This window comes from Diadema antillarum, unplaced genomic scaffold (genome assembly GCF_040938485.1).
Source record: "Diadema antillarum isolate AM-2024a unplaced genomic scaffold, OU_Dant_1.0 seq00000157_RagTag, whole genome shotgun sequence".
Classification (NCBI taxonomy): domain Eukaryota; kingdom Metazoa; phylum Echinodermata; class Echinoidea; order Diadematoida; family Diadematidae; genus Diadema; species Diadema antillarum.
In genome coordinates, this window is record NW_027271229.1 from 992250 (window position 1) to 1064338 (window position 72089).

Sequence of the window (72089 nt, forward strand, 5' to 3'; positions counted from 1 at the left end):
AACATTGCATCCTGCTTTTCCAAGCGTAAATACATACCAACTAAGCTTATAATCTTTGACTTTATACTTTCAGAACCTTATGCTCTTTTAAATTTCAATAGAGGTTTCTCTTTATCTCACGAAAGAGTTAGAAACCAAAAGCTCAACGTGTCTAAACCAAAACTACGCCATCCATAACATCTTCAATGATGCGTATAATAGATCATTGTGCATTAATTGCGGTATGTGTAGTGGCAGGCACTTAATTATACAAAGGTACGTAAACGTTTATTTGTTGCCTGAATTTATAACCACTTAATGTCATGTTAATTGGGTATAGGCCTTAACTGTCTTTCAGCTCAAGGCTGTAAGGTCATACAACATCACCGTGGTAAGACGGAAAGAACCACCCTGTAATAGGAACTACCGAATTACAAGATACAGTTAAACCAGGAAGTTCTGAAAGAGACGCGATCTCAACTCGCAAGCGACTTATTATGAGTTTCATCTCAAATGATTTATGTTGCTACTCTCCATCGAAATTAACACTACGGGAGGAAAAGCAAAGGAAACGATTTTGACTTGGTTTCTCGGACTCGGTACGATACCACTACGAGGAATATTACATCCGAAAGCTCTGTTCATTCATTATTTATGAGAAAGCTGACATGGATTCCACTTTTTATACGTAGGAAATTGGGTGATTCTACGCAATAAGATTGAATATCAGTGAGACCTGGTTTGCATTAATCACAGAGAGGTAAGGCATCTTCATGATGAAGTCCACTAATGTCAGTTGCAATTTGCGTTGGAATCTATGTCCTCTTCTTGTGTTATTTTCTCTACTGCTTTCAGAAGTCTGCGTGCTGTGCAATGGTGAGGACTTTGTCAATATACCTGTCAACGTAGGCGATGATTTGACTCTAACCTGCGATGGCCTTGAGGGAACTGACAGTTTTCGGTTTTCCAAAAAAGGACGACAAATTAATAATGCGAAATACATCGATGAGAACGACGATTATTTCGCCTTTTACTCAAAATTAGATGGAAACATCCCAAGACATGAAATGATAAATAATCATACTAGCAGCTTATTTGTAGAATATGAGAACGGATCTGGCGTCCTGCAGCTGTCTTTCACGAACATTTCCTACAGTGACTCCAGCAATTATACATGCTCAATAGCAGGTCATGGCACGGGTTATACAAAGACGACAACGTTTCTTGTACGTGTGTTTGGATGCTCATGTTTCTTTGATGCACGCTCAGACCAAACGTACATGAAAGCAAACACCACATTGAGTTGCAACGTAATGGGGATAACAAGTGATGAGCATTCGTGGGCAGTCAAACCTTGTAGCCTGCATCAGGATATCAAAGTGAATAAGTCTGGGGGCTCATTTACGTATCTAATGGAACAAGACTTCCCGACTTATCATTGCTCAATAGACATTAGATTTCATCAATCTTCGAAGGTCACTCCAATCCGGTGTGTCCTTCCTTCTCCTACAACACCACAGAGACCAACACAAAAGACCAATGTCGACAAAAAAATAGCTAGGACCATCATTATTGGCAGCTTGATTGTCGTCTGTTTAGTGATACTCGTTTGCCTCGTAAGCAAGCACAGGGACCTGAGAAACATTTGTGAACTGAAATGTGGAAGGAGCCGGCGGGATATACTTGATCTGGCGACGGGTGGATCTCGACAGCACGGTCGCGTCGACGAAACGATTCCTGACCATTCACCCGGAGCTCCCCGTGGATGTGAAGGATGGAAAGGTAGATCTCTGCACCGTCACTTCTACGAAACGATCCCTGACCAATTACCGGGGACAGTAGTTTGGAAGGAAGTCAGAAAGCCAGATGACGTCCGTCATCACCTGTACGATTACCGCTACCCGAGGATGACAATGTGGTCGTCAATGCCCTGTTTGAGTCCAGCGATGTAGCAAATCCAAGACGTGATGCGAGCAATTAATGTCATCGCAAAAACAGACAATATCCATTTGAAGTCACAACAGTACAGAATCGAGAATTGTTTGTGATTGACTTCAGTGCATCCAGCTTTCACTTCATTTTTTTAAAGAACGCAGTAATTAGAAAAAAATGAACAAAGACCTAGGCGCCTTAGCAGATTACATTGTGCGGCGAAACAGCGGCGCCGCCGTTCATCGGCCCTTTGAGTGGTTCTTTGAAAAGCCCGGCAATGCGCCGGGGGTACTGAAGAATATTCTCAGTTTATAATAATCGGAGGCTTCTCTTTCAAAACGCCGCGTGGATCTTTTAAGATCGTAAGTGCTCTAAAATACAATGAAACTGTAAGTGAAAGAAAAAGGAAAACAGCAACATGAGGCTTTAGACTACACAATATGACTCTTCTTTATGTTGTTTGTTCCCACACTGAACAACTTAAAATGGTTTTGATATCATTATTCTGACATCGACGGGGTGAAAGCATCTATCCAATGGCAACTGCATGCCAAAGATTTCTAGTCTCGCAAAGTAACAAAAACAACAACAAACAATCAACCCCCCCCCCAAAAAAAAAGCACCCGACCGTTACTCGACGTCAATTGAATTTTCAAGACGTAATTGCAGTGTCTTTATGATATAACTTTGTGATATGAATGTTTAATCTACTCTCTTTTTCTACTTCTACCAAGCTAAACTAAGATACAAAGCTAAACAAAAGTATCTGCATTTTATCATTAACAACTATGCTTGAATATTGTAACCTGTTCTTTGGCGCGGATGGACAGATGGAAGATCACTTTTAATGCCCCCGTTGTAACTCTGTCAACTGTTATTTGCTACAATTTATGCTGACACGCTTTTGATAAGATAATCTGTGTTGCTTTCACTCTCATTTTTTTTCTGCATAAATACAGTATGTAAATAGGGAGCCGTGAGGGCTCGAATTTAAATGATGCACTTAACAGCCAATGACAGAGCGAGATTATAGGGTAACAAATATACGATACGATAAAGTAAGCATTCACGAAACAAATTGAGAGGAATATTTCACTCTTTTTTTGGGGGGGGATTTTGTACTGAATTAATCAGCGTTTTAAATATAGGGATTTGTCAAATTCATGAAATTATTTTGATGAGTTGTTTTTATTACAACTGAATTGGCCTACATCAATGAAAATAACCACAAAATTAAAAATCAGTGTTTTAGTACAAGACACATGTACAAGCCGTGATTAAAATCATGGACATTGGCCTACACTGGTATTCAAGCAGGGTTCGAACCTATGACCTCTTGCTCACCATACACGCACACTTTTTTCTCAGGACGAATAAGTTTTGTAAGCCTTCACGTTGAAAATAATTCATCTTACCTATTAATACAGCAAAATTATTGAAGCACTGGGAATTAGATACAATAGAATTCAAAGACCTTTTTTTCTACATATCTGCAAACCTTATAACTACTGACATTTTGCCACAAGCTCAAGAGAAAAGAGAGAAGAGAGAGAGAGAGAGAGAGAGAGAGAGAGAGAGAGAAGTGAGACAGATGTCGAAAGAATGGGAGAGAGGGGAGAGAAGTACATGCAAAGAATAACTGAGGAAAGTTATCCATTAACAGTTCCGGTTAAGTGCAATTTTAAAGCTTTATGAACGTTGTTTTTTTGATCCAGCTCAAATGGCAACTTACTCCAATGTTTGTGTGTTTAAAAAACAAAGATGAACAGATGTTTGTTGATATTATAAATTAAAATGCAGACTACCGGACAGTTATTTATTGAACACATAATATAAAGTAACTGACACTCTCTAGTTATCAGTCGTTATCGATCTATCTTTCCTCAATCCGGCACTGTAGATACCTTTTTGAAGGCTTGTGGCCTTGCTGATTACACACACACAAACACACACGCACACACACGCACACACACACACACACACACACACATATTATATATATTTCTATAATTCTCATCATAATCATTACTATCATTATTATTATTATTGTTATTATCATTATCATCATCATCATCATCACAATCATCATCATTATCATACCAAGGGAACCTCGTCACTGTTACCAATGCTCGACCAGAGGGCTCTGCTACCGCGTTAGCAGGTCTTCATTTATGCACCTGGGTCGAGAGGGATGGTGGGTAATCTTGTCCAGATGAGTATATAGGCATTGCGCGGGAATCGAACTCGGGTCCTGCGATTGAGACTCAGGACTCTTATCCACTACCCCACAGCGACCCCGTGTGCATGTAATAAGATACATGAGTTATCCTTTACACTTTGCTATCAAAGTTATTTTTAGTCAGTTACAATTATCTCAGATGTGGTTCGAACGGCAGGGCCGGCGGAGCGTTTTCAAAAGTGTGTCTGTGTGTGTGTGTGGGGGGGGGGGGGGGGGAGCCTTTCTGAGTTTCATGAGCTGAACTTCGGCTCATGTATCTCCTTCCACTTCCGGGTTACTTCAGCTGACAAGCCAAGAAAAAAGAAAAATTCTTCAGCTCATCTCTCCCTTCCACTTCTGAGTTTCTTCAGCTGACAAACCCCCAAACAACCCCCCCCCCCCAAAACAAAAACAAAAACAAAAACAATAACAAACAGAAAAGGTCTTCAGCTCATGTTTCTCCTCCTTCCATTTCCTGGTTCCTTCAGCTAACAAGCAAAAAAAAAAAAAAATAAAGGTCCTCTCTCTCCGCTTCAATTTCAGGGTTTCTTCAGCCAACAAGCAAGAAAGATCCCCCCCCCCCCCAAAAAAAAAAAAAAAGATCTTCAGTTCATGTGTCTCCTTCCACTTCCAGTTCTTTTTTTTTTTTCGGGTGACAAGCAAAAAAAAAAAAAGAAACAGAAAAAACAGGTCTCCATCTCATGTTCCTTCTGCCACTTCCGGGTTTTTTTTTTCCAGCTGACACACACACACACACACAAAAAAAAAAAAAATCAGAAAAAAACGTCTTCAGCTCATGTTTCTCCTTTCATTTCCAGGTTTCTTCAGCTGACAAGCAAAAAAAAAAAAAATAAAAAAAAAAAAATAAACAGAATAAAAAAGGAGGGGGGTCTTCAGCGGAAAAGCATAACATTATCGCTCACCCACTACAAGATCTCTATCTATTTCTTTTTAGTGCCAGTTACGTACTTCCGGGTTAAAAAAAAGTGTGTGTGTGTGGGGGGGGGGGGGGGGTCCCAAAGTGATGACACCTTCTGTATTCCTTTGTATGGTGTGTGTGTGTGTGGGGGGGGGGGGGGGGGACTGGCCCCGCGGTTCCGCCGGCCAAGGACCGGTATCCCTGGAATTATTTTTATTTTTATATGAAAAACATGTTCATATCATCATTACAATATCATCGCTGAAAACATAGTAAAGGATCGACACAGAAAACGCAGGGCAGTATAAAGAGCTTTATTTCTACAGCTTATCGCTGTCGCTGTACATTCTTACAATGAAACAATACAACATACAATGTGAAATTATTCAAACAAAATCTTAATCAGACTTCGATGATTTACATCATTTCAATTTTACACTGCGCAATACCCAACTGCTACAGCTAGAAATGTGTCTTACCACTGAGTCAATAGAATTTTCATGCTTTCATGCACGAGATAATGCCCAACAAATTCAAAGTTATGGTATTTCATGTGTGATACGCAAATAAAATATAAAAATGCTAGACTACTGCTACTACTAGTAATAATAAGAATGATAATTACAATCATCATTATAAGTATGATAGCAATAATGATAAGTATTTGGTACGCTCTTCAGGGTAAAAACTATATCATAGTGTTTACACACACACACACACACACACACACTAAAAAACAATTAAACTACGATGAATGATAATTAACTATAGCATAGAGGCTATAAAAATAACATTTTTTTTTTATAGGTAGCTGTATGTTTTCAAGAGGTTTCTTATGGTATTTCAAACATAACAGACATAAACTGGCATGCGGAGTTCCCGTGATGTATGCCAAACCTTTGGACCTTTTGATGACGATGCCCGTTTTCACTTTCAGAATTGATGGATGGAATACCAGGTCCGTCAACCTGAAACTGTGATGACGATCCTCATCGCATTTCAGAGTCATTATCCCATGTACAGCTAAGAGCTCTATACGTGCCTGGATGTGATTATTAATGCTGTTCTTATTACTTATGGGTACTTTCTATAGCAGCTTTCACATTAATCACCACTCATGTGACTGATGTTAATCGTGTAGGCGCCGTGAAGACATAGCTTGGTTGGAAATAGATGTTCTCTCTGTAGAATAACAAGACATATTAAAGTAACAGCTGTTTGCCAAGACTTAGAAATAGACTCGCCGACGATTTATCATGAACTTTGTCATTCTTACATGACATCTGTCGCTACTTTTAGCTCAAATTATTTCACATATGGCAAGGGAGAGGAAATTAATTGAACTTGTAGTCTCGAACTCAGAATAACAGGATTATGATCAATTGATTACTGGACAATAGAGTTCTGTTTATTGATTCGATTACAATGAGATTACGTCTGTTCATCACTGTGTCACTATACTAATCTTAGTCACGACAAGACTGAACACTTTAATGATTTATTGTCATGTTTTGTATAAACCACGCAGAGAGCAGCAATTAAAGCTCTGACCATGGATCCTACCACAATTTTAGGGTCCATGCTATGACGAAGTCCCATAATGCCACTTGCACTTTGCATTGGTATTTTTATTTACGTGTGCTTCTCTCGTGTTCTGGTAGGTCTGCAAGCTGTGTAACGGAGTGGACTTTGTCAATGTTCCTGTCAAGGCGATAACTTGATTCTTTAATGTAATGGCCATGGCCACCACGAAGTACCAGGTGATCACCTTTCAACACCATCACAACACACTTTCTACACCTGTCAGTGTGGTCCTGTATTGACACTGGTTTGTGTTGGATTAAATCTAACGCCGACATTTTGTAGTGCAGTAAACGGTTGACGCAAGAAAACAAGATGATATCTACCTAAAAAGACATTGCGAGCTGCCTTGGAAAAGAATGCCTCAAGTAACAGGACCGGTGAAACGGGGGGGGGGGGGGGGGGGGCGTCACCACTTTGGTCCCCCTCCCCCAACTTTTTTTTTGTTTAAACCCAGAAGTGGCACTACATGCTTGTCAGATAAAACAAAAACACCAGGAAGTGGTCAGAAGTTGCGGATGAGGCCTTTCCTTTTTTTTATTTTGCTTCTTATTTTGTTTGCTTGTCAGCTGAAGAATCCCGAAAGAGCCACCAGAAGTTGCGGTGCAGGCCCTTTGTTTTGTTTTGTTTTTTTGTTTGCTTGTTAGCTCATGAAATTCGGAAGTGCCCCCCTCTCCCCCCCCCCCCTACACACACACACACACACACACACTTTTGAAAAAGTGGCACCGCCGGCCATGAGCATGAGGAGTAAGGCCAATGTATTCATGTCCCCGAATATGATGAAGTTCGTCTCAACAAGCTGAAGACTGACTTGTAATATCATACCCACAAGTTAAGCATATTATTCAAACAGTTACGGTCCTACTACACATCGGGAAAGCGAATTGACTTGTTCTACGGAAATATCGGATTTTGTGTTGCTAGTTTCGCTTATTTCACTCTCCTCGTTTAAGATCGAATATCCGTGTAGTATATGATCGGGTGCGCAAGAGCTAGACAGTGGTATGCGCAGGTAAAGAGAGCGCGAGATAAAACACAAGTTACAAAAGAAGTTCAACAGAAGTTACAACTGATGTTACCACAGAGATAAAACGGTATTTAGAATACCGATTTCGTACAACAGACTTACAAGAGATATTAAACGGTGTCAGAATACCTCCCCCGTTCTGTCCGTTTAATGCTGTCATGTGGTTGCATGTGCATACATCTGAATCAATGTCCAAAATTATCCATAATTTTCTCTATCTGTATCTGGCATGTCTTTCTATGTATTTGTAATGACCTTCCAATCTGCATGCATGACCGGTATGTTTAACAATAATAAGGCCTATACTGCTTTAATTGTTTAGTTCATGTCCGATGCTCTCTCAATTTACTCTCTGTGCAAAATTATCGCATTTATAATTTCTTACCTGCTATTTATCAACTAGAAATTGTTAATATATTTTGCGTCTCGCGGTATGTGAAAGGAGGAAATTGAAGAAAAAAAATGAAGTCAAAGGATTATATTGGAATAAGTCTGACGTCGCTACACCACATAATTTGTTGGGTTTTTTATGGCCGTTCGACCTGATGTGTCACGACCCCTTATTGACTCGAAAGTGAAAGCTGTACGCTGTAGACAGTTTAAGGGAAATGATCCCGTCTAAGTGCCGTGTTTGTCTGGTGATGAGGATTATGTACACAGCCTATATTTAGTTCTCAGTGATAAAAAAAACAACAACCACGGTATTAGCTGTGGGGTATATATGATTTCTCTACAATTATCCCCTCTGTGTATAAAATGTCCCCCCCCCCCCAGTTGGAATCTTTTATCCGACATGTTTGTTAAGACATAGATCAGCATTTGCAATCTTAATGTCATTTGTATAGAAGGAGACGTATAGAAGAAAACTCCTACCATTATCTTCACCCCTTTGCGTAATAACATCTTGCTTTCACGGTGTGATATTCAGGGAAATGTTTACCCATGTTAGTTTGATTTTGAATCATTTATTCTACAATGTTTATTTTTTGTATCTTTTAATATGGTAGCCTTAAATCAGTTAATTAACAAAGATTACTGTTCAGAAAATATGACATGTAGAGAGTACTTGGCATAGAAATCACGTGCACTTCATATTTGCTTTCTTGAGACTAGGTTATCAGAATATGTCCACTTTATACCAAGAAGATATACCTGTACTTATTAAAGATAAACCAAATGATTTTTCTTCCCTTGAAATTGTTCTATTGCAGGAACCCGGGGAAAGCTATATTTACGGACAGAATTTGGGTAAAATCCTTTTATAAGTGTGCGCTATAATTTCCATGTATTGACCTATTCGGGTTCGTTGAGGGCAGCAGACAATTTGTGTCACTGGGCGCAGCCATGAGTTCATTTTGCGGTGTCTTAGCCGACCCCCCTCCTCTCCCCCACCCCCGGGCAACATGTTTATCTCGCACTTGTAACAAAGGTTCGCGCACTCATCAAGCGTTCGTGCACTCAGTACGACACGCCTATTGGCTAAAACAACCATGCATCAGTTTTTTTTTTTTTCATTCCGTGCGCTGAAGGGGGTGGGGGAGAGGGGAGGGGGGTCGGCTAAGACACCGCGTAATGGCGCTGCCCATGCCAAAAATACACATAGCGCGTCACAGAATCGGTCAATACAGGTAAAAATCAAGTACTTTCGATTCAAACAGGTTATATCGGATAGGAATACCGAGTAAACAGACACCAGAAATGGCGTATACCGTCAATGTCAAAACCAACTGTTGCTTCCTTAAACGTACATCCTGGTAAGCGCAAGTGTCGTATTTGAGGCATAAATATTGCTCTTGCAGTCTATGTTGCCTGTACATAATATATTGGCTTTCATATACACATTATGTGGAGAGTGACTGGAGAACGGACACTTTATATACCTAACTGTAGAGCCTACACTTCCTATACGGTACAGTTTTCGGCACCTTCTTCGCACAAGACAGAAAGCTGTTTCTTTTTCTTATTTGGCTTAGGTTTCTCAGGGAACAAACCATTCAGAAGTGACGTCATTGCGCAAAGCAGCTCTGAAAAGACGCGATCAAGGAGGCTCTCATCTTATCTCAGACTTCATCTCACATCAACTTCATCATTTTGCGGTGTCTCCGAAATTTCGCCACTGACAGAAATGAAAGGAAAATGTTTGATTTTTCATCCTAAAGCTCTGTTTATTTATTCGGCGAGACTGTTGAAATGGAGTAAAGTTGCGTCTCTTTAGGACGATTGTACGAACAAGCTTTACCGCAACATGAATGAACATCTTAATAGGCCTTGTTGGCATAAATCATATAGAGAGAGCAGCCACGGCATGATGAGGACCCTTAATGACATTTCCAATTTACACTGGAATATTTGCTTTTTCATCTTCTTTTCTCTGGTGTTCTTGGAGGTCTGCATGCTACGTGTTGATAACGGAGAAGACTTTGCCAATATACTGATCAACGAAGGCGATGATTTGACTTTGGAATGCAATGGTCATGAAGGCACTGACAGTTTTCGCTTCTCCAAAGCAAGCTACCTGATAAATAGTACCAGGGACGACGACTACTTCGCCTTTTACTCGAAATTAGATGAAAACATTCAAAGACGTGAAAACATAGATAACCACACCATCAGCACATATGTAGAAGATGTTAACGGAATTGGTTCCCTGCACCTGTCTTTCACTAATATCTCTTACAGCGACTCGAGCATCTATACGTGTTCAGTATCAGGGGTTGGCACGGGGTATGCAAAGACGACAGCGTTTCATGTTCATGTGTTTGGATGCACTTGTTCCTTTGATGTAAGCGCAAGCCACGCACACGGGGAAGTCAACACCGTAATCTGCAACATCACGGGGCTTCATAACCAGCAGTATAGCGAAGAGTATGACTGGACAGTTAGATCTCGTAGCCTGCATCAGAAAGTCAAGGTAAATTTGTCTGCTGGCTCATTTACGTATCCTGTAAAGCGTGAATTGGTGACAAATTCGCGCTCATTGGACATTACACTTGACCAGTTTTCGAATACCACTGCAATCCGTTGTGTACTTCCGAGGAGCAGTGGAGAAATCACAACTGGAGCCATCATCGGCATCGTGATCGTGATCGTGATCGGCATCCTTATAGTGATTCTTGTTTGCTTGATCAGCAGGCGCAAGGATATAATTCGCACTTGCCCAATCAAACGTAATGGAAATCAGCGAGATTCAGTGAGTGGTGGGGCGACCAGTGGATGTCTTCAAGAAGGCAACGTCTACGAAATGATGAATTCTGTTATTTCACCGGCGGTAACAAAAATTGACGATGACGGAGGAATGGGTAGATCTGTACAGGATCGTCACGTCTATGAAACAATCCCTGATCAATCGACGGGAACAACATTTGAGGGGCAGGCCAGAAAGCCTGATGATATCGATCTTCAGGTCCTGAACCATGACGACTTTTTCGCCGAAGACGACGAGGTGGTTGTCAACGAACTCTATAAATGCAGCGATATAACAAACCACCAAACTGATCCGAACAAGGAAAATTAATTCAAAAAACACATTTATTGGAAGTCTATACTTGTAGAAAAGCACAAAGTAAGGGAATCCGAGAAGGTAGATTTGAAATGACGAAATGCAATGATTATCCTTAGTTTGCTATGTCCCGTCATAGGACAATATGATTGTTTCAACCTCACAACTCGCAAATTTCTCTCCCAAAATCGGCAACGCAGAAATCGTTACTCAATGTACTGATTGGTGAAGAAGCATTGAATCTATAGAGTATGCCCTTTATTGGAATGAAGTAGTCAAAATAGTATACTAAGGGTAATCGGGCCACAGGCATATCCTTTCAAAATTATCAACTCACCAAACCCATCAAAGATAGCCATGGACCATCTGGTGGACCTAATAGGGCCTTTCTAGCGATCAGGATGTAGATACTGAACTGAGTTCGTATCCCATCCTAGTACTGTATGTACAGATGACAGAATTTGATCGTTGTACCCTTGAATGTAAAACCCTTGAAGCCTTAAAATAAATGTTTAGTTTATTTTCAAGCAAATTAGTGAGTGGTAGAATAGTCGCACTTCGGTATGAATTTTAGGTACAAAATCACTATATCAGTTGTCATCTACCAATTGCAGTTAATTTGAGTTTAACTCCATTTGCATAAGCACTGAAAATTTTCAGATTTCCCCAGATCTGGCTATTCTTTGATTAATTAATTATTATTATTTTTTTTATAAATCTAGTCCATTGAATGTTGTTATTATGCAAGCAAAGTGTTTGTGATCAATATTGATGACTAATGTCTAAGCTATATAAAGCCTGGAAAGCGTTGAAAGTAGAGAGAATCATCACATTTCTTTTGTCATGGTAATGGGATGAAACTGGAAGTATGATATTTAGTATTGTTTAAATGTCAATGTCATCAAGCTTATCAGGTATCAGGTACCATTTTTAGGGGGGGGGGGGGGGAGTTAAGCATAAATAAAGATGAAAAGCATAAATACGCATAATAGGCCTATACAGACATTTCTATAACAATGACTTTTATCGTCGGTGGCTATTAGTACACGAAGTAAGCGGTGTTCACTAATGTCAACGAAGGGAAAATTAGGAAATCAGCTATGATTCAAAACAAGTTGACCCAAGAATCATTATGCTCAGAATGTTTGCAAATTGCTTTGAGTGTATGCTAAGTGCATCATTCTCCATATATTGCTTTTTTTTTCGAAAATAAATGATGATGAATAAAGAAATAAGAAATCAGATTGCAATCATGGTAATGAGAGATTAAAAAGTCATGCTTTCTTCTCCATTTTTATGATATGCGACCAAAAAATAAATGCACATATTTTATTTTCATCATCATAATAATATGCATATATATATACCTATGTAAATATATATTATATATGTATGTATACACATAGCAACAATTAAACTAGACCATAGCGTACTACTGCAATCTTTGTTGTGCTCAATCCATTAACACGTGAAACAATACAAAGGAAACATTATTTTCATGATATTTTCACATCAACACGTTGACCGTTTACTCAATATAGTATTTTACGAATTACATATATAAGCAAACTTAAAATTGAGAAAAGCGAGCTTTATGCAAACGTGATATTATGTGCGTTCTTATTAAAGGCATAGTTTACCATCTGCAGATGAAACAAAATCCAGCATTAGTGGTTAAGGATAGTTCTAAAATGTGAGTTAGGGATAGAAACAACTACTATAAGAAATTGATTCCGCATAATCAATGTTAAGTATTGTTTCATAAATTTACAGAATGTGAACAATAGTTTTAATAAAAATGTTGCCAGACTAAACCGTGTACAATAATGGTTTTCAATGCGAGAAAAAATATTGATATCTCCTTATATTTTAGGATTTATTGCGAAAATGTTATATGATAGGATGTTTTGTGATACAACAAACCTACACCTAAGCATCAAATATGATATTTTGAACATTTCTCAAATGACTTCTTTTCCCCAACGGTAAGGACCTATACGTTCTATTTCAAGATAAACTTTCTGAAGGAACACTGAATACAATCACCGGGAATGACGGAGCATCGATATCAAAACCAGCTGTTATCTCCTTAAACCCATAATATTTCAGTAAGCACTCACGTTCATAAATACTCGACCTGACAAACATTTTATGCTTTTCTTTATAGTCGCTTCTTTATCCTATATAGGAGTATAACCGAGTTTGCTATCATGGCTATGAAACATTAATCGAGGGGTAGGACATTATTTCGTAATGTGCAAAGTGATTGACAGATGTATACACTGAAGACAATAGAATAAAAGTACTTTGTTCTTTCTTCATACAAGAGCAGCGTGAAATAGTGTTTCCTCTGTCCTTGTCTGCAAACAAGTCATTCACAAATAACATCAGGGAGCGAAGAATTTCAGAGTTGAAGCGCAGTACAGACTGGCTACGGTATCTTATGACATCCTAGCCCAAATTTCATGTTAGCAAATGCGTTTCCTATTACGTTTCTTCGACGTTGCTCTACAGAAGAGAACGAAAAGAAAGCCGTTTGTATCATATTCTCTCACTCAAAAGTATAGCACTGCGGTGTTTGTCTAAATGCTCTGTACATTTATTTGATGAGACTGCTGATATGAAGTGAACTTACGCCTCTTGAATACTACGTCATTAAGCTCGCAAAAACACTGATTAATCTTGTTATATCAGTCGGAGAGAAATGAAACGGCACAATGAAGTCCCTTGATATGATTCGCAATATGCATTGGACATGTTGGAATATGTTTCTTCTTATGTTGTTTTGTGTGATGTTCGCGCGGGTCTGCATGTTGTGCAATGGAGAAGACGTGATCAATATACCTGTCAGCGCTGGGGATAATTTGACGTTGGAGTGCAACGGCTATAATGGAACACACATTTTTCGATTTTCAAGAAGTGGCCATCAAATAGATAATGCAGACGACTATTTAGCTTTTTACTCGACATTAGATGAAATGTTTTCAACTCATGAAACTATAAATAATCATACCAGCAGCTTATACGTAAAAGATGAGAACGAAACTGGTTCCTTGTACTTGTCTTTGACTAACATCTCCTACAGCGACTCGAGCAACTATACATGTTTAAGAGCAGGTCCAGGCACGAGTTATAAAAAGACGACAACGTTTCATGTTCGCGTGTTTGGATGCACTTGTTTCTTTGATGCACGCCCATCGGACTACCAACACCTAGACGTTAATATCGTAAGCTGTAACATCACTGGTTACGAAGCGAAGAGTATGATTGGGACGTTAGACCTATTAGCCTGCATCCCAAAGTTAAAGTGAAAATGTCTGGTGGCTCATTTACATATTATCATTTCGATCAACACTTTCCCATATTTCGTTCAATGAACATTACACTTGAACCCTTTTCGAATGTCACTCCAATCTTGTGTGGTATACTTCAGTCACCATTAGCAAAGCCGTTTCCATCTTCCTCGACGTTCCCACCTTATTCTTCATTTACGAATATTATGGCATCTCCCCCTACTCTGTCAGTATCTGGCATCATCATTGGCAGCGTGATATTCGTTCTCGTGATCGTTCTTTGTCTAATTGGCAAGCACAGAATCCTGAAACAAACTTGCAAAACGAAACGTGAAAGGAACCAGCGGGATTCAACGGATTCAGTGGGTGGTGGAGCGACGAGTGGATCTCGTCAGCAAGGTCACCTCTACGAAACGGTCGCCGGTCATTCACCGGGAGCAGCACTCCGGGATGAAGCAGGGAGGGGAACATCTCTTCATTATCCTCACGACGTCTACCAAACGATCCCCGCTCATTCATCTGGAGCAGCTGAACTTCCAGATTGCACAGAGAAGGGTGCATCTCTGCAGCACCCTCAGGTCTACAAAAAAATCCCAGATCGATCAAAGCAAACATCATCTGGAGATGAAAATAAAAAGCTGGATGACATTGATCTCCACCTGTACGATTACGACTTCTTTGCCGAGGACGACAAGGTGGTGGTCAACACCCTCTACGAATTCAGCGGTGTATCAAAAACACAACGTGATCCTAACAAGGAATATTAATCGAATAAGAAGCACCAGTCATTGGTAGTTTAGCACAACCTAATGAAATCCGCTGAAATATATATTGAAATGGCTAAATAGTATGTTTTCACTCTATATAATGCCAGGTTGTAGCAAAACACGACTGTCTGCTTCTCATGAAAACCTTTACCTCACAATTCTCAAATTTCTATATCACTGATGACAAAGCTGGAATGACAACACATTGCTGAGGTTACCTCATATTACTGGTTTCCTTTTATTTATTACTGATTAAACAAATCGAATATGAAGCCTTTTGATATAAAATGCACCTTTTTATTGAAATAAAGTATTCAAAATAGATATTGCAACTCGGCCACAAGTATGACATCTTCCTTCTATGCCAACACACACACATCAAATCTATCCACGCATGAACTATGGCGCCTTTTTAGCGATCAGGAGGTCGTGGGCTCGAGTTCATCCGACTATATGTGCAGATGAAAGCACATTGCCTTAAAAATGTGTATTGTTTTTGCCCATAAAAAAAAAAAAAATATGTACTGATGACACTTTGGTATGACATTCTAAAGTACAAAATGCTTTTAGTTAGCATCTACCAATTCTGGCAAAAATTCAGTTTAACTTCACTTGAATTACAATATAAAAGGTGGAGATATCCCTTGTTCTGGCTGTTCTTAATTATTTGATATGTATAGTTTTTAATCTTTTTTATGGAAAATTCTGGCTGAGAACAATGTAAAATGTAGTGCATTGAATGTTGTTATCTAAAGCAAATGACTTGTGGTCAATATTGATTACTTATATCCTAGTTCAAAATATGTCTGGACAGCCTTTAAAGGAGATTTGGCTTATCCTCACATTAATTTTGTTATGGCGATGAGATGAAACCAGAGACAATTATTTTTAGTATGACAATGTAAGGTATCAAACCGATGTCTTAGTGCCATCACAAGTCTATCATTTTATGAGCATTGGCATGAAAATTAAAACAAAAATAGGGTTAGGCTTGCGAATAATATTGCAGACATCTGTATGTCCCATTGTTCTTAGCGTGCTTATATACAAACTGATAAACACGGACTAATCGGTGTTTACTTACGTCGATAAAGAGAAATGTATCAATTAATTGCAATAAAAACAAATCAATGCAAGATTTATTACTCTGAAAATTTGTGAACTGCTTAAATGCATGCGGAATGTGTCGTCCTCCATTTATGGAAATGAAGAGATCAGATGGTTAAGCAAAATAATAGTACGACACAATCTTCTTCTCCATTTTACGCTCTACATTAATATGTATGGTTTTGATTGTCTGAGTTTGCAGGGTCTAGCTTTTCAATGATCTATAACATGTCTTATACTTGAGGTGGAGGACCTACTTTTAATAAGTGAAGGTCAGACCCAGGACAGCCAATCGAGGGCAAAGAAGTTGGATGTATACCAATATACAAAACATCCTACCATATAACATTTTCGCAATAAAGCCTAAAATATGAGGAGATATCAGTGTTTTTCTCAATAAACCATGACTGTAGACGGTTTAGTCTGGAAACATTTTTATTATAGCTAACTATTGATCACATTTTGTGCATTTAACAACACTTAAGATTGATTATACGGATAACAAATTTTACAGTGGTTGTTTCTGTCCCTCACTCACATTTTAAAACTATTTTCAAGCACGGCTGCTGGGTTTTTGTTTCATCTGCAAATGGTAAATCATGCCTTTAATTTGATATTGAAAGTAGGCCTACTTGAGGCTGGCATCGAGGGCATATTATCCTTTTTGAAACCGTCGTCATCTCGGATGGCAAGTACAAGAAGTGTCCAGGGGCGGATCCAGGATTCTGTACAGGGGGCGCATGCTCTCCCTCCATTTTTTATTTTTTTTTATTTTTTTGTTTTAACAAAATATAAAGTGGCGCGCACCCGGTGCTTCCCCCTGGATTGGCCACTGGTATCTCACTTGTTTGTTATAAAAGCTCTTTAATTTTGGCATCCCTCCAACATCATAAGTGGAGCAATCTGAATGGTCAAGAAGAGTTGTTTAGAAATAAAAGTGACATGTAGAATTAGACTGGATTGACACTTTATTATCATTAGCGTTTTTCCTCATTGAAACATGGATATGACAATTTGTCCACACTACTAATGTGCTACATCATCTGGTACTATTTTTGGAGAATTATAATTCATATGACTTTTTTTTTCTGTGGAATTTATTCAATTTAATTGACAACAAAATGCACTTATTGATGCAATAACCACGGAAACGAATTACTGAAACAAACTCTGATGGGAAAAACCTTGCTGTGTATTGTATCTCTATCTAATCGTAATAATTGTCTTGTATTCCATTTTCACGTTCGAGTCAAGAGGTTAAATTCTGAAAAGAATGTATAGTATGAACAGTGACCACACTGTAAAAACATCGGTGTTAGATTTAACACCACGGGTGTTAAATCTAACACCGATCAAACTTCAATAAAGGACCACACCCACAGGTGTTAAAAATGCACTGTGATGGTGTTGAAAAGTGTTCACCTGACACTTCGAGGTGTTAATTTGACACTGTACCTGGTGTTATTTTGACACTGTACTGGTGTTGATTAAAAAATGACACCACATGGTGTTGATTTGATATTTGTTGGTGTTAATATCAATGGTTTAACACCCGTCCAGCTTCAATAAGAGACCACACCAGCTGGTGTTATTTTGGTGTAAATCTATTTTCACATTTTTTTTCAAAAATCTTGTATTTTAATGTAAAATTCTTGATCGTCTTGTTTAAATTAAAAATCAACAAGAGGTGCAGTTACTAAGAAACTCTTCAAAAAACAGTTTAAAATTTGGAAATGACACCCGGGGGTGTTAATTTAACACCAAAAATGAGCACCGAAAATTTAACACCAGCTCGGTGTTCACTATTTAACACCGGACTTTTTGCAGTGTTAGTACGGAAGGAGCATATCAAAGCCAACTATCATCTCCGCTAAAGTAAACTCTGGTAAGGACTCATGTTTATGAATGCTCCACATGGGGAAGTTTTTCTTTTCCTTTCCTTTTCAGCCTCCTTTCGACCAATGAAATAATTATACAACTGATATTTCTATTGGACATAAAACTAGGGCTTTGCTTGACATCTGCAATTGCTTTTTGTTTCGAACATGTTGAAAGTGACCGATAGTCGTACAGAATGGAGATTTAAAACATGCAATACTTGCCGCCTTCGTCGCACAACAGAAGCGTGGAATGCCGCTTCCCTGTCCTTCTCTGGAGACAAACATTTCACAAGTTGCAGCAGTGCGCAAAGAACAAGCCAGGTGATTTTTTTTAATACGTTTCTTCGAACTTGTGCTTACATTGGAACGGAGAGAAAATGATTTGAATTGCTTTCCCGTATACTCGGAATAGTGACATTGTGATGAATATTGTTTATCCTACAGCTCTCTTCATTCATTTGACGAGACTGATATAGAGTGAGCTAACGTCTCCTAAATATACGTCAGAAACATCGCGACCTGACTGAACACTGTTGATAAGGACTGGATCTGGTTTAATTGAAATGAGCAGAACGTCATAATGGAGTCCCGTATTGTCATTTGCAGTTTGCATTTGATCATTTGTCTACTTGTATTTTCGCTAGTGTTCTCTAAGTTCTGCATGATTTGCAAAGGAGAGGAATTTGTCAATTTATCTGTCAACGCAGGCGACAACTTGACGCTGGAGTGCAATGACAATGAGGAAACAGACAATTTTTGGTTTTCCAAGAATGGAGACCAAACTAGAGATTCAAAGAACAACAACAACTTCGACTTCTTCGCATTTTACTCAAAATTAGAGAGAAACGTGTCAAAACGTATAACTATTAATGACCACACCATCAGCACATATGTAGAAGATGTGAACGGAACTGGTTCCCTGCACCTGTCTTTCACAAATATATCCTACAGTGACTCCAGTAACTACACGTGTTTAATAGCAGCGAATAGCAAGGGATATGCAACAGCGAAAACGTTTCATGTTCGCGTGTTTGGATGCACTTGTTTGTTTGATGCACCCCCATCGGGCCACCAACAACTGAAAGTCAACACCGTCAATTGTAACATTACTGGGCTACGAAGTGAAGAATATGACTGGACAGTTAGACTACATCAGGAAGTAAACATGAATTTGACTGCTGGATCCTTTACAGTTTTAATGAAACAAGAGCTTTCAACATATTATTCATTAGAAATTACTCTTGAACCATTCTCGAACGTCACTTCCATCTGGTGTGATATACTTTCATTACCATCTCCACCATCGCCATTTCCTTCTACGTCCCAAAATCCGGATACTTTGTCATTTCCCGCTAATTCGCAATTTCTGAGCACTTCGCCCTCTTCGATTACTTCGACATTTCCCGCTACTTTAATTGGAGTCATCATTGGCAGCGTGATATTACTCCTAGTGTTTCTTGTTTGCCTGATTACCAGACACAAGAACATGAAACACGCGTGCCCAGTGAAAGGTGGTAGGAATCAGCGGGATCCAGTGGGCAATGGAGAGGAGGCGAGTGGATCACTTCAGCAAGGTGACGTCTACGAAACGATCCCCGACCATTTGCCGCGAGAAGCACTCTGGGATGACGCAGGAAGGTGTTCATCTCTTCAGTATCCCCACGGCGTCTACGAAACATTTCCAGATCGATCAACGGGAACAGTGGTTTGGGATGAGGCCAGAAAACTAAATGAGATCGATCTTCACCTTTACGATCACGACTTTTTCGCCGAGGACGACAAAGTGGTGGTCAACGCCCTCTACGAATTCAGCGATGTAACAAACCATAAATGTGATCCCAACAAGGAATAGTAATCTATAGAGTAGCATTAAAAGGAACTATAACACAAAATAAGGTAAGCCACGATATTTGATATTGAACGGCGGAATAATTGTCTGTAGTCTATATTGTTCGGTTGTAGCAAAGTATGGTTGTAGATTTTCCACGAAAATCTTTCGCCCTCACATCTCTCTCTCTCCCAAAGTAAAAAAAAAAAGACGGAATTGTGACACTCTGCTGAAATATCCTCTTGCTTCTCACCCTAGTGATAATGATAATAATAAAGATAAAAATGATAGTATAAATAATAACAATAACAATAATAGTAATATCGTTGCAGTAATAATGATAATAATGATATGAATAGCTTGCTTTCATTTAACACATTATAGACTTGATAAAGGGATGGATAAAATTGGTTGAGCAGGAGATTCAGATTTTAACTTTTAGCGAGATAATTAGAAACTACTTCTGTAATGTTTAAAAGCATACGATTCTCTAAGGATTCAAAGTTCGGTTTCGGTTTTGAAATAAATGAGCTTTCCATAATTTGTCATCTTTTTGGTCGAGATTAAAAGCCATGAACGCGTTCATCGTACTAATGAACAATTATTGCTGCTAAAATTTCGCAGTCTTGATGTTGATGTAGTTTTCTTCGAATCAAAGGACAAACATCTTTAATGCCCCCCCCCCCCCCCTGCTAAGGTGATTACATTTGAATCAGCGATGCTAAGATTGATTCATTATAATATCTCAAAAGATATGTTCAAGATAAGATTTTATCCAAGCAACTTTGGCCCATATCATATTAGAAAAACATGTCGATCTTTTTGCGGAACTCTCTGATTTTTAATTACTTTATGTAATATTTTTTTTGATTTCCTTGTCTCCGTGAATTAAATGAAAGTGTATAAAATCTATAACTAACTTTAATTCCATAGTTATATGTTTCAGAATAATTATGTGCGTACGTGTGTGTATGTGAATCTATTATTATCCACTTTGTCCGCGTCTCTCTCTCTCTCTCTCTCTCTCTCTCTCATGTATTCATATCTTAAGGAACTTTTCAATCACCATCCAAAATGTTGTAAATGATATCAAATTTCATGTCTGTACTTTCTTAACTGATCATGTTTGCAACATTATCGCATTTACAATCCATAACCTGTTATGTATCAAACTAGCTCGTGCTCATTTTCCATCACGTGATATATGTGACGAGAGGGATTGTTTAAAAAAAATCAAAGGGAATTTTTTCATATGGCATCGCTGTACCACATTAGTAAATATAACATAGTGCTGTCATGATCATATTAATTAATGCAGAACTAATATTAGTCACAATATACCTCTTGGCATGAAAGTGAAAGATAAAGGCTGTAATGGAGGAGAAGAGTGAAGGAAATTGATCCGTTGTATAAGTGCTATCATGTCGATTAGTACACAACCTGTTTGGTTTCACAGGATTTTTTGAATGAAAATATAAAGAAAATAGAAATGTACGCCATACGATTAAACTTACACAATGTTAATTTGACAGTGACAGGTCTTGAGACTTTAATCCATAGAAGATTATTTAGATCATTGTGAAACCACTGATATGTTAAACTCAATTCGAAGTTAGAAGAGCTGTCGCACTTCTTTGTATTAAAATGTGTGATTTCGGTATCCTTCGTCTTTCTCTTCAAGCAATTAAGGAGTTGTATAGAAATGAATGTAACATTATTTAATAGCATTTCATAGAAGTCATTCGTATTATTCCACTGTTAAAAGATGTTTAAAAGAATGGGCCTCACTACCAATATGCTACACCAAAAACGTGTAAAGAATATCATTACTGAATTTTCCCACTGGAATGTGTTCTGTTTAAGTGAAGATAAATGCACCTTTTTACAGCAAACTCGGTGGTAAGTCACAGTATCCACTGTGGTGGATTATGTGAATGTGACACACTGTGACATTTTCAGATATGTGGTAATTACACCCGTTAACACAGTATCCATGTGATTTTCCACTTTGAGATACAGTAATAACACAGCATTACCACATGTCCGAATTTCACAGGTAACCATAGTATGACACACCACACTGTATTTCACTCTGTTAATAACAGTGTGTTTTACTCTGTGGCAACACTATATGACTGTTCCATAAGGGATGTCCTTGGAGAGAGGCTTATGTGAAAGTTAATTGGACTAGCGAGGTCGCATACTTGGTAATTAAAGTCAGAGGGTAGTTATATTCCCGTAAGCATATCAGATAGACAGCTGTAGGCCTGTCAAAGAAGCAATGAACAACTCAAAATTTGAAGAAAAAAAAAAACATGATCCCCAACAAAATTTGTAGGACACGAACATTGCTAACGGAAGTACATGGACCTTGAATATATTAATGTATTCCATCAATCAGGAAAAGGAACAAAACAAAAGCATACATCACAAAGAGCTACAATCTCCAATGAAAAGTGCTGAATTGTCCCCGAAGACGGTCACGTGAATGTTTATTCGAGTTAGTAAGTAGTGAAGTCAAGTTTGACTAGTCATAGTATACACACTCGGGAGCTTATCATCCTAACAGGTGTAGGCCTGCCAGAAGAAATTGACTTCTTCTACTGAGTATATATATGAAAATGCAGGATTTATGGAGCTGGTACAATAATTGTTAGGTTCGCATCTTTTACTCTTCCTTCATAAGCAATAAGATCGACATGTACTTTAGTATATTGATACATGTTTGTTTGTGCGTTTAATATTGTCCCTATCCCAGAGGTGTAGGTCATGCACGTAAGAGCAAACTAATTATCTGTCATGCATTTTCACAATCCGTGAATCTTTCGAGGAAAAAAAAAAGTTGTGTTATTTATTTTGTTTGTTCCTGTTTATTTGTTTGTTTCCTAATATAAGGATAGCGACAATAGAAAATAAAAATCGTCGTTTCCAATGTATTTCTTGCTGCCTTTCAAATTCAAGTTTATTCCGTTTTTCGACAATAAAAAAATAACATAACATACATCACTCTTTCTTCAGTGATATAAATCGTATCAAAAACAAACAAAGTGAGTTTAACAGAGTAAAGCAGTACTTGTATACTTGCAGTAAAGTACATAACAATGCCTGGAGTAAATTGAAATAAAGTAAAATATCAACGTACGCAAGGCGAAAAACGGAGGGACCCACTGAAAAGACGAAGCTTGTAGAGTGTGGGCCCCTCGGGAGAGAAAGAATCAGTAAAAATATTGGCTATATACGTACGTAATCAAATCAAATCGTCGTAATGCTAGCTATATGTTATAAATCAGACAAAAGGCTGAATTTGTGTTTAATTTGATAACTCTTGCGTTTGTATGTTTGTGTGTGTGTGTTTGGTGTCCAAATGTCAAAAATGAATTACTTGATAAAGAGAGGTAAATATAAAGGCTTTTTCCCTTTTAAGGACAATGTTGTGCATTTCTAGTCAAATTATTTATCTTGTATTTGTTTGTTTGATTCATTTGCCACCTGCACATGGTTGCAGGATAGCCCATTCACCTGCATTATAATTTGATCATGATGTGTGCTTTTATACAATCTGGTTGAGTAGATAGGGGGATCCCTTCACTGGTGTATGCACCCTGCTCTTTGTAATGTATTAAAGCTGGATCTTTTACGTGCATGCATGGCGTGTGAATCTCTCAAATACGAGACTTCCATTTTATATCTTATCAAAAGGATAGAGATTTATTCTTACTATTAAGAAGGACATAACACACGTCATTACTCAGAAAGACTCAAGGCGAGTTAAGCACGCGCTCCATGTTCTTCGATTGGAAGCTGTAGAGACTATGACTATATACTGAGCCACCTTGCCTTGTCACTGATTCGTCGCGTAATGATTGGTTAGAGGGATTTGAATACAACCAACAAGAACAAAGGTTCTGAGCTCGGGGCATTGGGCATGATATAGATAATAATTACGTTAAGTGACTGTGATTGACATATTGTGCCGTTTTTTCTACTTTTTCTATGATACGATGATTCCTCTATTCTGATTGGCCATGTGTGGTCACTAGTTTTCCCATTTCCTTCAGTAAGAATGATACAGCTTCCGCCGACTGAATTCTACTCAGGCTTCACGAGACTCCCATCGATTCGCCGTAGATGGGGTAGGCCCTATTACCAGTCTTGGCATGATTATGATATTGGAATAGTCTTTGCATATAAAGTTGAAAAATCACCAAAGTGTATTCTTTTTTTTTTAACCATACTCATTGTTATTTTAACCATACTGCCTGGAAGCAGCCGATATTGATTTCTTTACAAACAAAAGCGGCGAGTTGACTCGGTCAGGCGATCACGCGGCCCGCGTTCGAACCCGAGTCTGGACTGAGCAATGTTGTGTGTAAGCATACCGTCCCCTCTAGCAAGAGGCAAAACACTCTGTCCCTCGGATAGGATATAAAATAGTGGTCACGTATGTGAGAAAGTAACAACTAATGTTAGTACACTGTAAAAGATCCCGCTTCATTCATTCATCGCAAAGAGCAGGGTGTTAACCCGGTGAAGTGGTCCCAACTCACATCCAACTGGACCCCATGGAGGACCAACTAAACGTAGCTGAATATGGGCTATCCAGCCATCAGTCTTCTCAGATAGAAATGAACAAACAAACAAACAAACAAACAAGCAAGCAAGCAAACATTAGCATGATTAGGTTGTGAGTTTTACTCATTTGTAGAAATGCATACTTAAATGGGAAATTTATTCACATTTTTTTTTTGGACAAAACATTAAATATACATTTCATATTACAAGCGGCAAATTAATAAAGAAACGGTATAAAACAATAGTGAGATATTTTGATACATTATTGACATGACAAAGTCATTGTAATAAATCACATAGGATAACAAATACGTACTGTATAAAAAAAAAAGGATGGACCTAACTGAACAGACAGCCCTTGTCATAATGCTGGCCATTCTAATAAAAAAAAAAAAAAATCAGTACAGCATATTTTGATTTCGGAAGCTCCATTCAGAGAGAAAACAATGATATTTAAATAGGACTATAAGAGACAACACTGACATACAAAGACAACAGAGAGAGAGAGAGAGAGAGAGAGAGGTAAATACATTTAGACAGTGACATGCAAATGTTTATCGGAAAACCCAGCTATAGCTATGCAGTGTGTTTTTGGGTGTGCAGAAAAAAAAAAGAATATGATGAAATTTCAGAATACATTGAAAAGAGACAACGCTACATTAGGGAATACGAGTGTAGTAAAAAAAAAAAATAAAAAAAAATGAATAACAGACACTGTAAATTTGGCTTGTGATAAAAGTCCTGTACAGGCTATCTCGATTACACGGAGTTGTAATATCACAAACATAAACACGAAAAAAAAATCTACATTAATATTCATTTCCTATACACTTTTTACAAACAACGCACTATTAACAGCAACGCTAAATTCCAGAACTATCGACGTCCCAGTCATTAGAAACAGGTTATCCAAAGCTTAATTTTTTTTTTTTTTTTTTTTTTTTTTTTGGTGTGCGCCTCCATAGAGTGGTAGCCTCTCCCATCTAGGCTCTGAAGTTTGTCTTTTTAGGTAATGATTTTGTTTGTATTTTGTCATCTATTTTTGATGATTGATATCTTATTGGTCAAGGAACATTGTAGACAATTTGTAAGTATTACTTTGGTCTAATTGTTGTGTATTTTGACAGATAATTTTGTCATTGGTTTTATATGATTTGCTCTGCACTGCCAATACATTTTGTACATGTAGTGCATACATGAGTGGCTCTGTTGTCAATCCTGTTGCACTCTCCATCACTCCATTGACTGTGTGTTCTTTGTATTCCAGCTGAATTGTCAGCTTGGTATTCCTGCTTCTTTTGTGCATGCCTGACATGGCATATCATGACAATGCTGGGTACTAGACTTTATGTGAAAGTGCTCATTTGCATTACACTTGTTACATCCGTTCTAAGTGTTGACAGTGATGTTGACCTGTCTCTTGCATGTAAGGAATGGTGGCTAAAGTCACAGCCCGCTACTAATAACAGGTTGAAGTTTTGTAGTAAGCCAGTACTGTACTACAGCAACACAACAGCTTGTTTTCATCTATGTTCTTTAACTTCTGGTGATATTGAACCCAATCCAGGCCCACAACAACCCAGTGCTCATCGTTCTGATCTTGTCCACGACCCTACGTTTCATTATACACATACTGATGTTTCTTCAAATCGTATTTGCTATAATGTCAATACCCTATATCAGTTGAACAGCCAGCCTTACCAGCTGCTGCCTCAGCCTGTGTGGAATAGGATTTGCGAGCTTGGTATCGGCTGTCAGCGTCCAACTCACCGCGGACGTAGGCGTAGGATCCCAAGGTCGCAAACCCCGGTATCTACCACTGTGTCTACAACGGGCCTCCAACTTGGCCTGTGGAATGCACGGTCCTTGACCAATAAGATTCATGCAGTTACTGATTTAGTTGTAGACAATAAGCTTGATGTCGTGGTCATAACTGAATCATGGCTCTCTGGGGATAGCAGTAGAGATGCTTACACTTTGGCAGACCTTAGATCATCTTTGCCAAATTATGATTTTACTCATCAACCCCGTGTATCCTCTAGAGGTGGTGGCATTTTTGTACTTTATAGATCGACAGTACGGTGCACTGTTAATACAAACCACACTTTTTCTTCATTTGAGTTGCTTGATCTAACACTTAACCTTACTTCATCCTCTGCAGTTAGGTTATATTGTATCTATCGTCCTCCTCCTTCTACAAGTAACAGTTTCTCAAGTCGGACCTTCTTGGAAGAGTTCCTCACTCTTCTTGAAGGCGCAAGTGTTAGTGATTACTTACCTGTACTCTTAGGTGATTTTAATGTGCATGTAGATGATCCCAATGATAATTTTGCAAAGTTTTTCATGGATCGAGTTGATTCTCTGGGGTTCAAGCAGCATGTCCAAGGTGCCACTCATCGCGCCGGTCATACGCTGGACCTACTTTTCACTAGAGACTCAGATTCTGATATCATCCGCCGTGTCAGCATGTTATCTTCGCTACCTTCAGATCATTCTGCAATCGTTGCCTCAGCAAACCTCACAAGGCCGCAGAATCCCAAGAAACAAGTGAGCTACAGAAAATTTCGCAACATCGACATGGACTCTCTACGTAGTGACATTGACTTGTTAGTCAGTTCTTCTCTTGATCTGACTTGTCCTACTGAAGTTGCTGATCATTACAACACCTGTCTCCGTTCTCTGCTAGATAGGTACGCTCCTCTCCAGGTGCGAACTGTAACGATCAGACCTCAAGCACCATGGTTCAATGACGAGATTCGAGAGGCAAAGAGGAGACGACGCCGGGCAGAACGTCGAATGATCAAGTCAGGACTTAGTTTTGATCGGGAACAGTATCGTTACGAGTGTGAATCATACTACGAATGCATCCTCAAGGCTAAGTCAACTTACCTTAAGAATCTCATCGCTGATGCTGACACCAAGAGACTCTTCAGTCTTGTGAAATCACTCTCCTCATCAAATCACTCACTGATTCTTCCTGAACGCTCGTCGGACTCTGAACTTGCAAACAAATTTGCAAAGTTTTTTGCTGAGAAGGTAGCCAACGTTATATCTGCCTTCCCCGACTCTGTTCCAGTGTCATCAACCGCAGCTTTGATTGGTCCATCTCAGTTTCAACTTTCAGAATTCTGTCCTGTATCTGATCTGGAAGTTAAGGAACTTATTGCATCACTACCACCGAAGTACTGTAAACTGGACCCAATACCTACCTGGTTGTTGAAGGACACGCTGGATGATATTCTTCCTGTCATTACCAAGTTGTTCAACCTTTCTCTGTCCACTGGTCTCGTCCCAGAACCATTTAAGTCATCTCTACTCCTCCCTCTCCTGAAGAAGTCTTCACTTGACCCAAATGAACTCAACAATTATAGACCCATCGCTAATCTTCCATTTTTGGGTAAGGTCTTGGAGAGGATTGTGTCATCACAACTCAAAGATTACCTTGAAAGTTCTGGCATGTTTCCTATTTTTCAATCCGCATATCGAAATCATCATTCGACAGAAACTGCCTTGGTTAAACTTTTCAATGATCTTCTACTGGCAGTAGACAAGGGAAATGAAGCAGCGTTAATACTTCTGGACTACACAGCTGCTTTTGACACTATTGACCACAGTGTGTTACTTCGCCGCCTTGAAAAAGACTTCCTGATATCCGGAACTGTTCTTGACTGGATCCGTTCATATCTTCACAGCCGTACTCAACGAGTCATCATCAATGACACGCTGTCTTCACCATTCCCCCTGACCTGCGGGGTTCCGCAAGGTTCTGTGGTTGGGCCACTCCTTTTTCTTCTATATACCAGTCCATTGTCCAAAGTCATTGAATCTCACCAAGGCGTTCAGCATTTGGTGTATGCTGACGACACACAGATTTATGTTACACTCAAACCAAATGAGACGGCTGAAGCAGCTCAAAAACTTCAGAACTGTCTTCAGGACATCAAAATCTGGTCCTCAAACAATAAGCTTTGCCTCAATGAACAAAAATCAGAGATGATCCATATATATTCCAAACATAGAAACACCAATCCATTCCCAGATTTAGTTTCTGATAATGTTTCTACCAAGTGTAGTGAATGGGTACGCGATCTTGGTTTGATCATTGACAAAAATCTTACCCTTCAACACCACATTAAGCACATTTGTAAGGCAGCATCTTTTGGATTGTTCAAAATTGGGAAGATGAGGAAACTACTTGACCGACCTACAACTGCCAAATTAACTCATGCATTTGTTTTTTGTCATCTAGATTATTGCAATTCCATATTTTCTAACCTCCCTCAGACACATATATTCCCACTTCAACGGGTACAAAATTCTGCCGCAAGACTTGTCTCCCTCTCCAGGAAATCCGAGCCCATAACTCCAATCCTCCGTTCTCTCCACTGGCTTCCCATACATCACCGCATATCTTTTAAAGTTCTTTTGCTTACGTACAAAATTCTGAATGGGCAAGCCCCCAGGTATCTCACAGATCTTGTTTCTTTACGTTCCATTACTTCCTCAAGACCCCTCCGTTCCTCCTCTACAATGCAATTGACTCCTGGACCACGTACTTCCACAAAATACGGTGATCGTGCTTTTTCTACAATTGCCCCTTCTCTCTGGAATTCTCTACCCGCCTATATACATCAAGCCACTTCCGTTAATCAGTTTAAGATTTTGCTTAAGACTTATCTTTTTAGTAGATAGTTCTTTGGAATAGTCCAGTTGTGGGTCGGTCAATGGAGGTGCACACTGGTTTTGATTTTCATTATTTATCGTAATTATACTCTGTATCTATTTTTTTTTTTCTTTTTGGTATGTTTGTACTTGTATTTTGGTATTTTTGTATTATTCTGGTATAGATATTAATTTTCCGGTAAACTGTGCGCTTAGAAACATCGGTATTAAGCGCCTTATAAATGTATTGTATTATTATTATTATAATTCAACAACGCATAATGACTCAGAATGTATTACAGCATTTTCATCGGAATGGTGTATCGTAACCACAATACTTAAATAATAAAAGATTGTGTGTTCTATTTTCATGATTGAATGGGTATCAAAATTAATTTTGACAAGAAGAATAGTATTATCCCGATATTCGATGATGCAAGTTGGCGACCCTAGTCGGATAAGACTCGAATTGTAATGAAAATTAATATAGATGCGCTGATTCGAATCATTATTATACCCAAGTTCACTTTTCAGCCACATTGCAAACCCAGTCTTACTTCCTGGCAGAAATGCACCCCAAGTCCACTGCTCGAGCAGGATCCAAGTCTAATTGCACTTGTCAAGCAAGGCTCAAACCAAACTCCATTTCTCGAGCAGGGTGAAAACCTAATTTCATTAATCGAGAGAAGGCCAAACTCTATTCATTGAGCGAGAAAGGTACCAATCTAATATCATTTCTCGATTACGATGTAACCCCTATCCCACTGCTCAAGCAGACTGCACGATACATGATATTACTCTCCAACACCTGAGTGTACAGTTCCCTGAATCATGTAGATTTGATTGGGTTCATTCGATTTCAGTCAAATTCACTGTCTCATTATAGGGATGTTTGTCCAGTCACAAAATAACAAGTCTAAACCCGAAGCAGGACAAGAACCTCGTCCTAAAGAAAGCAATATAGATGACATTTCAAAAACGCAATGAGGCTCCATTAAAATAATACATAACGAGAAAGAAGACAAAAGGAGATAACATCTTATGAGCTATACAATGATAATGAAGAGTCCCCTTGCAAGAAATCTTGTATGCAATTTCAAAGAACTACGAGGGAATATACTTAAAGAACATTCTTAAATACATACTGTACACACAATATTCGTGGTCTTTAAACAACACCTTTCTCTCTATTGGCCTACATGCCTTATAGGCAGCTCAATTACAAATACGTAAGCGTGTCAAACCGTCTAGACATGAAATATATCGTAAATGAATTACTCATAATAATTACCATAATTCACATGTCAATCATTTATGAGAGTGACAATTGAGTATGTGAATATAAGAACGACCCAAGTCCATGGATGACCATTTCAAGTAAACTTAAAAAAACTTCATATTTTTTTTTATTACTTATTTTTTGTCCAATAATATTCTATTTAACTGTGATGGGAAAGCAACATTGTATATACAATTTAGAACATATATCATAATGACACTTAACATTTACATTAATTGCGAAGAGGCCATTTTGTGTCGTTCTTTGATTCATATGGACTTGGGTCGTTCTTTGATTCATATGGACTTGGGTCGTTCTGTGATTCATATACATGATATTTTGCTATAGAGATGAGAGAAGGACGAGAGGGGGCGCTATAATATGAATGTAAGAACGACCGAAGTCCTTCATGTTTACATTCATATAAGATTTAACTCATTTATTTCAGGCACTTCCGGGGGTAATTAGGATTTATCATTTATACACAAGATGAGTCCATGCATAAGCTACAATTTCCCATGTGAAACTAAATTTGGCCAAACATTTTACTTGGGGCGTTCTTACATTCATATACTCAATTATTATTGTTTTATTTGTCCGGTTATAAAGAAATATCGATATGACGGGAGAAAACTGCCTGTCTCAAGGATTTCGTTATAACAGGGGTCGACTGTATTTCAGCTCAGCTCACTGAGACTCTCTGAATCTTGGTTGTGGTGTCGTCCAGCACGTGGATTCCTCACTAGAATGATTTTCCCCCGGTGTTTCAGTTTACAGTGCTATACGTCCCGTCCTCCTTGGTACTGACTCTTGTTCCTTCTCGCTTTCTTTCACGATTCGAATGCTGCTTCAATGATTTATGTTACTTCCTTTCGTTCTGGTCCATGTTCTCATCCTCTTCCTTCCTTCACCTCCTTTCTTCACTCCCCCCCCCCCCCCCCCCCTCGGGTCTTGGGTATCACTGTCTAAGAACGTTGTGACTTTTCTTTATGACGTTTAGCATTATAGTAAGTTTTCCTCTCCAGCGTTGAACTCGCTCTCTGTGTTTGTTCAGTTTTCTTCCTCTTGCATTTGTTCTTCGTTGTTGTTTTTTTTTTTCTGGTCCTCTCAAGAAATCAACTCCGTGACTAGTAAGCTTCTTCCTTTGATGTTTATTTCAGATTCATCCGGAGAGTGCTCGTTTTCTTGTCAAGAACCCTGGCCAGTTTCGCGGCTGCTGTCGCCTTCTGAGCCGTTTCCGTCACTGAGTGTCTATTGCAAAGTGAGAGGAGATTGAAAGAATGACCAAGTTTTGTCAGATAGTTATAGGCGACTTGTAAATGTTTGTCTGATCCAAATAAGGTATATACCTCGTTTACGTGAACTTTTATCAGCAGCATTGCTAGTATTAATTCGCAACTTACGTGATATTATCTTTAAGAGATCGTACAGATCTGGTTGAGACCTAATTTCAGGTTTCTAACATTTCTTCTTTTTTTTGGGGGGGGGTGAGATAATGAGAAACCTCTTATGAAATATGAAAGAGAATGTAATTCTAATGGGGTATTCAACGTTTATTTGATGAAAATTGGTTTTGAAATGATTTAGATATCCAAAAAAGACCGGTTTTAATAAACGTGGGACCCACACTTTATTACGATCGCTTTGTTTTACCTTGTTTTTGGATGTTTCAGTCATTTCAAACCCGATTTTCATCAAATAAACTTTGAATTCCTCTTAAAATGGTATCCACTGTATCATATCATAAGTGTTTTCTTGGTATCTCGCAAAAATTCAAAGCCCAATTCTAATCTCCACCAATACTCTATCATCCCTTTAACTTCAGCCATTTTTTTTTTTTTGCACATGGAACTTCGCACTGCACATTTCACGCACATATGCGGTGTTGCATGTCGCTGCTCAGAATAACTTACCCTTCACTGTTTACACTGCCTATAATATCTGAAACTGAAGTTAGCAACCTACTTTTGGGCAAATATTAAAGCAGCAAAATAAGAAGGCTAATTCCATTTACATTATGCGCAAGCAGCAGCGCACGTCGCGAAGATCTCGAAAAGTGAATGTTTTCAGCAACGACATGCGAGTTGACGACATCGCTTTTGGGTAACCCGCGTCATTTCCGAAACTAGACATTGCTAGAGATAAATGTTTCTAAACCATCATGATACTGATTGAAATGTTTTATCCACCCCCCCCCCCCCACCAACCCGTTCTATATTGTTTAATACATCGCTTCCAATTCATACTAAGAATTTAGGCCTACAAGTACTCTGTATTGTTAGAATGGAACAAATTTCTTTAACTGAAGTGTATTGTGTCCTCACGTCATCTGTTTTTTTTTTTCTTCTGAAGTTACTGACATTAAGTCGCTAACAGAAAATATAGGCCTATGTATCATAGTAGACTTTGATATTTTAATGAGACGGATATATCTAATGTGTAAAGTATAAAACGCAACGTTAATGTATTTTTACCTTTTACTCAATATTTTCTCATATTTACTTTCTCTAGTTTCACTTCACTGTTACCATTACGCTATTAATGAATTTATTCATCTATTCATATGTTTTATTTTCACAGGGTGGCTCCATCAGTGGGTTAAACACTTTTGTTCTAGGAGGCCCTGCATGAACACATACATACAAATAAACACATGATAATCATACAATACCAACATCAAAATCAAATTTGCAGTATCAAATCTGTATATATCTTGATATACTGTATACTGATATAACTATGTTAAACTACAAAAAAAAAATATTATGTAATGCATTACATCCTCATATCCTTAAATTTCCCCTACCTCAAAAAGACAAAAAACAGAAAAAAAAAACACAACAGAAATATACTTGGGCACAGTGGAGTGCCCTCCAAAATTGGGCTGAGAACGAATGTTTAGATGGGGCATGCCTTAAGTTTATTGGTAGAGTGTTCCATTCGAGTGCTCCGGTGTATGAAAAAGTTCGAGCTCTAGTTACTATTAGCCCGTTAGAGACTGCTGATCTAGTCTGGTAGTTGTGTGTATTACAAACTTTCTGAAACAAGAGTGACAGGTACTCTGGAGCATCCCCTTTTAGTGCCCTATAGGCCTAAACCAGTTTGCACCCTAGAAGCTTCCACCTATCCTCAATCGTGGTCCAGTTTAGTTGACTTAATACGTAGTCAGTAGATGTACGTGTGTCTACCCCTGATGCTATTCTGGCCATTCATTTGTGTTGTCTCACAATAATATCTTTCGTAGTAGATTTACATTTTGACCAGGCGATGCTGCAGTAGTCAAACAATGGGAGATCTAATAAGTTTGCAAGAAGTTTTATAGTGAATTCAGAGGTAGGGATTTTTTTTTTTTTTCACACGACTCATCAAACTTAATCTGGAACTTATTTTCTTACTTGTATGATAATTATACATGTTCCTTCCAGTTAAGAGCTGGGTCTAAGTGTACCCCAAGATATTTGTAAGACTTTACTGGCGAGATTGTGTGGCTCTCCAGCTTTATGTTGACAAGATTTAATAATATATGAAATAGAAATAATAGAAATAATTAATTGTGCAGCGCTAAGACTGTAAATCGACATGGGATTTCTGAAATTATCCTGAACAAAATAAACATGGATTGTACGCTCCTGAATATTATTATACTGTCTGTTTCGATTGCGAAACATACTATACTAGTATGGAAACTACGCTGATGAATATGTACTGTCTGAATCGATTGCGAAACATGCTATACTAGTATGCAGTTGAATATAATTATCTTCTTTGGCCAACTATCGCTTCATTACATGTTTGGTAACGATTTGCAGTAATTCACTTTTTAAGTCGCCCGTATTTCATAATGTCATGGTCGTACCCATTGTTACTTAAGGATGAAGCATTTTCAAAGTTAGCTCTACAGTTTATGCAAGGTGTGCCCCGACATGATAATCTCAAAGGTGCATAAAAAGCCACGGGCCAAATCTTGATGCTGTCTTCGTGCAATCTGGCATACAAACGATGTCAAAAATTAGGTTGTGAATAAGAATGGGATTTGTGATCGACAACAATGCAATATACATCAATTAATTGGACGGGATCTTTAAGACGTGTACTAGTGCCAAACATGGTGTCGAAATCACAGGATGATACAGCACAATTTTTTTTTACAGAGAAAAATATGGCTATCAAAAGTAAAATGCACGAAACTGTCTCATATAGAGGTTGCTAGATGAAATGGTTTCAACTGTGTGAAATTTTTACAGAACATTTGATTTGGTTTAATTTTTCTGTTTGTCCAGCTAGAAAAATAGTTCATCATTGTATAATAATAGTGAGTTAAAAACACAATATGTATACCTCTGTGCCTCCATGATAGTCATGCATTTAGCAACTCGCTTAACGGTTTGTCATCGATGGTGATGCATTCCACCTGTAGCATTATGAACACAATAGAAAAAAGGATCATATTTTATATCAATATATATATATATATATATATATATATATATATATATATATATATACATACATATAGAGAGAGGGAGAGAGAGGGAGAGAAAGAGAGAAAAGAGAGAGAGAGACAGAGAGACAGAGAGCTTTCTTCCAAATGATCTAAATCCGTCATTTTTCAATGGATTTAGCGCCTTCTGGAAGCAAGCTCTTCGTATAGCTGTATAAATAGATAGATTTTGATACTCTGTGAAGGAAATAGTTTCATGGCAGCATACTGAATATTTCAATCACGTGTTCATACGAATAAGGGATGACACATCCACCTTCAGTGTAAGTGATTGACAAAGTGCGCTACATCGACGCAAATAAGCACTGAATTGATCAGTGTTTTTATGGCAAAAATGATATAAAAAATCAGGGGCGTAAAGTACTCGAGCAGGACTCGAACTAAGTGTTGGTTCTAATCCTTATAGCATACAGTGGGTACTGCGTAATTATTCAAGATTTGTATGTTGGAATCCTGCTACGCCCATGATTTTTTTTTATTATGACTATTAAAACCACTGATCAATTCAGTGGTTATTTACGTGATGTAGAGCAATTTGTCAATCAGTTGCATTAAAAACACCTCGACGGAAGAATTTAACGAATTCGAACATCCGCCTTCCTAAAGACGCGTTCATGTTGATACAATTTCTTTTACAGACTTTCATTGATTGTCGAAAGTTGGTACGGCTTGAGTTTACACATGACTAAAATGTAACGCTTGAGACGTTTCCTTTCCTTTTTTTTTTTTTTTTCTTTTTTTGGTCAACCTTTACAACATTTTATATTGGAATTGGGAAAGTATGCGGTTATATTTTATGGGATTGGCAGATTTCGTTAATTAATGCAACCGGAATGACATTACTGCATGGTGAAATAAATCGAAATATCGCGCTCAAGGTAATTGATGCCCCCCCCCCCCCCCATTTTGAACACAACAGTGTTGGACAGATGACAATGACTTACTCTACAGTGTGAAGCTTGGGAGGCAATTGTCCTGAAGAATATCCTTGGCAGGTTACACTTATTGAGATCGGCACGTGTAAGATTGGGCAGACGACACAGAAATTCAGCCAAGTTTACTGCTGCTGACTCTGAGATTGATTTTCCCTTTGACAAGTAAGACAGTTTACTTATCTTCAATTGGCTTATCTGTAAAAGAAAAAGAAAAAGAAAAAAAAACTCAGTCACAAATTTCTAAAGTCTACCGAACCATTTTCCTTTGTCTATTTCTGAACCTCTCTTTCTCTCTCTCTCTCTCTTTGAATTTTCTGAGCATCGGTAACGTATCATACACGTTACTATGTTACAAATTAGTTACGTATTATTGTGTGGAAAAAGATAACGAAATAGAATAAGATAGGTTGTGTATTTGTTACGATCTTCGCGGTGAAACATATCGCAATAATATCTAACAGTTTCTAGCGTAAATGAGAAGGATTCCTCACTTACAAGAAAAACAATCAAACAAAATCGCAACGTATAGTATTGAGTTACATTATTAAGCAATGCTATGAGATATGGGATTCTTGTAGCACAGGTAACATTCCCTATGACTAATCGTCAATGACAGCAGCATGAAACAATGTAAAGCCTGGAGAGAATAAACCGTTTGACAGATGTTAGGAAGGTGTATCATTGTTACTGTATGACTTGATGTCCTCGTAGAGTCATACACACATGAGTAGTCTTCACGTTACGGTATATTATTCCCGGCTAAATTTAAATAATGAGTTGTGACTTACGAATGCAAATTACTGCTCCACCGCCCTGCTCTTTGCGGTATTTGCCAGCGAGGAAGTGATCACAAATACCTATCACATTTTCGCACACAGAGTCGTCCAGTGTCATTCTCGGTTAGAATGTCTTTTAGTATCTTTACTCTATTCCATTTTATCGTAAATGAAGGATTCATTGTGCCGCATTACAAACTGTAGCATTGTGAAGTCGCACACGTAGCGTGCAGTGTTTGGGATTCCAAGATTTCAATATACAGTGTACTGTACGAGAAACAAAACTCATGATCCCGAGCACCTTATTAAAAAGAGTTTTACCGGTCTATAATATATTGTGATTATTATCTAAATAGGCCTTATACGCTCCTTTAAGACGTGAAATAGCTACAGCCAGTGACGTCGTTGGTTGTTTTTAAAACTAATTTGCTGTAAAGATCAAAGCCCCTGACATAAGCTATGTATTTGCATCATATTGGCACAGTGAACTTATATATACACACACACACACACACACATACACACACACCCACACACACACCACACACACAGACACACACACACTCACACATTTTGTGAACGAATGGTACATTAAAAAACCGAGGTCCGTGCACTCTCGTACGTCAACTGCATGCAAACATTTAAATCACTCAAAAAATATCTATCTGTTTATCTATTATAATAACAATGTCATTTATTTGTATTTAACAAAACGATTACTTTTCTATTTGAGTAAAAGAAAAATACATTTGCTTATTTGAACATAAATCATTAGTTTTGTTCAGTTCTTTCATTTATTATAAATAAAATGAAATAAATTGAATTATATTTGCTAAAGTCTTTGTTTGTTAACCCGACACATGTATGTTTGTCTGTGTGTCTGTGTTTTAGTAACGATATCATTTTTCTTCTCCCTTCCTGTTAAAAGAAAAGAAAAACTTCCTGGGAATAGTACAGAGCCACCTGCAGAACGTTACCGCATTAAGGGAGCCCTCACTGACCTCACTTTTAATCTCCCTCTCCCTCTCTCCCTTTCTCCCCCCCCCCCCCCCTGCTTGTGCCATGTTTGTTTCATGGCAACAAAATCCACAATAAAACTTGTCTGAGAGAAACATTGTATCATTAGTAAAGAAAAGAATGTGTAAAGCACAACCGGATAACGCAAAAAAAAAAAAAACGCTTTGCACTAATGTCTTGATTTCCATACTTTTGTCACTGCATGAAAAGCGTTCATACCTCGTCGGCTGAGAATAAGGGCGTTAAGTTGCCACTAAACCCATAGTGTTCATGACCACTTAGCGCCCATTCTCAACAGACGACCTAATCTTTCGTTTATACATTGAATTTCATAATGCTGACTTTGCAGGACTGAACCAACAAATAAAGTTATGTCAATATCAAATGGAATAGGATTGATTCGCTAAAGGTGTCACTACACTACCCTACAATACAGACTCTTTTTCATCTATATCGAGTAAAAAAAAAATCATTCCTCTCCCAACACTGCATCACTCATATCAATTACATTCAAATACTACATGTACATACCTGACATGATGATGATAAGGTGGCGGCTGTTGAAAGGAAACTCTCGGTCAAGTAGGCGCATTCCAGTATGAACTTAGAAAGGCGTGGCATAGTACACACCCATCGGGCAAAGTCTTCTCCCACCGAGGAGAGCTTTAGGATATCATCACCATCATCAAGACATAAGTCCAGATCTTCAATCTGAAGAAAATAACGGAATCGAAATGTGGATATAAAAAAGAGAGATGAATGAATGGTGTGCAAATCGCAAAAAGAAATATTTGAATATGCAAAAAAAAAAAAAGACAACTGTAGAGGTGTTATACCCGTTACTATATGTTACAAATTAGTAAACTTATTCTCTTTGGAAGCTGACAACGAGAAAGAATCCACAAAGTTGTGCATTTCTTACGATCCTCGCAGTGGAACACATCGAAATAATAACAACCAGTTTCTAGCGTAAATAAGAAGGATTCATCACTTAAAAGAAAAAAAAACAAACAAACGAATAAACAAAGATCACAACGTCTAGTATTGAGTTACATTATTGAGCGATGCTATGTCAATATCAAGTAAAATATGATTGATTTGCTAAAGGTGTCACTACACTACCCTACAATACCGACTCTTTTTCATCTATATCGAGAAAAAAAAAATCAGTCCTCTCCCAACACTGTATCACTCATATCAATTACATTCAAATACTACATGTACATACCTGACATGATGATGCTAAGATGGCGGCTGTTGAGAGGAAACTATCGGGCAAGTAGCGACATTCCAGTCTGAACTTTGAAAGACGTGGCATAGTACACACCCATTGGGCAAAGTCTTCTCCCACCGAGGAGAGCTTTAGGATATCATTATCTCGGCTGCCAAGACATAGAGTCAGATCTTTGATCTGAAGAAAATAACGGAATCGAAATGTGGATATAAAAACAAGAGAGATTATTGAATGGTGTGAAAATCGGAAGAAGAAATGTTTGAACACGCAAAAAAAAAAAAAGATCATTGTAGAGGTGTTATACACGTTACGATATGTTACCAATTAGTGAACTTATACTCTTTGGAAGATGACAACGAAATAGAATCCGCGAAGTTGTGTATTTGTTACGATCTTCGCAATGGAGCACATCAAAATAATAATAACCAGTTTCTAGCGTAAATAAGAAGAATTCATCACTTCAAAGAAAAACAAACAAACGAACAAACAAAAATCACAACGTCTAGTTTTGAGTTACATTATTGAGGAATGCTAGGCGACATGAAATTCTTGTACAAACTTAACATTCTCTATGACTAATCGTCAATGACAGCAGCATGACAAATTTAACAATGTAAAGCCTGGAGAGAATAAACTAATTGACAGACGATAGAAAGGTGTATCATTGCTATTGTATGACTTGACGTCCTCGCAGAGTCATAGACATATGAGTAGTCTTCACGTTACGGTATATTGTTTCCGTCTAGATTGAAATAATGAGTTGTGACTTACGAAAGCAAATTACTGCTCCACCGCCCTGCTTTTTGCGGTATTTGCCAGCGAGGAAGTGATCACAAACACCTCACATTTTTTTGCACACAGAATCGTCCAGTGTCATTCTCGGTTAGAATATCTTTTAGTATCTTTACTCTATTCCATTTTATTGTAAATGAAGGATTCATTGTGCCGCATTAGCATTGTGAAGTCGCACACGTAGCGTGCAGTGTTTGGGATTCCAAGATTTCAATATACAGGGTACTGTACGAGAAAGAAAACTCTATTGTTTGATCCCGAGCATCTTAATAAATTACCGGTCTATAGTGATTATTATTTAGGCCTTATACGCTCCTTTAAGACGTGAAATAGCTACAGCCAGTGACGTCGTTGGTTGTTTTTAAAACTAATTTGCTGTAAAGATCAAAGCTCCTGACATAAGCTATGTATTTGCATCATATTGGCACAGTGAACTTACACACACACACACACACACACACACACACACACACACACACGTACACACACACACACACACACACACACACACACACACTCACACATTTTGTGAACGAATGGTACTTTGAAAAAACCGAGGTCCGTGCACTCTCGTACGTCAACTGCATGCAAACATTTAAATCACTCAAAACATATCTATTTTTTTATCTAGTTTAAATTATAATGTCATGCATGATACTTAACAAAACGATTACTTTTCTATTTGAGTAAAAGAAAAATACATTTGCTTATTTGAAGCCAAAATTAACATAAATCATTAGTTTTGTTTAGTTCTTTCATTTATTATAAATGAAATGAAATAAATTGAATTGTATTTGCTAAAGTCTTTGTTTGTTAACCCGACACATGTATGTTTGTCTGTGTGTTTGTGTTTTAGTAACGATATTGTCATTTTTCTTCTCCCTTCCTGTTAAAAGAAAAGAAAAACTTCCTGGGAATAGTACAGAGCCACCTGCACAACGTTATCGCATTAAAGGAGCCGTCACTGACCTCTCTTTCAATCTCCCTCTCCCTCCCTCCCTTTCTCTCTCTCTCTCTCTCTCTGACTCTCCACCCCCCCTGCTTGTGCAATGTTTGTTTCATGGCCAAAAATCCACAATAAAACTTGTCTGAGAGAAACATTGTATCATTAGTAAAGAAAAGAATGTGTAAAGTACAACCGGATAACGAAAAAAAAAAACCGCATTGCACTAATGTCTTGATTTCCATACTTTTGTCACTGCATGAAAAGCGTTCATACCTATTATTTCGTTTGTACATTGAATTTCATAATGCTGACTTTGCAGGACTGAACCAACAAATAAAGTTATGTCAATATCAAGTAAAATAAGATTGATTCGCTAAAGGAGTCACTACACTATCCTACAATACAGACTCTTTTTCATCTATATCGAAAAAAAAAAATCAGTCCTCTCCCAACACTGCATCACTCATATCAATTATATTCAAATACTACATGTACATACCTGACATGATGATGCTAAGGTGGCGGCTGTTGAGAGGAAACTATCGGTCAAGTAGGCGCATTTCAGTCTGAACTTGGAAAGACGTGGCATAGTACACACCCATTGGGCAAAGTCTTCTCCCACCGAGGAGAGCTTTAGGATATCATCATCATCAAGACGTAAGTTCAGATCTTCAATCTGAAGAGAATAACGGAATCGAAATGTGGATATAAAAACGAGAAATTAATGAATGGTGTGAAAATCGGAAGAACAAATATTTGAACACGCAAAAAAGAACCATTGTAGAGGTGTTATACACGTTACTATATGTTACAAATTAGTGAACTTATACTCTGTGGAAGCTGACAACGAAATAGAATCCACTAAGTTGTGCATTTCTTACGATCCTCGCAGTGGAACACTTCGAAATAATAACAACCAGTTTCTAGCGTAAATAAGAAGGATTCATAACTTAAAAGAAAAACAAACAAACAAACAAAAATCACAACGTCTAGTATTGAGTTTCATTATTGAGCGATGCTATGCGACAAGGGATTCTTGTAACAAAGGTAACATTCTCTATGACTAATCGTCAATGACAGCAGCATGAAACAATGTAAAGCCTGGAGAGAATAAACTAATGGACAGATGATAGGAAGGTCTATCATTGTTACTGTATGACTTGACGTCCTCGCAGAGTCATATAGACACTTGAGTAGTCTTCACGTTACGGTATATTGTTTCCGTCTAGATTGAAATAATGAGTTGTAACTTACGAATGCAAATTACTGCTCCACCGCCTTGCTTTTTGCGGTCTTTGCCAGCGAGGGAGTGATCACAAACACCTATCACATTTTCGCACACAGAGTCGTCCAGTGTCATTCTAGGTCATAATGTTTTAAAGTATCTTTACTCTAAGCCATTTCATCGTAAAAGAAGGATTCATTGTGCCGCATTAGCATTGTGAGGTCGCACACGTAGCGTGCAGTGTTTGGGATTCCAATATTTCAATATACAGTGTACTGTACAAGAAAAAAAAAACTCATGATCCCGAGCACCTTATTAAAAAGAGCTTTACCTGTCTATAATAAATTTATATTATGATTATTATTTAGGCCTTATACGCTCCTTTAAGACGTGAAATAGCTACAGCCAGTGACGTCGTTGGTTGTTTTTAAAACTAATTTATACTGTAAAGATCAAAGCTCCTGACATAAGCTATGCATTTGCATCATATGGGCACGATGAACTCATACACACACACGCACACACACACACACACACACACACACACACACACATACACTTTCTGAACGAATGGTACATTGAAACCGAGGTCCGTGTACCCTCGTACCTCTAATGCATGCAAGCATTCAAATCAATGAAAAATATCGACCTATATATTATATATATATATGTATATATATATATGGGTACAATTGAGCCAAAACAAGGCAAAATTTGAAAAGTAACAAATTCTCCAAATCATTCATCTTACCTGAAAGAGTATAACTCAAGATTTAATATGAACCCAATTATACTAGGATTTTCCCAGAGGAACACGTTTTTATTCACCGCTGAAGTTTACCATGTCCAGAGCAGCGAACGTCCGTGAGGAATAGTACTGCACATACATTTAAATATCATTTAACATAGTTTGCAAAGATATGATTCAGTTCAAAATCCTAACGAAATATTTTAAGGGACATGTGTACGTGCTTGCAGAATATCAAGCTTGTACTCTTCACCTGTACGTAATGGTAGACAACTGATGATGTAACTAAATTCGTCATTTCTGTTGAAATATTGCTCTTCCGCTAAACACTTTTCCACTTTCTGCGCATTTTACAGAAACTCAATATTTTGACCTCTTATTTCACTATCCCATACTTTAATCCTCACTCCAAAATAATAACATACCTTTTTAAGATGTATCTGATCTAAGCAGTCTCTATAACCCAACAAACATAGCATAGTTTTCATCACGGAGTAAAGATCCAGGTCCTAAACTTATATAAAGTCTACAATACAAAATTTGCTTATAACGAACATGGTCACGGCTAAAATTATGACAAGAATTAACATAGAAAAACAACAGAAATGTGCTCCGTTATAGAAATGCGAAGTTTAGCTGGGGAGGGCAAACAAATACGTTAGGAAGAAATCCCTTTGCGTTTGCTCCTTGTGCTACACACTGTTACCGAGGAGAATTTGTGTTATTATATTAGTCAGAAATGATAATAGATTCCATACTGCGAAGTTTCGTAATAACAAGACACAATAAGTCCATATAACTTGGATGGATGTTTGTGACTTCGATATTATACGATATGGTTTGTTATAACAAACATTGTGTAGCGCGTCACTTCGGAGGCTCGTTATTCATACAGTTTGTCAATACGAAAATTGATAGAGTTCGTATTTTTATGAAATTTTTTTATTCGGTAAATGATAGGAATCTCCGAAGGTTAATCGAAAGGTTTATTAATTGGAATATGAAAAATCATGTTCGCTTATCCAAATGTGGAGAAACAAATTAACAACTAACATCCTCCAAATTTTAAAACGTCATAATAACCGTTTTCACCTAAACGAATATCAGGCCCATTCCACTTTTAGAAGAACGTACCTAAAAATGATGATCCTTAATATATATTTTTCGGGCTAACAAACTTTCTGAATAAGAACATTCTTAATAACAAACCTCCTGAATTAACTACAAATATTTTTTTTTTTTTTCATTTTCGGAATAACAAACCTTTTGACATCAGAGTAACGAATCTTTGGAAGAGCGAACGTATCAAAGTGCAACCTTAAACCTATTGTTAATCATTACTTTTTTTTAACATGTGTTTTCAAAGTACGCACAAAAGCACAAACAAATTGACGATCTCTCTGTCTCTTAAATGTAAAATAAGAAAAAAAATCTTGGAAAGAATTAAAAATGAACATTGCTTTCCAGTGATGAGTATAAAACAACACCACATGATGATAAGCGGAGTATTTGTGTGTTTTCATCAGACAATAATTGTATACTGCATTATTTTTGTGACGGCATTTCGATGAATAAAAAACATAAACAAACAAAAACTTCTCCAGACGAATTTGGTATAACGGCAGTGCACTGGCAATTCTTTTCTCTGTGTGTTGGAGCTCGATCCCTTCTCTGTTTCTCAGTCATTTTCATTCAACTGCTTCCACGTCCTTTTGAAATTTTCCGTTTCTTATTCAACACACGCCCATTACAGACTTCTTCTGTCATTATCCTGAATGTGATTGCGTAGCACTTTTCGGATTTGTTTTGGTTTGTTTTGCTTTGTTTTTGTTTTCTGTTTGGTCGTAGCATGTTCAGGCTATTGAGGGAATGAGAGAAGAATCGTCACAAAGAGAAAAATAAGAATGAATTAAGGCATTTAATATCATGACAATTACAGCGAACGTCCGTTATGGAGACCAAAACTGGATGTGTTCTGTTTGAGACGGCAGCTACCATACTCAAAAGATAAACACTTGGAGCACCTGTCACTAAAAAGTGGCACTGATCCTCTTTCTCCTTCTATGTAATCCATTGACTTTATCTATTCTACCAACGAACATCCGTAACCAAAACGTTTTCCGTTTGTTATTACAGGTAAATTGAGTGATGAACGTTATTGACCTTCGGGTATGAGCGGCTCTGTGATTTGGTAATATTTTCAACTAATATTAACTTTATGTGCTGTGATATATTTGTAATTATCAGAAATTTCCTTTTTCGGACAGAACGTCCGTGAGCGAAACTTTCAGAACCTGTAACAGTACAAATTGTCTCCAGAACCTTATTAGAAAGAATTTTAAATGCACAGAAATTACAGATTACGCAAAATTCCATTTTCCTATAACTTTGTTTTTAGTGTTAAGCTGTTTTTGTATAATTAAAGGGAAAACAAGCGTAAAATTGTGAGTAAATTTTCAACTGTTTGTTCATCATGATCACATAACGCCTTAAAAATTCTGAAACTACTGCTCTAAACTCATTGTTTACTTTGTAAAACTTTATTTGTCGCTACTGGAGCCAAAAGTTTTAAAGAATACAGGACACTTTCGGGACAAGATATCCCTATCGAAGGGATTGCATACGTCACGGACGTTCGCTGGAATTGTCACGGACGTTCGTTCTACTGCAAGGGTCATGTTCCAGGACGGATAAGTAATCGGCAGAGAGTACCTAGCCTTCCTAACTCTTTCAAAAATTTGAAAAAGGTATTGTCAATGTAAATTATAAGAAATTTGACATCCTTACAACATATGTATTGCTCAGAGGGGGATCAGGAGGTGAATTTTCCGAGAAAATATTAATTATTTGCTTGGTTTTCGGTGAATTGCATGGTCCAAAAACTACGGTAATAGTCCGCTCCAAAAATGACATGCAGCTCCTCCGCTAGAGAGCCAAAGGTAAAATGCACCTTCGCCATCAAAGCAAGATGGTGTCCCACTCGAAAACGTTTTAATCATCACGGACGTTCTTTTTTCCTCGGAGGTTCGTCTAAAAATATAATTTCGGTTCCTATTTGACAAAGGATGGACAGAAACTCATAACAAACATATTATCGTGTGGCTAGATCTTAGTTGATTAGGACTCAGAACAATATCGCCAATAACGTTTAATGGGCTACGATCTTTATTAGAAAATAGCGGAAGCACGTCAGTGACGAAAACCGAGTATAATTTTGCATAAAAGAATATTACGTCCCATATACAGCCAGCAGACGTACAATTTTTGCAGGATATGTTCATTAGGTGGATCACCAAATTTTCGCATTCGTTACAGTTGGGACAACAAAGTAGAATTTGCAGCAGCGATAGAAATAAAAGCATCACGGACGTTCGTCTGTTTAGGACTTTGATATTTCAATTGTTCTCTGTAATTTTATACGTGCTCATAAAGTTCTTATAATTTTGTGGTACATACCCATGATATGTCAGATCCAGAACATGGTCAGATATTAGATGCGCAATAAAAAATGCACATCATTAGTTTGAAAAACAAAAATTATTGTGAAAATAGCGTTTTTACCGTATTTTTACGCTTTAAGTCCTTGTCAAATGAAAAATATCAGGCAAAAGTATACCAAACCATATATTTCCTGAAAGTAAATTTACCAATCTTTGAGATGACATGAAAAAATCTGGTTTCTTAGATCATCCTGGCGTGTTCTAAGGGAAAGAATGTCATAAGGTGCGAAAATTGGCAATTGTACATCGTTCAAAATTCTCACTCATTATAAATATATATATATATATATATATATATATATATATATATATATATATATAATATATAATGTCATTTATTTAGGTTTAACAAAACGTTTACTTTTTATTTGAGTAAGAAAAAGTGTTTATTTGGAGCCAAACAAAATCATTACTTTTGTTTAGTTCTTTCTTTTATTATAAATGAAATGAAATGGATTGAATTGAATTTGCTTAAGACTTTGTTTGTTAACCCGACACATGTATATGCATGTCTGTGTGTCTGTGTTTCAGTAACGATATCACGTCTTCTCAAAAAAAAAGGTGTGTGCACTGTTTACTTTTCATCGAATGGTACAGCGCCATCAGCACAACGTTACCGCATTTAGGGACCTCCCTTTCAATCTCTCTCTCTCTCTCTCTCTCTCTCTATATATATATATATATATATATATATGAAGAGTTTGTTTGCAAAAACCGATAAGTCCATTTTTGCCAAATGGAGATATTAGCGACTAAAGGTCAAGAAAAATAAAGACAATAATAAGAAATTTTTTGCTTCTTTTGACCATAACTTCCAAAATATACCTTTGTATGTAGTCACCGGTATATCATTTAAAAGGTATTATTTTGTACTTTATGACAGAGATCGTACTTCAAAATCTTCAAAAATGGACTTATCGGTTTTTGCGAACAAACCCTGCATATGTATATAATATCCCTCCCCTTCTCTCCCTTTTTATCTTTCTCTCTCTCTCTCTTTCCCTCTCTCTCCAACTTCCCACACTCCTCTCTGCCTGCTTGTGCAATTTTTGTTTCATGGCAAAAATTCAATAACACTTATCGGAGAGAAAAATTGTATCGTCAGTAAAGAAAAGACTGTGTAAAGCCAAACCGGATCAAGGGAGAAACGCATTGCACTCGATTTCCATACATTTGTCAGTGCATGAAAAGTGTTCATACCTATTCTTTCGTTCATGCATTGAATGTCATAATGCTGACGAGGATGGAATTTACAAATAATGTTATGTCAATATCAAATAGAATAGGATTGATTTGCTAAAGGAGTCATTGCATTAATCTATAATACACATCAGGCTCTTTATCATTTCTCGAAAATAGAAATACAGTCCTCTCCCAACAATAAATCACTAATTTCAATAAAAGTCAAAGACAACATAGGCTTACCTGGCAAGATGATGATAAGGTGGCGGCTGTTGAGATGAAACTATCGGGCAAGTAGGGGCACCACAGACTGAACTTCGAAAGACATGGCATATCGCACACCCATTGGGCCAAGTCTTCTCCAACCGAGGACTGATTTAGAAAATCATCGCCGCTGCTAAAATATAAAGTCAGATCTTCAATCTGAAGAAAATAACGGAAAAGAAAATATGAAATTGAAATTGAGAGATTAATGAAATGATGTGAGCTTTGGAAAAAGGAATAATTGAACAAAAAGAAAAGAGATCATTGTAGAGGAGGATCGTAGACTACCAACTGGACCCCATGGAAGACCAGAATAACGTAGCTGAATATGGGCTATCCAGCCATCTTCTCGGATGGAAAAAAGAAGAAGAATAAAACAAACAAACAAACAAAAACCATACCTAATAATGTAATGTGCGGACATTTTCTATAGACGTAGATCAAGCAACATTTTTTTTTTTACTTGATCAACACACTGATATGATTATGTAGCGATAACAATAATAACGACGTTATTGGAAGCAGTATAATGTACTGTCCTTTCATACATAGGAATGTACAAACCCAACAAGCTGAGTCAGTGGATAAAAGATTGCTTCGTCATTCCCTACAGTCTGTGATCCTCATACTTAATGGCAGCAGTTAATATCACTTGCTTTTCTACTGTTCTTGGTCAGGTGCGGACCAATATAATTTATTGTCAGTCATAACGATCCACATGTACACTGACTAAATCAAAGTAAGAAATGATGTCAAAAAACATAATGAATAATTTGAAAATGGCATACAACACACACATACTGAAGCTTTTCGACATGCACTCATCAGAGTAAAATCGCATGAATGAACAGAAAGCCAGAAACGAAACAATATTAAGGAAGCGAAGGAACCATAAGGGCGAAATGGCGAGCTGTGATTGGCTGCTAAGGTAAACAAATTAGCCTTGCTGCCAGCCGTTTGGTTGATTAATGCTAAAATACTAAAATAATGCAAGTGTACTTACGAACTCTTTCTGGCGGCACAGAATGGGGTCCGTGAATTGGATGTATAGTGCTTCGAGCATGCGCAGATGCGTGAAACTTCTCGCTCGGCTGAGAACCTTAAACCAAGATGGACAGTATTGTTCGGCGCACTCTTGGTTGTTCATCAAGTGGTGAGCAATGGCCGAATTGCCACCATCCACCGTCGTACGCACACAAGGCCGTCTACATGCGCGCGAAGGTAGGGAACGCACGTTGGTTTTGTTACTAGTATTCCGGATAGAGGCGGGCACATGTTGGTTCATGCGATCTGCTAACCGTTGGGTTGTACGCCCTATGTACCGAGCTTCACATCGGCACTTGTACTCGTAAATAACATTGCTACATTGCGTAATAGGGAACACATCCTTTCGGACAGACGACATCATTCTGTGTGTGGTAAATACCACGCGCGCCTCAACACAAGGGAAAGTGCTGGATACCGCTTGCTTGATTTGTTTCTCAAACTTTTGGGAAGCCTTCCCTCGCCAAGGAAGTTTGAGATAGATAGGGCATCTCTTAGGTCCAAAGGCCGGTGTCTCTGTGGGCCTGTGCAGTTTGCGTGAGACATGGTAATCAATCACACGATCGGGATAGCCATTTTCGCGCAAGATATCCTTAACTCGATCAATCTCCGTAGCGAGCTTGCACGGAGAGCAGATTCTCTGTGCTCTATCCACGAGAATACCGATAAGACCGGTTTTGTACCGAGTGGGACTAAAAGAGTCCCAGCGCGTGTACTGACCTGTAAATGTAGGTTTCCGATAAACGGAGGTAGTGAAGCCATTCGCCAATTGTGACTGTGCACCTCAAAACGAACATAAAGTCGCACACACTGATTTTGCGTGAGGACTGAAAATAAGTGAAATGGGTCAACCTAGCCGAACTTGACTTTTTCATATTTTCTGAAAGAGCGGGTCTTCTTTTACATTATGCTAAAATTTGGTATCATAAAACGGGCAGGAAAGTGTGTTTTTTTAGCAGTTTATCTCGAACATTTTTGGTAGAATAGTGTGATTAGGTGTGTCTTTAGAATCCCTTTTTCATTTCTGAAAAATCTTGTCCACACTCTTCACTTTCAACTCTAATAACTTTTGAAAGAATAGTGCTACTGCTTTGAAAGTTAGCATTAATTATGGACAGAATGTGTTAATGAGGCATGCTTAATTTCCGTTTAATCTGATAATACCTTCATTGTTGTTACTCTGGTGGTTTACTTCCTGTTTTTTGTCCCATTCATCGCACAGCCAGCACGGTTTGGTAAAGATTAAGCGCTTGAATAGGCACTGTACTTCAGAGCATCTTTTCTCAGTTCACACTTTCCCTGATTTTGTACTTTCTTTCCAATATTTAGATAGGTGAGGAGAGTCCATTTGATTTGAGTTATACATCATTTTAAAGCTTAAAGTCTGCTCTTTCAGAATATGGTCTTAAATAAAAATTCATGTCTGGCGACATTTTGTTTGTTTTGAGGTGCAGGGTCACAATTCCTCAAGCGCAAGAGATTTGGGGCATTGCTTACCAATGCGGGCCAACATGTCACCAATCTCTCCGACTACGTTTTGTCTGACATTGAGCAATTCCTTCTGGCGCACGGTTTTGGATTCGGCATTCCTAATCCGAATATCAAGCGCGAAGAGGTCTTTGCCGAGTTTGAGCTGCTATATGCACAGCTAGCAAATCACAAGCCTCTCACCAAAGAAAGCGCAGAGGCTCTCAAGGCCCGACTAGCCAATCTTGCACATATGTATTGTGATATAATTATGCCTACCGATATTTCGGATTTTCACATGCAGCGCGAATGTCTGATTGCGGTGCGTGGTCTCCGGACCAATTCAGACATTCACATCAGCAAACCTGATAAAGGCACCGGTGTGGTCATCTTGAATCGCAACGACTACACAACCAAAATGCATGATATCTTGGATGATGCTTCCAAATTCTGCAAGATTGGGGATGCACCTGAGCATGACCGCACGGCATTGTTGGAGCGGAAGCTGGCGAGACGTTTGTTAGAGCTCCATAAAAGTGGCGAATTGTCCGAAGATACATACAGTCGAATTAGGCCCGTTGGGTCGCAGCGTCCGAGAATGTATGGATTGCCGAAAACACACAAAAGCAACGTACCGTTACGTCCCATCCTTTCTATGACTAATTCGGCGCAGCATGAATTGGCTAAATGGCTTACTGAATTGTTGCAGCCCGCCCTGTGTGAAGTTTCGGACTTCACAATAAAGGATTCATTCACCTTTGCTGAATGCCTGCGTGATTGTACGGTTGACAGTGACAATATAACCATGTGTTCTTTTGACATCACTAGCCTTTTCACTAATGTCCCACTCAACGAAGCGATTGATATCTGCGCATTTCTGCTTTTCCATAGTGGCGGTGAGCCCCCTTCTCTCTCTGAATCTGCTTTCAGAGAATTGATGCTGTGGGCCACATGCAACGTGGAATTTAGTTTTGATGATGTCATGTACGCGCAGACTGATGGCGTTGCTATGGGTTCGCCGTTGGGCCCAATACTTGCGAACATCTTTGTAGGCTATCATGAAAAGCGTGTGTTCGCTGATGTGAGTCCTAAATGTGCCCCGTTAATGTATTATCGCTATGTTGATGATACTTTTGCACTGTTTCACAACCGCACGGCGTGTGAGAATTTTCTTGCACATCTCAACGCGCTCCACCCGTCTCTCAAATACACCATAGAGATCGAATGTGATGGTGCACTTCCGTTTCTAGATGTACTAGTAGAAAAATCGGCGAATGGCTTCACTACCTCCGTTTATCGGAAACCTACATTTACAGGTCAGTACACGCGCTGGGACTCTTTTAGTCCCACTCGGTACAAAACCGGTCTTATCGGTATTCTCGTGGATAGAGCACAGAGAATCTGCTCTCCGTGCAAGCTCGCTACGGAGATTGATCGAGTTAAGGATATCTTGCGCGAAAATGGCTATCCCGATCGTGTGATTGATTACCATGTCTCACGCAAACTGCACAGGCCCACAGAGACACCGGCCTTTGGACCTAAGAGATGCCCTATCTATCTCAAACTTCCTTGGCGAGGGAAGGCTTCCCAAAAGTTTGAGAAACAAATCAAGCAAGCGGTATCCAGCACTTTCCCTTGTGTTGAGGCGCGCGTGGTATTTACCACACACAGAATGATGTCGTCTGTCCGAAAGGATGTGCTCCCTATTACGCAATGTAGCAATGTTATTTACGAGTACAAGTGCCGATGTGAAGCTCGGTACATAGGGCGTACAACCCAACGCTTAGCAGATCGCATGAACCAACATGTGCCCGCCTCTATCCGGAATACTAGAAGTAAAACCAACGTGCGTTCCCTACCTTCGCGCGCATGTAGACGGCCTAGTGTGCGTACGACGGTGGATGGTGGCAATTCGGCCATTGCTCACCACTTGATGAACAACCAAGAGTGCGCCGAACAATACTGTCCATCTTGGTTTAAGGTTCTCAGCCGAGCGAGAAGTTTCACGCATCTGCGCATGCTCGAAGCAGTATACATCCAATTCACGGACCCCATTCTGTGCCGCCAGAAAGAGTTCGTAAGTACACTTGCATTATTTTAGTATTTTAGCATTAATCAACCAAACGGCTGGCAGCAAGGCTAATTTGTTTACCTTAGCAGCCAATCACAGCTCGCCATTTCGCCCTTATGGTTCCTTCGCTTCCTTAATATTGTTTCGTTTCTGGCTTTCTGTTCATTCATGCGATTTTACTCTGATGAGTGCATGTCGAAAAGCTTCAGTATGTGTGTGTTGTATGCCATTTTCAAGTTCTGTAGTACCAAACACTTATTCATAATGAATAATGGATGAAATTGTTAAAAGAATAAGATGACCACTATGTACTAAAAAAAAGGCGGGACAAACCTGAACGTAATAGTAGTAAATAGTCCGGCAGCCGAGGGGGCTAAGAACTTTTTCTCTGATATAGTTTTTTTTTCTTTGTTGGTTATTCATCTTTGGGGTCTCTTCAATGATATTCAGGTGGGTGTGGAGCTCTCACCCTTGGGCAATTTTAATCATTCAAAATGGCGTCCAAAATGGCCGCTATGAAGCCTAAAAGCCAGAAAAATTGATAATTTCATTGTAAGCTGTCACTGAAACACTACTATTTCAATTGTAACACTTATCTAAAAGACCAGTAATATTAGTATAATGTCTTTAGTTGATGAGCAGATTCAGGTTGCCATGGTAACTTTCAAATAATTGGAACAAACCTCATAAAAAGTTAAAAAATATTATGCAAAAGACACAAAAATGCTTTTTATTTGTGCGATGTGCACAAAATATCAAACACCTGCATACCCCTTACAAAGAAAGTCTTAATGAAATAACCATTGATTTAGCCTATTTTATTTATAGTTGCCATAGCAACCTAGACTCGAATTAAAATTGCGAATAAGTGCCTAAGGATTGAACTGTAGTATAGCAATGATGTGAAAATGTGACATATCATATTTCAGGTCTTTACTCCACATATGTCTATATGGGTTGCACATACCGGTACCTCCCTCTGATATAGTAGATATGTCCTGGTTGCCATGGTAACTGCTCAATGTCACTTTCAAGGACAGTCCCATAACATACACACATGTACATTGCAACAGAATTGTTTGACATAAAGTTAGATGGCACGAGACTAACACCTTTGTGTAATACTTTTTGGTGGATAAACTGACTGCTAGCTGGTGCTGTGCATGGTTTCATTTGTTTCCAAGTTGTAATAATGATTATCATAAAATGTGAAATAATTTCATGGTTTTGTCAGATTATGGGAACATACATTGCACTATCACAACGTGCATAAATGTCCTCAAAATCGTTTATTACATTGTACGTGTTATGTGAAAACAACATTTCAAAATGAAACTTCCTTGTGGTACAAGGTGAGGGCTATAATGAAATAACATTCACATTCATGACATTGACATCAATACATACGTTGTTCATAATAAACTACAGTCCTTGAGAATGAAATAATCCAGTTGTTGGTAAACATGCGTGACTAAACGTCTTACTCGCACTTGCGAAGACCGTTATGCTGAGGATTTATTTCTATATTCATTAGATTATAATTAATACCACATTAATTGCGATGATCAATATAAAAACGACTACCACATCTACTATTTCTGAATGGTTTTTTACTTCTTTGATGTGGAAATGGTTGCATACAGTATGAATGTATTCATTGACTGTTGTTGACTTTGATCACTAAAATCTGCTGGAATAATTTGATCTATTGTTGATCTGAAAGAGTGATAATCTATTTCTTATAACACACATTGTTAACTGCAACCAAAATTAGTTGACGAAGCCTCGGTATAGAATGAATGAAATTTTGTTCTTGGTTCTGAAAACTTGGTAGAGCTAGAAATCATAATAAGTAGATAATAAAACAACAGAATCATTTTTAGGAATTATGTGTTTCAAAATTATTGTACTTAAACGTGTAGCTTCAGGGATCAAAACTACATAATGAATGCTAACTCAGCTACTGCTACTAGGTGAAAGAAGTTGTCTTGATTCAGGCCCTGGGTACACTTTAAAACAAAAGCTAACCTGGCACTGTTTATTGTTGTTCAAGAGCAAAGAGGAAGCTTTTTGGCGTTGTTTGGATGTTTTCAAATACCATTTTTTGTGTGTAATCTTTACATTATGGACTGTACGGTGCCTCTTTATACGTTCATAATTAACTACATTGCTACATCTGTTTAAAATCACATTTCATGATACTTTCGTAAATTTCAAGTGACCCTGACCTTTTCATCTTAAATATTAGTATGAAAAATCAATTTCCATGGCAACTCGGAGTAGGGGAAATGCAGGAAAGTTGAGCCATAAGGAGGGTTGAGCAACCCCCTCAAACTTGTATTTAGAGTTCACAGGTGCAATCACTTGTGTCCTCTGTTGGTACAGTATAGTGTTTAACATCTCTGTCACTTTAGCACAAGCAAGCAGAGGTGGTACAGAACAACAAAAACACAAGACATGGAAAACATCAAAAGACAGCAAAAAGTCAATTTCTTGTCATCCCGTATACTACTCCCATGCCATCAATTCTTAATTCATTGATTTATGTGTGTTGTAGTTCCCATTGTAGTGTTTCATTTTGATAAATATTATGGATGTTTGATTTGCTGATTTTGATACATTTATTGAAATATTAAAAAAGCCACCTTGAGGAGAATCGAGTCATGCAGTCAGAGGAAGACTCTCCTTTGACAGTAGGGCTCAAGTTTTTAAGTACTGAGGTAACCGTTTTTGTGATTTTATATTTCATTTCAGAGCACCATGCTACAAAACTATTAACGAAAACTCTACAAGGGAGCTTGACAGATAATCTACCCCATTAAAAAAAAAAACAGAAATAAAAACAGAAATGTAAATAAATGTACAGAAAGTAGTTTCATTGAAATTCCCATTCAACGTCAATACCTTGCCTAGTCAAAGCAGTAGCACCTGTGACTGTGAAAATACGGAATTATACTCTTCTTCCAATTTCGATCAAAAACATACTAATAGTCAGAACATCTAACTTTATAGAAGTTAATTTTCATCCACAAACACAAACTGCATCATGCCTTAGGGTTTAAGTGGCATGATGTTAACGCTTTGTTTCGACTGTGGAAATGTCCATTAAGAGGATGTAAATTAAAAGGTCTCCTAAGGAAATATACCAGCAAATTTCTCATGGCATGAATCATGTATTTTACCTTTGATGATCTTTGCTTTTAACATATGGATGTAAACAGTGTATCTACACTCATTATTCTTGGACATAACTGGTGCACTGACATAAGAAAATGATTCACATATAGGCCCTATACTTTACTAGCCAGAACGAGTAGATTTAATTCTCTCAAAGTTAATGATATTTGTTAATTATCTTACAGTACTTGCCTGTAGTTTTTTATTCATGTGTCATGCATATGAATTAAACAGAGGTTGATATGATGCAAGTGTAGAAGGCACAAACTCTCTGAAAAGGAAAATATTTGTTTGTTATGATTTTCTTTAGTACTGTCTGTAGTACATTTAGGTTTCTAAATTCGGTCTTGTTAGTTTTTCAGATTCCAGTTCTGATGAGTAGCTTATTTCTACTTTGCTTCTTTATGCGAGGGATTATAGTATCTAAAACATATAGGGAGGGGATGAGTAAACTTCAAGAATCTTAAACATCTTACTAGATTCTTATTCTATTCTTCCTTACCACTCTCTCTGTTCCCTTCTCTAACGTCTCCACTAGTGCAACTTCAACTTCCAACCCACTTTTACTATCCCCTGCTCTTCACTTTTTGCCCTCCTTACAACCTCCAGGTATGTCGCATCCCTCTTCAATTCTCCTCTTTCTAGTCTCTTCTGCCAAGCAACGATCCGGTTAAAAGGACTACATACACATAATGTCACCGCAAACCTTTCTTCCTCAAACTTAAAGAAGTTCCATTGCAAAATATCATTACGCAAAATTTCACATTTCACTGTAATACACAGGGTCGCCGCAAACAAGGGGTGGGGTCTCACCTCGACTTCTTTTTTTTTTTTTTTTTGCATAATACATAGGAAAAAAAGGGGTCTTACCACTAGGACCCCCACATTTTTGTTTTTTACTTCATCCGGAAGTGGCACAAGAAAAAAGCGGTAGGCCCAACTCGCTTTTGTTTTTCTTGTCACCTGATTCAGCCGATTAACCCCGGAAGTAGCATCAGAAAATTATAGTTAAGCTGCCCCCCCCTTTTTTTTTTGCTTGTCAGCTAATTGAACCCAGAAGTGACACCAGAATATAAACTGGGCCACCTCACTTTTAAAACATAGCGCCAGCCCTAATGAGTGGTTCATATGAGGGATAAAGTGCATAATATGAGTGTTTGAATTTCCTAAATTTTCAGATGGTTCTATGCTTGAATTCAAGATAAAACCAATTGTGTTACCTAAGATTTACTTGTGGCTACTTGTACGCCGATCATTTAATATAATCTTTATGGGTTTACATCGTGGTTCAACTCTCAAACAAGTGGCACATGTCTTCCAAAGGTGGCTCAACTTTCCTTACGCTGCAGGAGTGTTGAGCCACTTGACATTTATTTTTCTAAGATTTTTTTTTTTTTAAAATCAGGCAATGAAATAGAATAAAATTTCATTGGTACAAGACAGGTTTATAGTTGTACTTCAATTTGGTAACAAACAATTATTGTTGTAAGCAAGGATTGATTAGGAAACATTTCCAAAAATAGTAAAAGTGGCTAAACTGTCCTGCATCTCTCCTACTTGATTTCGTATGATTTTCTTTATGTTCTTAATTACCAGTAAATATATACAATTCTATGATATTTCAAGACATCCAAGGCAATCATCTCTTCAGATGATACTCTCATGGTAACCTGTATAAAACCAAGAAAAAAGCAAGTTCCAATGGCAACCATGTACTCAGTTTCTTTTATAGATTGATAAGATTCCTATACACAGGTTACTCATATACATTCTTAGACATCCCAGGACTATACATTCGTATTTAAATATCATGCCTGCAACCAGTCAAAGAGCAAGTATCCATGCCAACCATCTACTCAGGTCCTTTAAGTAAAATAGTTTCTGTGATTTTCTGCCAAACATTCAGGTCAACATATCCCTCATGCAACAATCATACACACAAACCCTATTCCATATCATTTTGTACTTATCTTATGCCTTTTATGGATTTTAAGCTAATCATTTAACGGTTGCCATAGCAATTGTCTTGAAATAATTGTCAAAAATATCTTATTCAAGTTGTTGGACCTTTGGACAAATCCTCCAATCCAAACATTGGTATAGTAACCCTTAACACACATGTTTACGTACATTTTCTTAGTCTGAGGGCTGCGTGGCGGCCATGTTGGACGCCATTTTGAATAATTAAAATTGCCCAAGGGTGAGAGCTCCACACCCACCTGAATATCATTGTAGAGACCTCAAAGATGAATAATCAACAGAGAAAAAACTATATCAGAGAAAAAGTACTTCCGCCAAAAAATGGCTTTTGGCTGCCGGACTAAAAGTCTCCTTGAACACTAACAGGACATGCAAGAGGAGTAAAGTCGCGCGATGTTTTATGAAGGCATTCTCCAAAGTAAAGAACACAGATTATCGTTGCCTAATCTAGAGTAATATGTTTTAAAGTGGGGAATTTAAAATTGTAATGTAGCTATGAAGTGCAAGCAGGGTATACAACGTACTATCTGATGTATTTCATATCGTTATTCGAAGTATTATATACCGAATTAATAGGCTCCCCGACTGAACTGAAAATACGTGTGGTTCATTAAATACAATAGAAAATAGAATTTCAAGAAAAAAAAATCTTTTCAAACAAATAACAAGCGCTGTAAAGGAAAAAAAAAACAACGAAGCAACACTTCTAATGTCTTCCTTCTACTCCACATGAAGTAACTCGCACATAATAGCGCCCTCACGCTGTACATTGATCAGTTCTGTTTGTCTGTGAATGCAGTCAAACTTGTACATTGCGCTGCTCCCTAGCAAGCTTCCATCTGAGTCCCTGATATATAAATCCAATAAACTCTAATTGCTTTTCAAGCAGTTCAAAGGATCAGCATGCCAGGTCAACGTCTCAAAAGATAATGCCGATATAGCTGCTTGGAGTATCTTGCTAAGTCGACTTCCCCAAACTCATGCTGTCATTGTGACATACAAAATAATCATCTTCCAAGTCTGCTTCCTGAAAAAAGAATAATTGTCATGGTGACATACAATATTATCTTGTTATTCAAAATTCGTTTGCAAATGCGTCCACAGGTATATATCTACAGATGCACTTACACTGTTTTCAAGAAGTACCCTTTACAAATGTGAATGTCATCGTATAGCAACATGAATCATCACAGTCAACTCGACTTCAAGAGATATTACATGTCGTTATGGCGACATAAATTATCTTGCTGAGTACAGATACAGCCAAACCTGTCTATATCGGCCACCCAAGGGAAACAACGAAAGTGGCCGCCATAGACAGGTGGCCGCCAAAGACAGATTAGTGGCCATTTTGAATTGCAACACCTGCATTGCATAGCAGCATGAAATACCGCACGTTATTCTAAAGAAAAAAAAAAACAACAACAACAACAAACAAACGAGCGAATAAGTTTAAATTTGTTCCCTTCATTTTATTTGTTTTCTTTTTTTCCCCCAATTTCTGTTCTTTTGATCTTTAAAACAGCATTTCCGGCCTGAGGATCTGTACTGGTTCGTACCGGTTTACATGAATGGGTTTACAAATGAGTTTGTGCGAAGTTGACGTAGGCAACAAACAATACCCAGACAAGTACCCCATTGCCCTTATACAATGGCATTTAATCTGTCAAATTCTGCGCCGTTATATCATTTTAGGAGCTGTCTGTGCCTTTGTAACCTTTATTTAGAGCGACATTACTAGAGCCTAGATCTAGCCAAATTTAGTGGAAAGACGGCTTTTTATGGCAAAGAGCTGCATTAATTTTGTCAATCATGTCTGTGTGTTGTGACTGAGATAGGAGTCGGTATAATGCACGCAATGAAGTAGAAAGCCAACGTATATTTATGGCTTATTACAGTTCAGCTGAATATTTGTGGCCGCTATACGCAGGTTCACCTCAGGACACAAAATGAGTGGTCGCTGGCTGCGTTATGCAGAGGTGAACGCTATATAAAGGGTCTGACACAGAAATTTTGTGCGAGGGACTTTTTCATTGGCCGCTATAAGCGGGTGGTCGCTATAGACAGATGGCCGCGAAGACAGGTTTGACTGTAGTTAAATACAACTGTAAAAACCATTCTACTTGATGGCGAGATGGCGAGATACTTGACCTGAAAATGACTTTATTATATCGAAACACGAGGTAAAAATATTACGAATAAAAGATATCACACCTGTATTGACCTTGCATGAGGGCACTTACCTACTTGTATCTTCCTATTCTTTTGCATAACTGAAAAACGAGTGCAACGTCGACGATGAATTTTACCGTGAGAGAAAAAGAAAAATGTTTCTCCCCGCTCTCATCTTTCTGTTGTGCTATGGTATCGAGTTGCTGCCGACAGTGTTTGCTGTTCTCTAAAAATGAGATTTTTCACATTGACATCCCCAAAGCATCAATTTTACCAAATATGATTTTGCAGTTCGGGAATTCGTTGAACATATACGGTTTTTTTTTTCTTCTGATATTACACGTTCTTATGATGACGATAATGCTACCATGGATACGCACAAGCTATCGTTCCTAAAGCATGAGGGAAGAACGCATAATAGATTTATTGTATTTTTGTTAAACACTTCACATCTTACACAATGCATCGTTGCACTTTGTCCCCTCATTCAATTCATTCATTCTCTTTATCGCCACTTAGTGACTTGTAGTTTATATGTTATATTCTTAAAATGTTGTATTCTACTGTACATAGACAATAATTGGTGAGGCTATTGTCCTCGTCAAGCGTTTGCTTATAATAATAGTCTCCTGAATTTCTTTACATCGATAATTGCATAATTTGTCTTTGAGCAATAGATATACTGTAACGTGTGTTTGCATAAAATGTATGCACAAAATAGTTTGTTGAATTCCATTTTGCATTGTGTCAGGGGAAACAAGTAACATATTTGAATTAGTCATTTATTTGTTTTAACTGTAAGATTCAAATTACGCTGTGCTCACTTAGTTTGTTTAATTGACTTTATATTTCATTTATATATGACAAAGAAATTCAGAGATAAAATCAATCAACCAATCAATCAATCAAATAATAAAAGTTGATTAATTTTGAAGGTTTCGCAGATATTTTTTTTTCAATTGTGATCAAAGTCCCCCATAAGAAAGTCATTTTTATTACTGTTTGCTAAATGACTTAATTCCCAAACGGACACTTTGTGCACATTGTCTTATCCCTGGATTGCCTTATAAACGCCCATCAGTTTGATATTGACTATAGATTATCGTTCGGCATTAACGTCAGGCTTTGAACTCTGCCTTTCATTTCGGTTAAGTAGGGGGGGGGAATTATTTTTCACTCATTCACTTCTACACGTTCGTTTTGTTCTTGTTTTTTTATTGTGTGCACATGTAATGTCACTTGAATGTAATGTATATCAACGCAGGGCTTCCTTGTAAAGCAGGCCTTTGTGGCACTGAATGGGATTACCTTGCTTTTAAAGAAGACTTAACAAATACACAAATAAATAAAAATACATGGACACAGTGGCGAGGCTAGGATTTGGTTTCCATTTCGACAAGAGGTATTTACCCATGCATGATTGCTGCAAGAAATACTCATTGCACGTCATCATCCATTCGGTTTCTGATATAACTTCCCATTGTAGTAGAACATCCATTGTCCTAATCATGATAGTAAACAATCGCCTATAATTATAATGATGTGCACAATCATGATGGGGTGTCGTCGCTATGTAATGTTATGCCTGAAGTAATGCTTTAAGGCGGAATATATGTCAGGCGTTTCGAATGTAATTGTCAACTTTGTGTGCACTCTTAGACGGAGAGGTACCTTTGCCTACATGTCCCCGGACGCCGGATCTAACAGAAGCCTTCCTTCCTCCCCATCTTTGTAGCAGCTTTATACTGAGTGAAAATCCCTGTAAAGGCTCCTCTAGAACCCTGCATATAAGTACCTGGTTTGCATTGACTTTGCTGGATGATTGTCATTCGTTACGCAAATGGATAAAGTAGATTTAATCTTATAGTATCCACTTCGTGTATGTCTTTGGGATATCAGCAGAATAGCGAGGACAAGAATATGTTGAGGGCTTATTGCTGTTGGTCACAAAGAAGATGGGAAAACAACATATTACTCAATTAATTCTAATAACAAGCTTAGTTGACGAAAAAGACGATGGCATTGAAAAGGATGCCAAGTGCGCCTTTCTATTGACCATAATATATTATTGCAGACTTGTTTCTGTGTTGCCTTTTGCGTCTACAGGAAGTGACTACATAGTCATAGTTTACCGCGATGCTTCGAGCGCATTTTTTTTTTTTTTGGGGGGGGGGGGGGGAGTTGAAGAGCTGCAGCCAAAAATGGGGATAATCCTTCACCTTAAAGGGCCCCTGAAGTCTAAATGCATGTCGATTTGCGTTGATCTATGATGCCCTCAACATCACCTTTGCGGTGAAATGCATATCTAGAAACATTCCATATATATATTTTTAACGATGCTTTTATTCTACACAAGTTGACCTTGATTTCACTCAAACTTGCATACTTTAATTTAGATCGCATTATGTTCTTCGTGAGTGGTTAAGGATTTTCCCTCTTAATGGTCACAATATATATATATATATATATATACATATATATATATATATATATATATATATATGAAGGGTTTGCTTGCAAAAACCGATAAGTCCATATTTGCCAAATGGAGATACTTGCAATTAAAGGTCAAGAAAAATAAAGAGAATAATAAGAAAATTTTTGCTTGGCCATAACTTCAAAAATGTACAGTAGCGACCAATTTATCATTTAAAAGGTATTATTTTGTACCGTACTTGAGACCGTACTTCCAAATCTTCAAAAATGGACTTATCGGTTTTTGCAAACTCTTCATATATATATTTTGAAACACCTACTATAACATGATCAGTATATGTTTTCAGATGTAACTTGGATTCTTTGTTCGAGAAGATTTTTTTTTTCTGCAAGGAAACATTGTTTGCACCTAAGATTGTTTTATTTACATTTCTTATTATCATCCATTTTAATGTATTTCCTCTTTGAAATATCTTAGTAACATTCATCTGTAGTCTGTACATAAAGACATGTGTTGTAGATCATGATAATACATGTAAGTTCTTACCAGACAGTTTGAAGCCTCTGCCCGGAGGATCTTGTAGAATTCCACGTGAAATTGTGAGTCCCATAGCCATACCTTACGGAGTACACTGCTGGAGCACATGCCCTCCGCCAAGTCACGTGACACAGTTCTTCCGCACTTCACTTCGTTCATATCTAGCGATTGCTGATAGAACGAACATGAATTGACAGTATAGGAAATACATTATTCTCAGAAAAATAAGGTTGATAAAGTACTCGCAGTTGACTGGAGGTTTGAAACTCACAGAGATAGAAAAAAAAGTATCATTATATACAGGTTCTACTCATATCGTCATTTCACTAATCACAACTCGGGAAGGAAAGAATGCATTTTCAGTTTGATGAGAAAGGTAGAGGGGCGATGAATATAATTGCATTACATCAATACTCGTGTTAGGTGCCCTTAAGTAGCTGTATGTTCAAAACACTATACACGATATTCAGTTTGACATCTCCCTTTAATATACACGGCGTCTTTATTATAGCCAAAGTTGGATGATTACTATAAAGGGCAGTTTGACAACTGCAACTCTCTCAAAGGGGTCTCATTTTAGGAGACGTTGAAACTCCGTGTAGTCCAATTATTTTGCAATAAGAACATTTTGCTTGACTCCTCATAATTTTTTTTTCTAAAAGCCACGACGAAAAACATTTCATACAATTTACCACCAAACGTTCTGATTCATAACAAGACATGAAATAAGTGCCATGGCAATTTAGATTAAACTTACACATTAAGTCATCATAATGTATCATGCGAGGAGGGCAACTATTTCACATAACAATAATACTTAAAACGTTAATACAATTGCACAGAATGTTATATAAAAACGATTTCCCTAAATAATAGGGCCTGTTCCAGGTCTAAAAAGAATGTTAATAAAGCTGTTGAAGTTGTAGATTATGCACTCAAATTCACACAGGGGAAACACACACACAAACACACACCCCACACACAAGGCATCTTATTTTCGTTCGACATAATATTTTCTGAAACATTTCATATCAATGTGAAGTTGTGTCACTCACCACCTGCTTGTAGCGCACCATGAACACCACTCCTGATACTGTGTGCTCTGGTGTATGAGACCATAGTGCGTATTCATTCCATTCTTTTCCCACAACTGCCCTTGCTGTCTCCTCAGTATGACATTCAAACGCAACGTCAACGCAGAAATCAAGCCTTTCATTCTCTTTGTCACTGTAGGGATAAGATGTAAATTTATTGAAGGGACAGTTTAACAGGCCTTTGATGATATCAAGGCCGAGTTCATTCCCAGAAGCTGAGGTGAAGTAGAGTACGTAGCGGAACTCCAAAGGTCGACTAAGAAGTTTGTTTTTCACCTTGACATACTTCGCACGGTCACTGTCGAATAGATACTCAATACATACCCCTGCAATGTATTCTTGAAACAGTTTGTGGGGGAAAGAAACAGTTGATGTAACCAAGGATGAAATATTGACACCGCGCCGACGTTCCCTTGTGACGGCATCTTTTTCTAGAGTCAAAACCCCCACTCTGCAGCATGTGACCATAGCATCATGACACTCTATGAATTGTTCTTCAGGAAATGAGAGATTCCTGTGAAATAAACCCTCTAACGCTATCTCACTTATTTCTCGAATTGCCCTACCAGCTTTCTTTAAATGTTCAAGAATGTTCTGATTCTGTAGATTTTCACAAATTTTAGATGCGTAGTGTTCTTTTAGGAAAGAGATCATTTCTCCAAAAATCTGGGAGAACGTGCGCAATTTTTGCATTTCTCTTCGTCTGTCTTCACTGAAGTCGTTCCACAGGAGGCAAAGCATTGCACAGTAAATAGGAAACGGGGCCATGTTCGACCGGATGACATCATTTACCTGCATAAAACTGATCAAGCTTTCTGCAAGAGTGTCCTTCTCTTTAATTCGAAAGAACCGTCTAATATAAGTTGATAAATTCTCCATGTTAAATCCTTCGACGTTTAGAAAAGAGTAAGTTTCGGCAAGAATCCTGTTCATCATGAATTCATTTGTCCTCCAGGGGCGTGTTGTCACAATGACTTTGCATGAATTGTATTGCTCTGTTCGTAAAATGCGAATGACCTCACTTCTGCTCGTTTTACTTAATTTTTCGTCAAACTCGTCGAAACCATCAAATATAATGAGAATCCTACCCAGATTTGTTGATATATAGTCATCTATCTTCATCTTTGTTGCCGTATTTGAATGAGAGAGGTACGTTTTGACAATACCACCAATACTTGTTGCGTTCTTAATATCTCTAAGAGGTATTAGGATCACCATGTCCAGATCCTGGAGAATCCTACCCTGGCACCAGTCCCAGGCAATCTTAGCGCAGAGCGTCGTTTTACCGACACCTCCCTCACCCTGGATCAGAAGACGCTTTGAAAGAATTCCATTTTCATTGTTTGTCAGAAGATCGTCGTATGTTATCGGTGTCTTACTTTTGCTATTTCGGTCTATTATACTTAGATTCGTATAAATATCATCCAATTCGACACGTTCCATAAAGTTGAGTGGATCCACCGTGACCTTGCGTCGTGACACGCAGTAATACTCCTTCAGCTCTTCCTTGCATTGCTGTACCTGTTCCTTTGTAAGCGATGGTGGTTCTTAGAAGAGAAACCAAAATGACCAAAAACATAAAATCAATATCATCAATATATGAGCGTACATAAACACCCGCAGACACGTATGACTAACCTGAATACAGAGAAGGAGAGAGAGGGTAAAGAGAGAGAGAGAGAGAGAGAAAGAGAGAAGGCGTGAAATATGTTATATCATTTTTTCCAAATAATTGTGTACTTGATACAGCTGCATCATTGTCGAAAGAATGTAGTTAAAAAAATAAAGAGATTTAACAGACTTGAAAATATACAAGTCGCTGTGCATAATGGAATAATGCACTTTTTTTAGGACAACGAATGTGTTTATCTGCATATTTTTCTTACTCCGCATTAATTCTTCTTCTTCGTGAAATCTCTCTGGTATGTTTGGTCTTCGCCAACAGGGGTTCCAGCCACATCCTGAAATATTATAATCATCAATAACGACAAGAGCATCACTATAAATGAACATGTTTATATACAGTATATCAGGGGCACAACTTATTTTCAACACCTTTTTCGTTTCCCCTCTTTCACTAACAGATTCTGACGTCAACATCATTTCACGCATATACGCTTTTGTTGTGTGGTCTGATGAATTTACCCTTCATGAATGATAATATTTCTTCCATTTGACATAGAATAATCATTGTTGATTATAGGTCTGCAAGATCTGCTTACATGGGACAATATAATACCAAAGAAATACACACTTATACGCACACACACACGCACACATACAGACACACACGCGTTTAATAATTAACGCAATAAATGCAAATATCTAAACTTAAAGAAAATAAAACAATACCATTTTGAGGGAGGTATTCCGGATGTTTGCTTTGAAGATATTTCCCAACAGATAAAATTAGCACGACTATGGCAACAGGCACACCGATGGTGAGTCCAATGATGAGACCCGCATTAACACGTTTTCCTGAAACTTAATAGTGGCACAAATGAAACTCGTTTTCATTCATTACTCCATTTATAAGACAGTAAAATAAACATATGAATACTTAAATATACAATACAATGTTAATATTTGTATAATTGTGTGTGTGTACAAGTGTATGTGTGTGTGTGTGTGTGTGTGTGTGTGTGAGGTAGATAGATAAAGAGAAAGAGATAGAGAGAAAAAAAAAACATTTTATGTTTGATGGTGAAAACAAAGTGGTTAATTGCCTGAATACATATCTGACCCTGCATCACAAACCAACAAAAAGTCGCCAAACATGAATTTTTAGTTAAGGGCAAATAATTCTGAAAGAGCAGACTCATAGCTTTAAAATTATGTATAACTCAATTCAAATGTATACCCCAAAAATATCTAACTATTGGGAGGAAAGCACATACACTGGAAAAGTGTGAACTGAGAAAAGAGAAAAAAGAAAGAGAAAAGAGAAAAGTACGGGGTCTATTCAAGCGTTTAATCTATATTATTAAAGCCGTGCTAAACTGCGCAATGGATGGGGCAAAAACAGGATGTTAACCACGGTAGCAACAACAATGAAGCGGTTTTCGGATTAAGCTGAGATTGAGCATGTTCTATCAACACATTCTTTTCATGATTAATGTCAACTTTCAAAGAAATAGCGTTATCCTTTCAAAATGTATTACAGTTGAAAGTGAAAATTGTGCAAAGGATTTTCAAGAAATGAAAAGGAACCTGTAAGACGTACCTGATCACACTACTCTACCAGAAATGGTTGTAGAAAAACTGCTGGAAAATATTTTCCCATTCATGTTATTGATCTCAAATTTAAAAATATGTTAAAGACGAAGACGAAAACTAGCTCTTACAGAAAGTATTAAACACTTAAAGTTGACTTGGTTGACCTGCTTCACATTTTTGGATTTCTTATGTAAAATCAAGGGGTGCGATGTTTTGTTGATTTTATGATGCACAGGCACATTATCACCATTATAGTCACAAAACAAATTATTGAAAGGACACAATTCTTATAATATTGAGTAATCCTATGAGACTAACACCCACGCATCATACGGCCAACGAGCTCGACATGGACTCGAGTTACACACCTCTCGAGTCATACAGCTTGTCAGCTTGACATTAGGTAAAAAAGTTATGAGTCCGGCACTAAGCAAACAAGGCCTGCAAGTCCGACACTCCATAGGCAAAAAATAATAAAATAACATAAAAAAATAAAAAAATAAAAGCGGTTTACGAGACCAACACTGCATAATTATGATAGTATAGTGTCGGACTTGTGGACCTATTTCGATACATGAGCTCATGGGTCTTAGCTCGTTCGTGTCTGACTTGTGACGCGTTGTAGAGCCGGGAAATGTGCAAACACCGGGAAATGTGCAAACGCCGGGAAATGTGCAAACGTCTCGCCGGGAAATGTGCAAACGCCCGGAAATGTGCAAACGTCTTGCCGGGATATGTGCAAATCTCTAAATTTCATCAACGGGAAATGTGCAAACGTGACGCAGGGAAATGTGCAATGTTCAATTTTGCCGGGAAATGTGTAAAGCCGCTTGGAAATATGCAAACCATTCAGTTCACCTACACTATGCATACATGGAAAACAAAGCTGCGTTTGGACCATTACCATCAGACCATCTTTACCACCTGTTTTTAATAGCGACCATCTGTCTTTTTTTCCCCAGCAATTTCTTGTAAACCCACAACGGATTTTCATCGGATTTGGCAGATAGCATCTCAATGGTGATATTATCGTAATTTGTTAAAATAAGCCCCCCCCCCCCTCCCAGCGCCAAAGGGGGGGGGGGGGGGGGGGTGGTTGAAGCTTCAGAGTCCCCAAACGCTTGATGTTCGCGGCCCGGGTTCGAACCCGAGTCTGGACTGAGCAATGTTGTGTGTAAACATACCGTCCCCTCTAGCAAGAGGCAAAACACTCTGTCCCTCGGATAGGACATAAAATGGAGGTCCCGTGTATGAGAGAGACACAGCTCATGCACGTAAAAGATTCATTCATTCATTCATCGCAAAGAGCAGGGTGTCTAACCCGGTGAAGTGGTCCCACCCCACATCTAACTGGACCCCATGGAAGACCAGCTTAGTGTAGCTGAATATAGGCTATCCAGCCATCTTCACAGATGGAAAATGAACAACAACAACAACAACAAGACATTAATGACTGAAATTTTATTTCACGTTTAATTGTGGCGGATCGAGGGGTATCCTTATGGGGGGGGGGGGTGACTGAGAGGGCGGATGGGGATTTTTCACATTTTCTGCATCTTCTTCCACCAAACATGGGAGGTACCATCTCTACATTAATAGAATACCACTATGTTCGTAGGGGCAAAAGTCCGATTTTTTTCCCCTTCCACAAAGCGAGGGATAGGACCAGGGTAGCTCCCGGTTTGATGCCCCTAAGTGAGATTCTATTACCCTAGGGATGCTACCTCCAACGTTTGGAGAAAATATGTCAAAGTTTTTTGAAGAAGATGCTGAAAGTGTAAAAATTCTTCCTCATCCCACACCTCCCCCCCCCCCCCCCCCCCCCCCCCCCATAGGGCACCCCTGGATCCGGCATAATTAGGCACGACATTTCAGTCATTTAAGTTTTACAACACTATCTTAGCTCATTTTGTTTTCGGTTAGACAGATCTAAGAAGATTTAAAAAAAAAAAAATCCAGAGTTTAGTGACTGGGAACCTTCAATTTCCCTGGCCTCACTAATTCGGCGGATTGGTGTGTGTGTGTGTGTGGGGGGGGGGGGTAATTGTAACAAATAAGACCGTATCACTACAAAGATGTTATCAGCCAAGTTTGGTGAAAATTCGTCATAGATTTTTCAAAGAGATGGAGAAATTTTGGGAAATCCCCCTTCTCCCCCTCATCCCTACCTACCCCCGATAAGAGCACCCCTGAACCCTCCATAATCAAATATGAGATTTCAGTCTTTAGTGTCTTGATAACAGTAACTCTTTCGGATAGACAGAAGTTTAAATCAAGAGTTTAGGGACTCTGAGGTTTCAACCCCCACCCCCACCCCCCCCCCCCCGTTAAAGCGGTGGGGGGGGGGGGGGTCATTTTAACATATTGAGATCATAGTATGATCTTAATCACCATAGCGTTACTATCTGCCAAGTTTGGTGAAAATCCATCAAAGATTTTACGAGAACATGCAGAAAAGGTGGAAAATCCCCCTTCTCCCCCTCACAATCCCCATCAGGGCACCCCTGGAATCGTCATAATCACATCTAGTCCAGTCAAAATAGGGTTTCACCCACCACTAATTGCAACAGTACGAATTCCACTGCAGTGCAACTTGTTATGGGCTCCTAAACACCATACTAAAAGTCCCAAGAAATCCAATGGGGTAAAGTGGCTAAATTTGCATAATATGCAAATTAGCTCCCATAATGATAAAAATACAGTGTTTCCATGAAAACTGTGCTTCTAGGTTTCAGATTGGAAAACCGAAAGTATTTAAATCTATGTTTACAATGTCAGCTAGTGCGATGCAAACATTTCCATGGACATGATCTGGGCCTCATTTGCATAATATGCAAATTAGCTCCCCATAATGATAAAAATAAAGTGTTTCCATGAAAACTATACTTCTAGGTTTCAGATTGAAACACCGAAAGTGTTGAAACGTATGTTTTCAATGTCAGTTAGTGCGATGCAAACATGTCCATGTACATATTCTGGGCCTCATTTGCATAATATGCAAATTAGCTCTAATAATGATAAAAATACAGTGTTTCCATGAAAAGTATGCTTCTAGGTTTCAGATTGGAACACCCAAAGTGTTGAAACATATGTTTGCAATGTAAGTTAGTGCGATGCAAAAATTTCCATGTACATATTCTGGGCCTCATTTGCATAATATGCAAATTAGCTCCAATAATGATAAAAATACAGTGTTTCCATGAAAACTATGCTTCTAGGTTTCAGATTGGAACACCGAAAGTAATGAAACCTATGTTTCCAATGTCACTTAGTGCGATGCAAACAATTCCATGTACTTAATCTGGGCCTCATTTGCATAATATGCAAAGGGTACCGAGCCAACGGAATATAATGCACCAAAGTGCCCGATATGAGCATATCAAGAGTGCTCAAATGTGATATTTCAGTTTCTCTTCACAAAAAAAAAACTTTTCAGCATTAGAAACCTAGCATAAATAATTTTAAGCGAATAATAGTTTGTTATCAGACAGATAATGATAGCTTATCCATTAATTACGTAGAATCAAAGTACGAATATAAACAACTGTCAACATCTATAACTTGTCCAATTTTGTAATTAATGAACTCTATTTGGAGAGTTGCTTATTCGAATCTGGATGATTCAGCTCTTGCACCCTTGAGGGTTTTGAGATATTGAAGATAGCACAGTCAAAGGAAACTCTGTGGGTAGTGACCAAAGTTACCCCTATCGATCATATCCCCACGGCCATTTGCAAAACATGCATCAACCAACGCGATTTCCGTTGTTCTAAGCGTACAAGATTTTTTTTTTAAAGTCGTTTGGCCGTCTAGCAAAGACTATTTCCATGAAAGTATATCTTTAAAAAGTGGTGCGCATGAGTCAAAGCGACTCGGAGGGAGGTACCCGAATTTATCCCTATACCCTCACAGCCTGGTACAAAACACAGTATATACACGTGAATACAGCTGTTTTAAGCGAAAAAAAAAAAACAACCCTCTATAACGTCCTTTTCGTTTCATTTCCATTAAATTTCAGTGGAAGTTATAGAAGAATTATTGTTCTACAATATCTATAAGATGAAAAGGTGAAATCCTAAAGGCAATGAAAAACATGCAGTATATACAACAGCGAAAAAAAATGTTCCGTGGGTACATGCCTCTGAAAAGTTCTTCCGCCTGTCTGGCACATACTCTTTTATTTTGGTAAAATGCAATTCAGGTAATACAGGAGACGTTGCTTTACAATATCTATATCGTCAAAAAGTTGGACATTTAAACGCAAGCCCTTGGGAAGTGCCCAAATCACCCGTACCTTGACCTTCGTGGTCCCAAAACAGGTTAACAAAACATGCATTATACATTATATGCCAAAGCAAATTCAGTTGTACATGCACGTAGAAAGTCGTTTTGCCGGGTTGTAAATAAAAACACTTTACTTTTCATGATTTGTAAATGGTAGAGACACTGCTTTACAATATTCATATAGTCAAAGGGGTGCACAATCAAAGGCCACCGAGTGGGATGTGTTCAAATCATCCAACCCCCAGGGCAATATAGGAAACATGCACTATCATTTAGCACGAATATGTTCCAATTTTCCAACGGTTGTACAGCAAGTGCCCTATTGTTTTAAAGAAATGCGATATAATTAAAAGAAGAAAACATTGCTCTACCTTAACTTTATTGTCAAAAGGGTGAACATTTCAAAGCAATCCCTTGGGAAGTGTCCAAAATTACACCTCCGCTCAAGCCCCGTAATTACAACATACGGATACTATGAACGCAAATACTGACGTTCTTTGGTGCATGGTCTTAGAAGTAGTTCCGGCAATACAGCTACATACTTTTATATCGATGAATGTCGTGGAAATGATAGAAGAAGCATTGCTTCACAATATCTATTCAGTGAGAGGATGCACATTAAATTCCAATCCTGTGGGATGTGCCCCAAAGTACCCCACCCTCACGGCAATATAGAAAACATTGAATATCATTAACGCGAATATACTATATGTTCCAAACGTACATGTTTCAAACTTCGATCATGCCATGCAGCATGGGCACTTTTGTTTTCAAAAATACATTGTAGTTAATAGAGGAGACATTCCTTAACGATATCCATATTGTCAAAAGGGTGAACATTAAAGGACAATCCCTTGGGAATGGTCCAAAATTACACCTACGCTCACGCACCCTTAAGACAAAACACAGATATTAGCAACGCAAACACCGTTGTTCTAGCGTGG